This window comes from Rhinoderma darwinii, chromosome 2 (genome assembly GCF_050947455.1).
Source record: "Rhinoderma darwinii isolate aRhiDar2 chromosome 2, aRhiDar2.hap1, whole genome shotgun sequence".
Taxonomy (NCBI): domain Eukaryota; kingdom Metazoa; phylum Chordata; class Amphibia; order Anura; family Rhinodermatidae; genus Rhinoderma; species Rhinoderma darwinii.
The window spans coordinates 249,501,858-249,573,946 of NC_134688.1; the positions used below are offsets into that span (position 1 = coordinate 249,501,858).

The following is a 72,089-nucleotide window of genomic DNA, read 5'->3' on the forward strand; positions in this document are numbered from 1 at the left end:
GGTGGTGGCGAGATCTGCAAGGGGGGGTGGTGGCGAGATCTGCAAGGGGGGGTGGTGGCGAGATCTGCAAGGGGGGGTGGTGGCGAGATCTGCAAGGGGGGGTGGTGGCGAGATCTGCAAGGGGGGGTGGTGGCGAGATCTGCAAGGGGGGGTGGTGGCGAGATCTGCAAGGGGGGGTGGTGGCGAGATCTGCAAGGGGGGGTGGTGGCGAGATCTGCAAGGGGGGGTGGTGGCGAGATCTGCAAGGGGGGGTGGTGGCGAGATCTGCAAGGGGGGGTGGTGGCGAGATCTGCAAGGGGGGGTGGTGGCGAGATCTGCAAGGGGGGGTGGTGGCGAGATCTGCAAGGGGGGGTGGTGGCGAGATCTGCAAGGGGGGGTGGTGGCGAGATCTGCAAGGGGGGTGGTGGCGAGATCTGCAAGGGGGGGTGGTGGCGAGATCTGCAAGGGGGGGTGGTGGCGAGATCTGCAAGGGGGGGTGGTGGCGAGATCTGCAAGGGGGGGTGGTGGCGAGATCTGCAAGGGGGGGTGGTGGCGAGATCTGCAAGGGGGGGTGGTGGCGAGATCTGCAAGGGGGGGTGGTGGCGAGATCTGCAAGGGGGGGTGGTGGCGAGATCTGCAAGGGGGGGTGGTGGCGAGATCTGCAAGGGGGGGTGGTGGCGAGATCTGCAAGGGGGGGTAGTATCTACAGATCGGTGTGGCTATATACTAGGAGTCTGCTTCCCCACGGAACTGCGGTTCCGTACTGTATCATTTTGTTCACTACAGAACAGCAGTTTCGTAGGGAAGAAGAGACAGAACGGAGCGCAGCTTGTCAGATCAGGCAGTGACGAGGCGGCGGGGCACGGCGGAGCTCCCTCCTGCAGCACGGCACCACTAAAAATACAGATTTTAAAAAACCGAATCATCAGAGGCCTTGAGGGTGAATCAAATCAATTTGATTAATCGCCAAGCCCGAAGTTTGACTTTACAAAGTTTGATTTAGCTCAAGAACAAAACACATACGTTTTTAGAAGAACGGACACAAACGTATAAAAGCGTATACGACTTATACTACAAAAAAAAGTAAAACGTATGTTACAAATGCATTTGTTTTTGTAACTAAAAAAAAACAAAAAACTGATACGTCGTCGTATACCACAAACATGTGCACAAAACGACATGTGAACTTAGCCTTAACCGTTCAGTTTTCACCACACATACAGGTACTCCAAGAACAAATTTGCACCCGCATTTATTTACATTATAAATGTTTAATTTATCTGCTTATTGATGTACAGTAGTTTAACCTTTACATCCTAAGAGGGAATATCTCTCCTTAAAATAAATATAGAACTCTGTAAATAAAACGATCTGCTTTGTGTTGGAATATATAAAAGTGATATTTCTCCTCAATGAGTTTTCAAATCGAGTATATAAAAACATAACAGAGCAACTAAAAACAAAATTAGAGGCGACTATCCACTTCATCACTTTTGTACACATTAACATAATCCAGCCAAAATTCCCCAAACCTTAGTGGATTCTGATCAAAGGAAAAAAAACGACAAATGTCTGGTCACGAATCTTTAGCATCACTTGCAGTTGGATTCAGAGATACTGCGTCTTGAATATCAGACGTGTAGTTTGCATGATGGGTACACACTCTTTTTTCCTGCCCACTGTCTGGATGAGAATGAGAAGTCCCTTCCGCCCCCTGTAGACTTTCTGTATTAGAGCTAAAGCTCATCTTCCTCTTTTCTACATTTCTCATTTCTTCTTCCAGTTTCCTCCGTTTTCTCACATGATGACGATGTGATTTGGATTGTGTGTGCGCTAAAGATAAAAACCAGAAACATTTTCTAGCTCCTTTCAGTCCAAATTAAAAAAATTTTTTAAAAGTCTATTTTTTTAAAAAAAAACACATTTAGGGGTTCAGTATCTGCTACCCACCTGCCCACTCACGATCACCAATAATAATCCGATCGCACAAATCACAGTGTCGACTGGTTCGCTTGCTCTCAATATTGTCAGAAGCAATCTCCACGGGCTTGATGTCAGGAAGCTGATCCTAGTGGTAAGAGACAATGGGGTGAACTCAAAGAATGACTCCAGTACCTGCAAGATCTAGGTTTGCAGTTTAGTATAAGCAGTTCTGCACTCTCCTGTAACAAACTTTGTTTCCTAAGCATCTTCCTATTATGATCCAAAGAATCATTGCATCAGAAACGTTTAGCTTTAAAAGCTACTGCAAGAGACAGAGATGAGCACTCGGTCTCCAGGTTGTACTGGCAAAGGTATGTTCACACGCAAACTCAAAAACGTCTGAAAATACGGAGCCGTTTCCAAAGGAAAACAGCTCCTGATTTTCAAACGTTTTTTAAGCCACTTGCGATTTTCGCTGCGTTTTTTACGCCCGTTTTTGGAGCGGTTTTCAATGGAGTTAATGAAAAACGCCTCCAAAAACGTCCCAAGTGTCTTGCACTTCTTTTGACAAGCAGTCATTTTACGCGCCATATTTTGACAGCGACGCGTAAAATAAAGGCTCGTGGGAACAGAACATCGTAATTCCCATTGAAAGCAATGGGAAGATGTTTGTAGGCGTATTAGGGGCGTTTTTCCAGGCGTAAAACGTCCGAATTACGTCGGAAACCACTGCGTGTGAACATACCCTAAGGGCTTATTTAGACGAACATATAATAGGTCCGTGCAACGCGCGTGATTTTCACGCGCCTCGCACGGACCTATGTTAGTCTATGGGGCCGTGCAGACTGTCCTATATTTGTGCGTATTTGAAGTTAATGGGTGCGTGAAAATCACTTGTAGCACATGGAAGCACTTCCGTGTGACGCGCGTGATTCGCGCAACAGCAGTAAAAAGTATGAATGTAAAACAGAAAAAGCACCACGTGCTTTTCTGTTTACAAACATACAGAGTGTCATAATGATGGCGGCTGCGTGAAAAGCACACAGCCACGCATCATATGCAGCTGACACACGTAGCTGTTAAGTAACTTTTGCGCGCACAAAACGCACACACTCGTGTAAATCCGGCCTAACAGGAACATGCAAGCACGAGTGCAGGGTTGCCAATAGTCTGTAAATCCACGGACATTCCATAAAAATAGGGACTTTAGACTCCAGTATCTGTAATAAAATACGTTATACAATGTGTTTGAAACACCATTCTTAATTGTCCATACATGTAAAACCGACCACAGACATCCTGCCAATTACAATTGGTACTACCAAAAATCGAATGTCTATAGCGACTGGCCAATGAGTGGACATCAGGGCAGGTCTCTTCTAAACTCTGCAGATTATACTAGAAAGCAGGGCCAGTTTCCTGCACGGACATTGGCAAAAATAGAACAAATAAAATTTGAGGCTCACAACGTAGTCCTCTCTCCAAGCGCCTACAACAGCCTGTACTATCCCCAATGTCCCCTCCATGATATACTTATATATCATATGCATAGCACCCAGATTTAATATGGGTACGGTATGGACTACCAACAGCCACCTGTTCTTGTAACACTGATTTTGTGATGGAGTCTTCCTTTCTAGTCTGTCTTTTATAGTAGGCATTATCAGTTCAATATGTTAGTCAATAAAGTATGGTACTTTTAGACATGACAGTATTGGACTCTTTCTTGTGCTTTGAAGTTTAACTACATAGTTTGGTACTTTGGAGAAGGCCCCCATACGTCTTGGTGTTGCTCTCTATCTTGGCTTTATGCCTTTAGGTATTGCCTCCGCATATTACCTTGTATATGACCGCTATGCCTATTTTTGCTGCTTGTTTTGTGTATATTGCTTGCATAAAAGTTTCTCTATTTCATGTCTTTTTCATACAGGACTGAGAAAGTTGTAAATTATTTTTTGTCACTTACATTTTTAACGTAAAAAAATAAAATAAAATAAGCTGCTAAATCCTTTATTCTGAGGGGGCTAGGCAAGGGTGTAACCCCTTATGAATTTTCATGAGTAGCTATTTTGTTAAGATCCAAAGACATAATTTAGGACAGTTGCAGTGTTACACTGTTCATCCAGAACATTAAAACCACTGACAGGTGAAGAAAACAACATTGATTTTCCAATTGCAATGACACCTGTCAAGGGGTGGGATATATTAGGCAGCAAGTGAACAGTCAGTTCTTGACGTTGAGGTGTCGGAGGCTGGAAAAATGGGCAAGTGTAAGGATTTGAGCGACTCGGATAAGGGACAAATCATGATAGCTAGAGTTGGAGCATCTCCAAAAAGCAGGTCTTGTGGTGTTACCGGTATGTAGGGGTTAGTAACTACCAAAAGTGGTCCAAAGAAGGACAACTGGTGAACCGGGGCAAGGTAATGGGTGCCCAAGGCTCACTGATTCAAGAAAGGAGCAAAAGCTAGCGCGTCTGGTCCAATGCCACAAAAGAGCTAATGTAGCACAAATGGTCGAAAAAGTTAATGCTGACTGATAAAAAGGGGTCCGAACACACAGTGCATCGCAGCTTGCTGTGTTTGGGGCTGCGTAGCTGCAGACTAGTCAGAGTGCCTATGCTGACCCCTATACACCACGTAAAAGCGTCTGCAATGGGAATGTGAGCATCAGAAGTAGAGCATGGAGCAATGGAAGAAGATGACCTGATAAATCACTTTTACTTTTACATCATATGAACGGCTGGGTGCGTGCACATCGTGTACCTGGGGCAGAGACGGTACCTGGTGTCACTATGGGAAGACGGCAAGCTGGCGGAGGCAGTGTAATGCTCTGGGCAATGTTCTTCTGGGAAAACTTGGGTCCCAGCATTAATGTGGATGTTACTTTGACACGTACACCTACCTAAACAATGTTACAGACCATTTACACCCCTTATTGGCAACAGTATTCCCTAATGGCAGTGGCCTTTTTTTAGCAGGATAATACTACCTGACACACTGCAAAAATTGTTAAAGGACTGAGGAACCTAACAAATTTCAAGTTGTTTCCACCTCCAAATTTCCTAGATCTCAATCCTATCGATAATATCTATGGAGGCCTCACCCTGCAACTTACAAGACCTAAAGTATCTGCTTCTAATGTCTTGGTGCCAGATACCACAGTACAGCTTCAAAGTTCTTGTGGAATCTATGCCTCGATGGGTCAGAGCTGTATTGGCGGCACGAGGGGGAGCTACACAACATGACTGAATGGTGTATGTACTGTATCATGTGATTCTATAGGATTTCTCCAAAAGAAAGAAAAACAGCATTTTGGTGGCAGATGCTAATTAAAGAGGCTCTGTCACCACATTATAAGTGCCCTATCTCCTACATAATGTGATTGGCGCTGTAATGTAGATCACAGCAGTGATTTTTATTTAGAAAAACTATCAATTTTGACAGAGTTATGACCTATTTTAGATTTATGTTAAATGACTTTCTTAATAGACAACTGGGCGTGTTTTTACTTTTTGACCGCAAGTCCCACATTTACGTTACCGAAGTGTCTTGACAGCGAATAGACACTGCCTCCAGCCAGGATGCGATGTCTATTCACAATCCCGACACTTCAGTAACATTTGTGTGGGACTTACAGCACAGCAAGCGTGATCTCGCTGTAACCTGTCAATTACAGCGTGATCTCGCGAGATCACGCTTGCTGTGCTGTAAGTCCCACACAAACGTTACCGAAGTGTCGGGATTGTGAATAGACATCGCGTCCTGGCTGGAGGCAATGTCTATTAACACTCAAGGCACTTCAGTAACGTTAATGTGTGAGTAAGTGACAGCACATAGTGAATAATGCAGGATCACTATGTGCTGATTAGATGAATTGAGAAGTGTATGACGCTGATTGGTCAGCGTCATACACTTCAAGACGCTCACTTAGTATAAAAGTAAAAACACACCAAGTTGTCTATTAAGAAAGTCATTAGCATAAACCTAAAATAGGTCAAAATTGATAGTTTTTCTAAATAAAATAAACACTCTTATCTACAGCGCCGATCATATCATGTAGGAGATAGGCCACTTATAATGTGGTGACAGAGTCTCCTTAACTGTGGAATGGGGTTTAACGGTTCATAATTGGCTTTGGTCTTTATAGGATGTGACAAGGATAGGGGGGGGGGGGGTACAGGCGAAAGACTGATGTAGCCATATACAGACTGTGCAAATGATACATTTGTGTGTGACAACAATAGGTCTAAAGTGATCATTGGCATTTAGAAGGACTGGCCACGTTCCTAAAAATGTATCTTATTGGCCCTACAATAATAGCAATACTTATTGTACCTGCGGTTTACATTAGATTGTAAAGTAGCATCTAAACAGTACAGGTATGAAGGCGCAGTGGTTGTCACGTGATATAGTTACATGACCGATTCATCCATAGCGCTTGCTTATAGAAGCCCATATTAATTCTTATTTCCGCGCCAATAAGATTAATTTATAGGAAAGAGGCCAACCCCTTTTATTCTCTGAATGTGGGGTCGTTTAACAGTACAAACCTTTAAAAAGCTGCTGACAATCTGTATAGCAGGTGACAGAACATGTTTGTCCCAAGCAGTGATATCAGTCACATCCAGTCTATACACACGGGGTACATTTGGCCCTGGACCTACAAAACAAGTTAAGCTCATTATTTCAAACGGTTAGTTGCAAAAAATATAAAATAGTCAGTCCACATTTGATATAATAGACTGAAAATGTATAAAAATAAATAAAACTATGTAACGATTAAATCTGATCCTGCAGTCATGTATTACGCCACTGTCTGTAGGTTTGTTTGTACTCTGTAACCATGTAGAGAAATGGGCCCATTTATTTTGGTTGGTTAGGAAGTGCTGACTAAGACATTCACACGAAGGGTGAAGAAGGCCATGTGACGGCAGTCTTTTTTTTTTTTAACGACCGTCACATGGCTGTATAAAATTTTAAAAAAAATAAAATAATAAATGATGTATTTCTATGGGGCTATTCACATGCCCTTTTTTGTACGGACTGTGAAAGAAATAGGACGTCCTATTTTTGCCCGTTTTCACATATCCCTCAATAGACTTAACAGGTTCCCGACCGCTGGCCGTATTTATACGGCCAGCGGTCAGGGTCTCTGAAGTCCGCCGTATAGACTATTTACGGCGGCACTTCAGAGACTGTGCACACGCGATCGTGTGCACACAACTCTATGCCCTGGCTGTTGCTAACAGCCGTGGGCACTGGGCAGAATGTCAGGGGTCAATCTTTTGGCCCCTGAACATGTGATCGCTGTGACAACCAATCACAGCGATCACATGCATTTCTGCATAGAAAACAGTGTGCACGCGATCGCGTGCACACAGCCCTGTGCCCACGCTGTTACCAACAGCTCTGGGCACTGGGCAGAGTATCAGGGACCAATCTGATGGTCCCTGAACATGTGGTCGCTGTGAAAACCTATCACAGCGACCACATTTGTTTTATTTTGACTTTTCTGGCAGTAAATCTCCTGCCTCTTTTCTTCTCCTCAAACATTGTTTCAGTTTGAGGAGAAGAAGAGACTCGGGAGAATTGCTGCCAGAAGAATACAGTGAAAAAAAATACAGTTACACTATAAAACATTCTCTGTATAGATAGATAGAAATCTATCTATCCATCTATCTTTTTTTCTATCTATCTTTCTTTCTTTTATTCTATTAGAATAGGCAGGTAGGGAGTATATAATTATATTTATATCCACATATATATAATATATATAGTAATAGCGGTTTATTTTTTTGTTAGCGGTAGTGTATATATATATATATATATATATATATATATATATAGCAGTTAGTTTGTGTGTTTTATAAAAAAAAAAATAAAAAAAATTTTATTTAGTTAGTGTTAGTTACGTTATGGCGAGGAAGTTGTTTAGCGCCGAGGAGGCATACGCCATGCTGTGGTCTGAGTCGGAGACCGCATCAGAGATGGCGTCCGAGATGGAACCTGTTTTAAGTAGTGACGATGACAGCGTCACTTCAGGTTCATCTTCAGGGGACGTTGTCCCTGATGCAGTTGAAACTGCAGAACTTGAAAGCGCAGGGCCTAGTAGCGCTGTAGCACGGGACAGCCTGGTCCCTCCAGTCCAGGCTCTTGTATGGGCTCCTGCCCCATCTTTGGGGCCTAGAATCCACGGATTTACTGCCACTCCTGGCATAACCGTGGACAATACAAATTTTGTCCAAATGGATTACTTCCATTTATTTATAACGGACAACCTCCTAAATATCATTGTCCACGAAACAAATTTATATGCTGCTCAGTATATAAGGCAGAACCCTTCATCCACCCATGCCAGACATTGGACGCCCACCAATTTGCAGGAATTAAAAAAAAATTTGGGGCTCACCGTAAATATGGGTATTGTCAAAAAGCCCTCCATTAGGTCTTACTGGTCAACAAGACCCGCCCAAGCCACCCCAGTATATTCTGCAGTAATGCCCAGGTCTCGTTATGAGACAATAATGAGGTTCCTCCACTTCAATGACAACGCACAGGCCCCCCCCAAGTACCGATGCAAACCGGGATCGGTTGTTCAAAATAAGACCGCTAATAAATTCCCTGAATAATTTATTTCTGCAACTCTACACCCCTGAGCAGAATGCAAGTGTGGACGAATCCCTCCTCAACTTTCATGGCAGACTTAGCTTTCGCCAATATCTACCTTCCAAAAGGGCAAGATATGGCGTTAAGCTCTACAAATTGTGTGAAAGCGGGTCAGGATATACCACCGCCTTCAGGATTTATGAAGGGCGGGACCGCACAATAAATGTTCCTGGATGCCCCCCTGATCTTTCCACCAGCAGTAAGATCGTGTGGGAGATAATGCAGCCTCTGCTTCACAAGGGGTACCACCTGTACTGTGATAATTTTTATTCCAGTGTGCCCCTGTTTAGGCATTTGCATGCTGCAAGGACTGGGGCATGTGGTACCATGCGCAAAAACCGAATTGGTTTTCCACAGCAATTAGTGGGGAAGCGCATGGTAAAGGGGGACTCCTGTGCTAATGCATCTGAGGAATTGCTGGCGGTCAAGTTCAGGGATCGCAAAGATGTATATGTGCTAAGCACGATTCATACCGCAGGAACAGTGGCAGTGAGGGAAAGAGGGGCAACATCGGACAAGCACAAACCAGTGAGCGTGTCCGAATATAACAAGTACATGGGGGGGGGGGTGGATTTAAGCGACCAGGTTTTACAGCCCTATTTAGTAAAACGCAAAACTAAAACCTGGTACAAAAAAGTGGCCATTTATCTTTTACAGGTGGGAATCCACAATTCATTTGTGCTCTACGAAAAAAACAGAGGCAGAGACACATACCTGGATTTCCAGGAGAAAATTATTGAAGGCCTCATTTTTGATGTTCAGGACACCCGAGAATGCCCCCAGTCTGAGGATGTCATGCGACTGACTGAAAGACACTTCATCAGTCGGATTCCCCCAACACCAACCAGAAGCAACCCCCAGAAAAGGTGCCGCGTCTGCAGAAAAGACGGGCACCGCAAAGATTCCCGATATTTCTGTCCCTCATGTCCCTCGCAACCAGGCCTGTGCATTGAGCCATGTTTTAAAAAATACCACACTGTTCTGAATAGATTTTAGTTAATATTTGCCCTACATTACATTTTTATTTTTCCCCTGATTTTACTCCAAGGGTGAGGGAGGGAATGGGTGGGGGGTGGATGTCATGTTTGATGTTTTCTAAAGTTCATCTGCTGGAGAGCTCCATTTGCATAAACCTGCAATTTCTTATTTTAGAAAACCCAAAAAAATTAATTCCCATTATACCCCTAGATGAATATTTTGGGATTTCTGCTTCAAGAGCAGATATTTTGGAAGTGTTATAGAAAGTCTGTTGAGTTTTGTAAAACCAGCTTTGAAAAAAAGCGATATGTGAAATAAGCTTCTTCTATCGTCCGCCCTCCTACTTCTCTATGTGATAATAAGGAACACATATTTGGTATCCCCGTGCTCAGGAGAAGTGGCAGAATGTGAACGGAGATTAATTTTGACCGTGGTCTATACCGTGTGTGAAAAATGCTGGTATAAACTGACGCATTTGCTAAAAAATTGCTAATTTCATTTTGTTCCATCTTATTCAAGAAACTTTCAGAAGAAAACTGGACTGTCTAAAAATATGATAAACCCCTTGAAGAAAACCTTGTGGGGTCTACTTGTGTGAATGAAGTCATTTATGGGGTGTTTCTAATGTTTCAGCAGCATTAGTCCCCCAGAAAACAGTATGCTGCTATAAAATCAAATGCAGAATTCCTGGACCAAAAAGCCTCCTTTTATGCCAAGCCCTGGCACATGCCCGCACAGTGAATAAGGCACACATATTTGGTATCCCCATGCACAGGAGAAGTGGAAGAATGTGAAAGGAGATTAATTTTGTCCGTGGTCCATACCGTGTGTGAAAAATGCTAGCATAAACTGACGCAATTGCTAAATTCTTGCATTTTTTTCCAATTTTGCCCACTTTAGAGAAAAAAATAAAAATGATATATACTGACAAATGCCACTAAAACAAAGCCCTATCTGTCCTTTAAAAAGAGTGTAAAATTCAAAGATGAACTTTATTCACCTGCAGAGTTATAGTCATCTAAAGAAGCGCATAGCAAAATTGTGAAATTTGCTCTGGTCATTTAGCTGTAAAACAGCCTAGTCCTTAACCGGTTAAAGAGGCTCTGTCAGCCGGATTATAAAATCCCTATCTCCTATTGAATGTGATGGGCGCTGCAAAGTAGATAACAGCAAAGTTTTTTTTAAAAACGATCATTTTTGCCCAAGTTATGAGCAATTTTATATTTATGCAAATGAGCTTTTAAATGGACAACTGGGCGTGTTTTCTCGTATTTCCAACTGGGCGTGTATTGTGTTTTTACCAACTGGGTGTTGTGAATAGAAGTGTATGACGCTGACAAATCATCGTCATGCACTTCTCATCGTTCCCACCCAGCTTCTGGCAGTGCACAGAAACACAGCGTGACGTCACCCACAGGTCCGTCAACCTTGTCGTCGGGAGTTGTAGTATTACAACTGATGGAGTAGCGAAGGTTGCTTTCCCCTGATCTAGGATATATTATAAATGCTTTATAGAGTATATGTCCGACTAATAGGGAGTCTATGGTTTTGAATGACATCTTGAAGCATACGGGGGTACGGGGGGGGGGTGTTGAAATGAAGTGAGCTACACTACATATGGTAATGAGCATGAGGCGGCAGTCTACCCCGATTCTATTAAAAAAAGATCATGCGAGTCGATTGAGGACTAAACACAGCGCCGCTCCTGTCCATGTCAGGTGATCATCTCAGTGTGACTAAGCTGCAATACCAGACACCACCCATGCACAGGAGAGGCGCTGTTTCTGAATGAAAGCAGTCATGTTTTTGGAAACCTCAAAACCCCCTTAACATATGCTGCCACCATCCCGCCCCATTCTGAAATTAAGGATTTCACTTACAGGGGGCATTGACGTCCTGATTTAAAGCGCTCCCTACTACTCGGAGTGGCTTCAATAAGAGAATACAGGTACAACAAATATGGCTGCCATCTCAGCTCCCACGGGGCTCTCCACAACTCTGAATGGCCACTCGACATTTAAAAATTGCCATGTATAGCATCACTATATAACTAAGTAGATTTGCTCTTCAGGACCCTAGAAAAGCTGGGTGACCGCTGTAATGTGGGTCATGTTGGGTATTTTTCATTTTCCCCTTATAGGACTTGGCCTCACAGACTCAGACAATCCACGGGGCTGAGATCTGATGATGGATTTACAAAATATGAAACCACATCTGAGGTAAATGGATTTTCCGTATAAAGTAACAGTAAATGCGCCTTTGAATTTTACAAATGAGAAGTGCATGACGATGATTTGTCAGCGTCATACACTTCTATTCACATTGCCCAGTTGGTAAAAACACAATACACGCCCAGCTGGTAAAATGAGAAAACACGCCCAGTTGTCCATTGAAAAGCTCATTTGCATAAATATTTAATTGCTCATAACTTGGGCAAAAATTATCTTTTTAAAAAAAACAAAAAAAACGTTGCTGTTATGCAGCGCCCATCACATTCATTAGGAGATAGGGATTTGAGAATCTGGTGACAGAGCCTCTTTATGTCTATGTGGGATCTGTGAAATATGGTCCCGCACGGATGCAAATCAACCGTGAGAATCGACAGTTTTTCACGGCTGATTTGACACACGTTCATGTGAATAAAGCGTAACTTTTTTTTTTTTTGCATAGGAGCTGTAAACACAAAAAAAAAAATTAAATCAACTTTGCAAATAGTCTTGTTGAGAAATATTTTGTATTTTTGATGCATTTGAGCAATGGACATCTATTTCCATTGAAAACAATTCCACTAGGGGCAAAACCTAAATTACAAACTGTTGAGTTTTCCAGATAGCATAGCCAAAGTAGCTTGTAGAGACGCTCTCTAATACACGCTATTATGCGTATAAAGAAGTCTGAGTGTAGAAATATAGAATAGTCTTTGCTCACAGCTAAGCAGCATAATTAACATAATCCAATGAGAACCTTTTCCATGTAGACCAACATAACATAGCATGTGCAGTAAATGGTGTATTCGGTTATGAATACGGCATGTCCAGGACCTGCCATCCATCTGCTCTTCTTTAAATATGAAACTTTGCATGAGCACCTGTTCCAGGCCCTCCTTTGTGCCATAATATGCGAAGAGCAGCTGCTGACATTGGCTAGAATCCAAGAGTGGAAGGGATGGGGAAAAGAGATGGAACAGGCTATGGATTTGTCCACAAAAACACAAATGGCATGAAGGGAAAAGAAAAACCAACACACTTCTTTAAAAAAAAAACAAAAAAAAAACAAAAAAACTGCAAAGCCTAAATATTAGGATGTGAGAATTTGTTTATGCAAAGTTATTTGGTGAAATATTTTACTAATACCCCGTGCCTCTGACATCCAGTATGTGGAACTTTTCAAAGAAATCCTGATTTCCTAGTGGTGGACATATAGAGCGAAGCAGTTACATCCTAAAGTACGTACGTTTCAAGAATCTGTTCTGCACCCATTTATTTTGCTTTTTGGCATATTTTTGACTTCTTTGCTTAAGAGCCTCGATACCTGTAAAATAAATGGACTATAGATGATTCTATAAACCAATATTTCAACATACTGTATATTCATTGCCAAACCGTTGCTTAAAAGGGTCTTGTATAATAATCAATTTTATAAAATCTACTTTGTGTTGAAGTTCTTCAATATTTGATATATATATATATTCAATATATTGTTTACAGCGAGAGTCTAAAAACCTGTCGTGACAACGGACAGGCGCATAACTCATTCCAGTTTGTAACAACTTTCACTTTCCATTCTTAGACAGCAAGCAGAGATAATAAAAGTTGTGAGTAATTAACCCCTTCCCGCCGCAGCCCTTTTTTTTTCAGATTTTCATTTTAGTTTTTTCCTCCCCACCTTCCAAAAGCCATAACGTCTTTATTTTTCCATCTATATAGTCCGATGAGGACTTGATTTTTGCGGGACGAGTTGTAGTTTTTCGTAGCACCATTTATTTTGCCGTGTAATGTACTAGAAAACAGGAAAAAAAATATTTGTGGGGTAGAAAAAGAAAAAAACAGCGATTCCTAGATGGTTTTTTGCGAACCTCTTTTTACGGAATTCACTGTGCAATTAAAACAACATGATCACTTTTTATTTCATTTTTTGTGGGAGATGAGGTGACCAAAAAAATAGACATTCTGGTGTTTACAATTTTTTTTTTTACGGCGTTCACCGTGCGGGTTATATAATGATATGTTGTAATAGTTCAGACTTTTACGGACGTGGCGATACCAATTATGTTTATTTATTTTTTTACTATGCTCTAGGGGGAAAATGGGAAAAGGGCGGTTTTTTGAACTTTTAATTTTTTTATTTTATTTTTTTACACAAAAAAATAAAAAACAACTTTATTTAACTCATTTTTACGTTTTTTATTAGTCCCCCTAGGGGACTTCAACCAGCGATTGTTAGATCGCTTGTACGATATAAACAATAAATAAGTTGTATTTACATGAAACCAGAAAGTATATGAGAAGATCGATATAAATGCACAGACCTAACAGAAAGTGCTCTTTGGTGTACATGGAAAATGTAAAAAAAATGATTTCATTAAGGCTATGTTCACACAGAGTTTTTTGCAGGCGGAATTTCTGCCTCAAAATTCCTCTCCCTGCACCCCGATTTTGGCGGCGTTTTTCACCCGCGGCCATTGAGCACCACGGGCATAAAACGGCACGAAATACGCTTTCTCTGCCTCCCATTGAAGTCAATGGGAGGTCAGAGGCGTAAACGCCCGAAGATAGGACATGCCCTCCCAATGAAATCAATGGGAGGCATTGTCGGGCCGTTTTTTGAAGAGTTTTGTGGCGCGGCTTCCGCGTCCAAAAACTGTGTGAACAAAGCCTAAAGGGGTTTTCCGACAGTTTTTTTAATTTAATAAACATTTATATCGGTTACTTCTGTTCAACCTATGTTCCCCACCTGTTTTTATGGCTCAATTTCTTCATTCTACTCTTCCTGAGGTTATTTTCCAGTTTGTTTACATCGCATTTTGCAGTTTCCTGTTGTGAATAAAGACTACAAATCCCATGGATCAAAGCGCCGATGTTTCCCTCCCTAGTAGTGTCTCCCCGTGTTCAGCGACGCAGCATACAACGGCGCTGAACACAGGGAGAGCATGCCAGTGTCTCCCCGCTCTGCCACTGTGTCGCTCTGCCCCTTTGTCTACCTGTTCTGCCCGTGAGTCTCTCCCTGTGTTCAGCACCGCAGCATACAACGGCGCTGAACACAGGGAGAGCATGCCAGAGTGTCTCCCCGCTCTGCCACTGTGTCGCTCTGCCTCAGAGTCTCTCCGTCTTCAGCGCCGCAGCATACAACGGCGCTGAACACAGGGTGCCGGGTGTTGCTGAACCCTGGAATAGGGCATGCGTGTTGGACACTGAGTGTATCAACCACACATGCTCTGAATAGGAGTATAGAGAACATGGTACAACCCATTAACACAGTGTACAGTTACGTCATTTATGGCGTGACCGTACACTGACTGCCGGAAAACGGAAGTTAGAGCTCATAGACGGGGCTGAGGCGGAAGTTAGGATTTCGGGTTAGCGAGGCATCACGTGATAGAAGATGAGATACGCCGCTAGGAACATCTTTTCATACGCAAGTACATTGCAAAAAGATGAGGTTTGACATGTTTCGTTTAACAGGATTGGATTAATTGGTTCCGGAAAACCCCTTTAATAAATATATAACTTCTATGTCGTTTTTTGCAAAAAAGCGGATTCAACGTAGTCACCTTTCTGTAGCAGCACGTCTGCCTGATCCGGCGTAATATCCTTTGTCACCAAGTATTCATGGAATTCCTTGAAGCCAATTGATTGGAAAATGCCATGCTGGTAGTCCTGGCTAGGAAGAAGAAATCAGGTAGGACATTGCTGTAGATAACCAATAAGCATCTTTACCTAACCAAAGAACTTGGAATCATTCACATGCCCTACATCATGCGAACTTTCCCTTTTGGTAACATCATGAATACCTCTAAGGCTGGGTTCACACGACCTATTTTCAGGCGTAAATGAGGCGTATTATGCCTCGTTTTACGTCTGAAAATACAGTTCCAATCATTTGATTGGGTTTGTCGTCAAACGACGACGCGTAAAATGAATGCAGGACACTTCTTTGAAACATAATTTGAGCCGTTCTTCATTGAATTCAATGAAGAGCATCTCAAGATTACGGGCGTCAAAGACGCCTCGCATAATACGAGGAGGAGCTTTTACGTCTGAAACGACGCAGCTGTTTTCTCCTGAACAGTCTGTCTTTTCAGACGTAAAAGACAGTTCTCGTGTGCACATACCCTTAGGGTATGTGCACACGTAGTGACCAAAAACGTCAAGGGAAAACAGCCCCTGATTTTCAGACGTTTTTTGAGCAACTCGCGTTTTTCGCGCCGTTTTTTACGTCCGTTTTTGGAGCTGTTTTCATTGGAGTCTATGAGAAAACAGCTCCAAAAACGTCCAAAGAAGTGTCCTGCACTTCTTTTGACGAGGCTGTATTTTTACGCGTCGTCGTTTGACAGCTGTCAAACGACGACGCGTAAATGACAGGTCGTCTGCACAGTACGTCGGCAAACCTATTCAAATGAATGGGCAGATGTTTGCCAACGTATTGCAGCCCTATTTTCAGACGTAAAACGAGGCATAATACGCCTCGTTTACGTCTGAAAATAGGTCGTGTGAACCCAGCCTTACCAAAAACACTGTATCTTCTGGCACAACACCTACCTTGATCGTGCAATGATCTTCTCATTGTAGCGTTCATGGAAGTCTTGGAGCTCCTTTATCAGTCCTACCTCCAACATTTCATCCACCCTGGCATTCAGTCTGGCATTAAGAACTAAAATAAAAAAAATTGTGTAATGAAAAAACAAACATTTATTCACACCTCTATAAACTGAAATACATCTCAATGTTCGGCATCATTTATTTATTGGTCCTTACCTTCCTGGTCTGAATGCAACCATAGGATGCAGTGATGCGGATATCTTAAGGCCCCTCCTAAGGGACCACCTCCATCTTCTTCTTGCTGTTGTCTTAGATGTTCTGTATGGGACATACCCGACTCTTCATATACCTGCAGGCTCCTGTGTGACAGACACTGTTTATAGGACACTGCAAAATTCTGCCTCCAAAGTGACAAAGGTCCCACTTAGTATGAAATTAAACAAACTGCAGATACATCTTCTAGAAGCCTTAGGGAAGGGAGAAGTATAAGCTACCAAGATTTCCTAAATGGGTTACAGCAAGTCCGATCTCGCTGAGAAATATGTCACTAGACTGGCTCAGCAACTATTCACCTGCTGTTAATACAAAGATCTACATTATATAAAGGAAACTGCCAAGTTATGTGTTCTTCCATTTAGAATGGCAGTTCATCCTCACAGGCTTTACTGCACATACTCAAACTTAGGCCCTGTTCACACCGTTTTTTGCAGGCAAAAAATTCGGCCTGTAAATCAGCTCCGATTTTCTTAAAGTGGTTTTGCACCATAGGCGTTTTTTTTCCCCGCAAATGTTTTACCTCTTTCTTCAGCAGGCAAAGGAAAAAACGCGTCAAAAAACGCAGCGGCCGCTTGCGCCATTTTTTTCCGTCTCCCATTGATTTCAATGGAGCATGTCACTTCTTTTTCCCACGAGCATTTTGCTCGTGGGAAAAAAACCGCCTCCACCTCCCATTGAAATCAATGGGAGGCAATTTAGGTCGTTTTTTTGCTGTGGTTTCCGCGGCAAAAAATGCTGCAAGAAACTCTGTGTGAACAGGGACTTAGACTGAAAGCCGCTAGAGTAAGTTGCAAAAAAAATTAACCCCTTAAAGACCAGGCCAATTTGAGTTTTTCCATTTTCTTTTTTTCCTGCCCGCCCTCCAAAAGACATAGCTTTTTTTTATTTCTTCATCTACATTTTTGCGGAACAAGTTGTAGTATTTCATTGCACCATTTATTGTCCTGCATAATGTACTGGGAAGCGGACAAAAAAATTTGTGGGGTGAAGTGGGGAAAAAAAAAAACAGTGATTACGCCATTTTTTTGGGGGGGGGGGGCTTTGTTTTTAGGACGTCCATCAGGCGGTAAAAACTACATATTCACCATATTATATAGGTCGATACGATTACGGCGGTACCAAATTTATATGTTTTGTTTTATGTTTTACCACTTTTAAAAAAATAAAACTATTTGCTAAAGAAAGAAAAATGTTTATTATCGCCATATTCGGAGAGCCATAACTTTTTCATTTTTCCATCAATTTAGTGGTGTGAGGGCTTAACTTTTGCGGGGTGAGCTGTAGTTTTCACCAATACCATTTTGGGGTGCATGCAACTTTATCCCTTTTTATTAAATTTTTTGGGAGAGCGGAGGTGACCAAGAAACAGCAATTTGCAAGATTTATATATTTATTTATGCTGTTCATCGAGCAGGTAAAAAAACGCTATATTGTGATAGTTTGGACTTTAACGGACGCAGCGATACAAGTTATGTTAAAAAAAAAAAAAAAAAAAAGTTAACATTGCTTTAGGGGAAAAAATGGGAAACGGGGGGGGGGGGGGGGGGGGGGGGGTTTTGAACCAGCGATCGTTGGATCGCCTGCATGATATACTGCTATACTAATGTATTGCAGTATATCGTGATCTTGACAGACTCAATGATGGCAGACCAGGGGGCCTTCATTAGGTCCCCAGGCTGCCATGACAACCATTGTCACCGGACGATTCAGTCGTGGGTGGGCGCGCGATGGGGTATTTAAGGGGACGCCTCCTTGATTCTAAAAATGTAAATGCCATGGTCGTGATTGGCCGCGGCATTTAAGGTGTTAAACAGGCGGAATCAAAGTGATCTTTGATTTCGCCCATTGCAGTGAGGTGTCGGCTGTATAACACAGCCGTCACCCGCTGAGTATAGAGCGAGCTCAGACCATGAGCCCGCTCCATACTTCTTCTTAACGGCTGACATGTACGTGATATGTCGTTAAGGGGTTAAGAGACATCTTTTGGCTACCTGTGCGCCACAAAGTGAAATCTAAACCAACTTTGAGCTAAGCCCCACCTACTTTTAAAAAAAAATTAGAGTGGTAGAATATAGCAAAAAAAAAAAAAAAAGTTTCAAATTATGAAAATATGGCGTAATCCTTTGTGGCATTTTAACGACATAATACTGGCAGAAAGCTGTTCTTAATCCTTTGGAGACGCAGCTAATTTTTTGATATTTCCCTCCCCGCCTTCCAAAAGCCGTAAATCACATTTTTCTGTCAAAGCCGTATGAGGGCTTGTTTTTTGTGGGACAAGTTGTAGTATTTATGGCACCATTAAATGGCCAGATGAAGTACTGGCAAACTAAAAAAAAAAAAAAAAAAAAAAATGTTTGTGGGTGAAATGGCCAAAAAAACCTGCGATTTTGCCATTGTCTGAGTTATGTTTTTACGGCATTCACTGTGCAGCAAAAAAGACATGTCAACATTCTACAGGTCAACGATTACGTCAATACCAAATTGATATATTTTTTTGTGTTAAGACTTTCAAAGTAATTTTTTTTTTCATTTAATAAAAAAAAATTGTTGTGTATTCATACTCTGATAGCACACAAGAAAATGGAGACCACACTTTGCGAACACGAATGCCACCTAAGCCACTAAATATAAATAAATAAGCATTACGGCTACTTACAAATAGTAAATGCAACTATATTGTGTGCTGTATATTTGCAGTCACAGGCGTTCTTGCACCTGCATACACGTTTTGTTTCATTTTGTTGGAATGTGGTGTTCACATTTTTGTGTTTATGTGATCCATATATGTGGGGTTAGTGACTGCCTCCATTGTTGATCTGACACTCCTCCCATTCTGCCCCGGGGTGATTTTAATTAGTTTAATGCTGGTTCCCACCATCCCCAGATATATGTAGGCTTAGGGTATGTGCACACACAAACTCAAAAACGTCTGAAAATACGGAGCTGTTTTCAAGGGAGAACAGTTCCTGATTTTGAGACTTTTCTTAAGCCACTCACGTTTTTCGCGGCGTTTTTTACGGCCGTCCTCGGAGCGGTTTTTCAATAGAGTCAATTAAAAACGGCTCAAAAACGTCCCAAGAAGTGACATGCACTTCTTTTTCGCGGCCGTTTTGAAAAACGGGCACGTGAAAAAAACGGGCAGATGTTTGGAGGCGTTCTGCTTCTGATTTTTCGGTTGTTTACGGACCGAAAATAAGCCGTGTGAACATACCCTCAGTCCCAGTTCTGGGTGTTTGTGCAGCGTAGGTTTCCACGTCATAGAGGTCGCCTTGTCGTGGCAGGTGGGCTCACACAATTTGATCAAAAGGTGGGCTAAGAACCTCCCTATTGTAAGTAAATGTAACAGTAATGCATATTTATTTATATTTAGTGGCTTAGGTGGCATTGGTGTTCGCAGTGTGCGGTCGCCATTTTCTTGTGTGCTGTATACATTTTGAGTCACAGGCGTTCTTGCACCTGCATACACGTTTTGTTACATATTCTGATAGCCATAACCTTTTTATTTTTCCATTGATTCAGTGGCTTATTTTTTGCAGGATGAGCTGTAGTTTTAATAAAATTTTTTGGGGAGCTAAAATTACCAAACACACAGCAATTCTGGCAACTTCTTTATTTTTTTTTACAGTTGCCAGGTGATTTTTTTTTTTTAATTTATATTTTAGTTTTTGTACATTAATGTAATGCAGTATATTGTGATTTTCACAGGCTCTTATTAATAGGAGCACATAGATGGCAGACCTGGGGTCCTTCATTAGGACCCCAGGCTGCTATGACAACCATCGGCACCCCGCAATCACGTCTTGGAGGGCCGCCCCCTCTTTCTAATAGCTTAGATTCCGTGGTCGCCATTAACCGCGGCATCTAAGAGGATATACAAGCGGAATCCCTCTCGTTACAGTAAAGTGTCGGCTGTTACATACAGCAGGCACCCACTCCATACTTCCCCCATGGCGGCTGCCATATACATGGAATGTCGCCAAGGGGTTACATTCACCTAAATGTTTACATTTTAAAATGTCCTTTTTTTATTGGCAGTTTCTATCCAAATACAATAAAATTCCTTAAATATGTCATCCAACAGTCTAGAAATTTAGACAAATTCTGAACCGTTAGATGATTTGCAATCCCACAAGTCCAAAAACAGAGAACTGGGCAAAAATAAAATTACAAGACTCCCCTGAGTAGAAGTAAAAGAAGCGGATATTATCTATATACGATCATTACAGGTAACTTCTATATGCTTTTCTGTCTGATAATCCAACATTTGATAATCTGGCATTGGCCAAATTCAGTTAACGCACAACCTGTGTTACTGAAATGTGAGATTTTCTGCAATAAAGCCAAATTTAAAAACAGAATAAATACGTTGCCCACCTTGCCACTTTACGTTTATCATGTGGGTGCAATTTTGCTGCCATCTCCGGGTCCACATTTTTCAAGCGTGCATGAAGTTCAGAACTGTCTAATTTTTCCAATTCAGTTTTCCGGTCGGTTATGACTAGATCTATGTGGACACCTGTCTTTTCTCTAGGTGGAGATCCCTGTAATTTATAAAACATTAAGGCCTCATGCACACGACCGTAGTGTTTTTCTGGTCCGCAAATTCCAGGACCGTGTTCCGTGAAATGTCATCCGCAGTTCATCCGTATGTCCTCCGCAGTTCATCCGTATGTAATCCGCAAAATGCGGATGAAAAATAAAAAGCCTAGGTAAAACATGATGACGACAGAACTCATTCCCGGTCGTCGCCTAGCAACACTTCCGCAAATCCGCAAAACTGCGGATGACACACGGCGGTGTATCCGCAATTTCCACGGGCCCATTGACTTCTATTGGCATGTCCGCACCGCATTTGCGGCCCATAATAGGACATGTCCGTAGTTTCTGCGGCACGGATGTGCGGACATGCGGAGAGCCGTGAAAACACGGATAGTGTGTATGGGCCCATAGAAATGAATGGGTCCGCAATTTACCCGTGGATTTGCGGTTGAATTGCGGACGCAAAAACACGGTCGTGTGCATGAGGCCTTAGTTCACGGACCAGCAATCTAAAACAAAACATAAATCAATCAATAAGTGACAAAATTTTCAGCAAAGCAGGAAAGTGGGTATAGCATACATACCGTGTTAACTAAGACTTTCCATAGGAGTGACTCAATGTAATAATTTGTCCCTCCAACCACAATTGGAATTTTCTCTCTTGAAAATATATCTTCAATGTGCATGATTAAGGAGCATAAACTATTACCAGTAATATTGTAACAATCAGGCTCACAGCAAGAAGAAAGGATATCAGAGCCACGGCTTTATTCCTGAAGTCAACTACTGTAAAATTTGTGACTAGTGGATCCACGCAGCTGATCATGTGATGCTTACAGAGTTGTTGTTCCTCCGCTGTCACTTTATTAGTTATAATATCCAAACCCTGGTATACCTAAAAAAGAACACACAACATAAACACCTTAACTCGATCATTTTTCCAAACATGCTTGGGTCCGATATATCATAGTAGTAATTAACCTATACCAACAACCGTTCCCAAAAACCTGACCACTCAGCTGCTAGGCTCTGTTCATATAACATTACAGCCCTATGTTGGGAGGTATACGTCAGGAGGAGCTGCTGGTGTATATCTCTAACAGAAGGCTGCAACGTATGCCACTTGAAAACCAAAGTGGCATACGTCGCTAATGAGATCTCACAGTAAGAAAACGTATACCGCACAGTTTATATTTTTTCCTGTATCCATCTGCATGGAATAGCGTGGTCTACTATGTTGTTCTTTATAAAAAAAATAAAAAAATGTAAAAGTATGCCGACGCACACCGGCCCGGTGTATGGCAAAAGGACACTCCTTTTGAATTTGCCCAGTGAATCTGGCCCTATGGATAGATTCGACGTATACGCCGTGTGCTTTCCTGGTGCAGACGCTGAACGTGGAACTGTAATGCGATGTAAAAATTGCCTAACAGAGATACAAAACTTGGCTTGTAAAAACACTCTAAATCAGAAGTATGTTTTTATTTGCTTCACACGGATTGACAGATTCCACATAAACCAAGTATGCCATAATTGTCTGATAAATGCAGGTCCGAGACCTGGGACCCGCACCTACATCGAGAACGGGACTGCCAACTCTGGGCGGAGAGGGAGCTGCGCACATGGACTAAAGGAAGAGCATTTTTTTTAAATAATTAACTTTACTTTGTTTCTTAGGTGGCTTCACATTGCAATTCCTTGATCGCTGATATAATGCTTTCGTATACCAAAGTATTATTGCCGGTCAGTGACAAAATGACAATCTATTAGGCTGTGTCGTGCCTCTGGCTACCATAGCAGCTTATCGGCACCTTGGTGATAGAGGGAGCCCCCTCCCTCTGTCTGGCCATCTAGATCCTGTGGTTGCTATTGACCGTGGCATCTAAGGGGTTAAAAGTGAACTCCAATCTGGGCCATTGCAGTATATTACAGCCAACACACACTGCATATGATGTGGGTACAGCTCCTGTTGCCCCCACCAGCCAATGGACATCTATTTGCGGGAAGGCGTTAAATTTTGAGTTCTGGCATTTGTTTCCCTTTAGGGTGAGTTAGTTGCAGAGAATCCACAGCATAATACAGTAGCAGCAGAGTGGATGAGAATTGTACAAATCTCATCCACATGCTGCGTAAACGCTGAGCGGAAAAACACTCTGAAATTGAACTGCGGTGCGGTTTTTGCAGCATATCAATTGTATTTGTGGAATCGCTGCTAATTTGTTGAGGGTTTTCCCCATTGGAAGGCAGAAAACAATGGAAAAAACCGCAACTAATGAAAAAATATATTATACTTACCTAGAATTCTGTGCTTCTTCATCCAGGCCGACCTCCTGAGATGACGTTTCATCCCGTGGGACCGCTGCAACTTGTGATTGGCTGCAGCAGTCCCATGGGATGAAACGTCAGTCCAGGAGGTTGGCCTGTAGGATGACAGGGGGACGCGTAGCAGTATCAAACTTTTTTTTTTTTTTTTAAAGTGCAGTTTTCTACAGCAGAAATTTTGGCCGAAAAACTGCACCACAATTTGGTGCCTTTTTTCACCCCGAATTCCCTGCTGCACCCAGTGCGGGTACGTGGTGTGGTTTTTATGCAGCGTATCCGCCCTGTCTGAACATAGCCTTATTATAATTGCGAGCGAATTTTCAAAGACATGATCAGAAATTGTGCATCATGACCATGCCATTATGTTATTATTTAGCTGGACTACATGGTAACTTTAACCCCTTCCGACATCCGCCGTATATACGGCACTGTCGGGCAGGGCTTCCCACAAAGCGCTATACCATTATGTCGCGGTGAGCTTAGGAGCCCGCACCATCACCGCCGGGTGCCAGCTGTATGTTACAGCTGGCACCCTGATGTAACGGCCAGGACCAGAGCTAGCCTCTGATCCATCCAATTAACCCCTCAGGTGCCGCGTTCAATAGAGATCGCAGCATGCGAGAGGTTATTAGCCACCGGCACCCCAGAAACGTGATCGCTGGGTTGCCAGTGGCTGCAATGGCAACCGGAGGCCTAATACTGGCCTCCCGGTGTGCCAGCAACGGAAACCTCCTATGCCCAGAGGCGGGGCCTAAAAGGCTACCGGTACCATCGGCAAGATGGCACCGGCTCAGCTTCCGGCTCAGAAGTTGAGTCGGCGTCATTAGAAGTGGGTGTCCGCTGCTAGCTCCAATTCCTGCCATTAACCTCTTAAATGCAGCTATCGCTGAATCTTAGTGGTTTGCAGCAAATCGGCAGCCCTGCCATGAGATGGAAAGGCTGCTGACTGCTACTATGGCAACTGGAGGCATAACAATGGCCTCCTGTCTGCCATTACGGAAGCTGATTAGGCTGCATGCAAGGAAGAGCCAAAGGTGAAAGTGTAGTCAATCCAGAAAACCATCCTAAAATGGGCACAGCGCCCGTTGTAGGGGGGTGATCCCTCAGTTTGAAATCTGTATTTCACGCACAAATACAGCTGGAAACATGGGCTCTGGAAAACCATGTCTGAGCAATGCAGGCTTTGTGAAAATATACATTTTCTCTCCATGCTTGCTTAGTCGGCGGACTCTTCCTGGTGTGATATCAGATCTGTGTTGTAACCAATCAGATGTCACTTCCTGTCCTCTCACAGTATAACTAACGGGCTGAGGTAAAGAGACTGCCATATGAAGTACTGCTCCCACATAATTCACACTCGGGGAGAGATTCTGCTGCAGCTTCTCCTCCTCTAGCATTTACTAGACACATTTCTTGGTGGCTGATGCGGTTTCAGACCATTACCAGAAATCTTACCGTCAGAGAAAAGGGAAATACAGGCTACTGGAATGTGCGAAAATTGACACAATATCCTAATAAGATATATTACAAAACTGCAAATATTCACATCTACTACTGATTTATGAAAAAAAAAATTGTAACGTCTCTTTATATACTAATATATATGAACGTGTGTGTTAATAAGCTCGATTCTTTTTTAGACTCAAAACAAAGTTTAAAAGGAGGTGTCCAGGATTAGAAAAACATGGCTGCTTTCATCCAAAATTAGTGCCACAGCTGTCCATGGTTTGTGTCTGTTAATGCATCTATGCTCCATTACAGTGAATGAGGCTGATTTGCAATATCACACACAACCTGTGGACAGGTGTGGCGCTGTTTTGGGAAGAAAGCTTCCATGTTTTTATAATCCTGGACAACCCCTTTAAACTCTCAGGTATAGAAAATGTAAAAACATGCAAAGCCCCCAGTAAATAAATGATCGTATAATACCGGATTACTTAGAAAAGTGGTGGAATTGCAGTTAATCGGGCTCCAGAGGTTCTAAAATTATGAGCCAATAACAATTTGGGGATGGTGTCACAAACTGTGAGGTCGAGGTCTTAAAAAAAAATCTACAAACGTTTAGATGTTACACAGAAAATGTCTCATTACAGTAAATCAGTAAATAAGATTATCTTTTGGGTTACTCATTAACTAGATTTTGGTGTACATGATAATTTTGAGGTCATTGAAATATCCCTATTTGCCGTAAAATGACAGCAATTATCAACAGAAAATGTTTAAATAACGCAAATACATTTCCACTAAAGAATATTGGTCTAGTCTAAATCGTTTCAAATTGCTTTATTTCTAGCCTGTGTCAAATGTCTCACAACTTGGTAAATTCTTGTGATCTGAGAAAATGTATCCACGCGTTACAGCCGGTTCCTCTTTCGATATGAAAGATTTCTAAAAACGGCCTGCGTCCGAGTGGGTAAACGACGTGGCAGAAGGAGCGCAGCAATATGTTATCATAGCTGCAAGTACTTTCCCTATAACAGCACAACTGTTACTTGCCAAAAACACGTCCAGTATTAAACGGTTTGTTCTATAGGGTTTATATAAGGTATTGTTTACAGCCTGTTTTGCTTAGAAATTAAGTAAAATAATTTTAGTGCTATTTTAACATACTCCTGAAATATACCTTCGGGTATGTGCACACACACTAATTACGTCCGTAATTGACGGACGTATTTCGGCCGCAAGTCCCAGACCGAACACAGTGCAGGGAGCCGGGCTCCTAGCATCATACTTATGTACGATGCTAGAAGTCCCTGCCTCGCTGCAGGACAACTGTCCCGTACTGTAAACATGATTACAGTACGGGACAGTTGTCCTGTAGCGAGGCACGGACTCCTAGCATCGTACATAAGTATGATGCTAGGAGCCCGGCTCCCTGCAGTGTGTTCGGTCCGGTACTTGCGGCCGAAATACGTCCGTCAATTACGGACGTAATTAGTGTGTGTGCACATACCCTTAGGTTAATGGCCCATAGACTTTCTATTGAGGTTGTACTCCGCTCACTGGGCTGTCCAAAAAAGGCAGACTAAAAGGAAACTAAAGGGCACAGCACTCACCCAGCAGCTTCTTACACTCCTTTTATCCTCATTGGGGGGAGTCTGTGTTCGGACCCCACTGATCAAAACTTTTGTCAGAAGTTTTGTGAAAAATTAATTACCGTTTAATAAATAATTAGAAGGAGTAAGATGCAACTTATTCAGAGACGAATGCCTCTTAATGTGTCGCATCTTTCGGCTTGCCGAGCGCCACAATGGTGGTGTAACGACCGTGGCTGTGCACCATCCATTTCCCCCCTTCCCATATGTATACAAATTGCTCCTCTTTTCTTCTCCCCCTTCAGGTCCCCTCAGGCTTTCACCCCAGGCCACAGCGCATGCAAGGTGCTTATGGAGCCCGAGGCTATGTTCACATGTTTCAAAGGAAAACAGCTCCTGACTTTCAGCCGTTTTTTTTTTTAGCAACTCGCATTTTTCGCAGCATTTTTTACGGCCGTTTTTGGAGCTGTTTTTTTTTAGAGTCCATGAAAAACGGCTCAAGAAGTGACACGCAATTGTTTTTCGGGGGCGATTTTTTTTATGCGGCCGCTTTTAAAAACAGCCGCGTAAAACAAACGGCCCGTTCGTACAGAACGCCGGTTTTCCCATTGAAATCAATGGGCAAATGTTTGGAGGTGTTCTGCTTCCGATTTTTCGTCCGTTTACGGACGAAAATAAGCCATGTGAACATACCCTAAAGGGGAAATGGTGAGGAAAAGGAACTGTGAGTATACATGTAATCGTTAAGCCACGCCTATTTTTCTAAACGTGGTGAGGGTGGTGTAAAATGCCCAAAAGTATGGCCAAAAGTTGCAGTTTTACCGCAAAATTTGTCATTGGAGACTATGCCGAGTTTTTTAGCGACTTTTCAAATTTGTCGAGCAACGAGTCAAGTCTCAAATTTTGCCACTAAAATGTGGCACATTATCATTTGCGATATGTTACATTATGTTACAGCGGACACCCCGATGTATCGTCAGGAACCGGAGCTAGCTCGGATTCCTGCCATTAACCCCTTCGATGCAGCGATCTAATGCGATCGCTGCATCTTAGCGGTTTGTAGCAAAACGGCAGCCTGCCATGCGATGGCAAGGCTGGCAACTGCTACTATGGCAACAGGAGGCCTAACAATGGCCTTCTGTCTGCCATTACAGAAGCCGATTATGCCCCAAATGGAGGCGGAGCCTGATCGGCTTGCTGTATTAGAACATCAAACAGTTGGACCTTCAAGTCCCCTAGTGGGACGAAGGGCTGATTCGGACGAACGTGACGTTTTTGCACACGCAAAAACCGCTGCGTTTTGCGTGCGCAAAAGGCACTTGACAGCTCCGTGTGCCCTGTTCATATGGATGCGCGGCGGCGTGCTTTTCGCGCAGCCGCCATCAATATGACACTCCGTTTGGATGTTTGTAAACAGAAAAGCACGTGGTGTTTACATTCATTCTTTTACTGCTGTTGCGCGAAAAACGCAGAAATAAAGAACATGTCGCGAGTTTTACGCAGCGGACTAACGCTGCGCAAAACTCACGGACAGTCTGCACTGCCCCATAGACTTGCATAGGTCCGTGCGACCCGCGTGAAAACCATGCGGGCTGCACGGACACAAATCTCGTTCGTGTGAATCCCCCCTTAAGAAAAGTGTAAAAAAAAAAATTAAAAAAAAAAAAGTGTAAGGAAAAATAAAAGCTGTAAAAAAAAAAAAAATATATAAAAATAAAACACAATCGTCCTTTTTCGCTTATCAAGTCATTTATTGAAAAAAATAAAATAAAACCATACATATCTGGTATCGCCGCGTCCGTAACGATATGAACTATTAAAATATTATGTTATTTGTCCCGTGCAGTGAACGCCGTAAAAAAAAAGAACCAAAAAAAATACTGCCAGAATTGCTATTTTTTTGGTCACTTTGTCTTCCAAAAATGTAATTAAAAAGTGATCAAAAAAAATAAAAAATAAAAATAAAATAAAAAATGCTACCTATACAAAACTATAGCTCATTTCGCAAAAAGCAAGCCCTCATACAGCTCCGTCGACAAATTTTTTTTAAAGTTATGGCTATTACAACATGGCAACAGAAAAAATACATTCTTTTTAAAAAAGTAATTTTATTGTGCAAACATAAAAAAAGTGCTATAAATTTGGTATCGCTGGAATCGGACTGACCCGCAGTATAAAGTTAACATGTAATTTATGACGCGTGGTGAACCCTATATAAAAAAAATACAAAATAAAAAAACTATGCCGGAATTGCTGTTTTTTGGTCACCATGCCTCCAAAAAAGAAAAAAAAAAAAAAAGTGATTAAAAGTCGCATGTACCCCAAAATGGTGCCAATAACTACAGCTCACCCCCTAAAAAAAACAGCCCTCATACCACTACGTCTATGACAAAATCAAATACGTTAAGGCTTCAATAAGTCAGGAAATAAAAAATAATAATATGCAGTTGTGCCGACCCGAGGGGAACATTTCTGCTGTTTCAAGAGGCGATTTATCAAGGCCCTAAAATTAGGGAACGAGGAAGGGGAGGACTCAATCATATCTGCTGGAAGAGAGTATTATACCAGGACACTTTCCCAGCAAAATTAGCCAAACTGCAAAGGTTCAGAGTGTGGACCAAAAGGGGGATAAGAAAGGACACCATTTATCAGTGAGACACCGGCCTGTGCAGAAAGGATTGCTTCACAGTGTAACAAATATCTATGGATCACTTTATTGTTTACCCCATTATTATACCCTCTGACTATGCCCCTGATGTACTCTGCTCAGCTTACATATACCCCACATTATAAACTGAAATACAGGTAAAACTCCAAACAAAACTACTACCAAGCAAAATCCACGCTCCAAAAGTCAAACGGCGCTCCCTCTTTTCTGAATCCTACAGCGTGCCCAAACAGCAGTTTACGTCCACATATATGGTATTGCCAAACCAGGGAGAACCCTTTTAACAATTTTTGCGATGTGTGTCTCTAGTGGCACAACATATTTGCCACTGAATGATATCTAGGGAAAAACTGTAATTTTTACTTTCCACCATCCGCAGCGCAATAATTTATGGACAAGACCTCTGGGGTGAAAATGCTCACTACACCTCTTAATAAATGCTTTGATGGGTGCAGTTTCCAAAACGGGGTCAAATGTCAGGGGCTTCTTTTATTATTTCACATCAGAGCCTCTGCAATTGTGAACCAATACTTTGTAAATTGCCAAATTAGGCCTCAACTTCGCATGGTACTCTTTTACTCCTGAGCTTTGTTGAATGTCCAGGCAAAAGATTAGTGCCCCATGTAGGGTGTTTCTAAATCCGGGAAACCCAGCATAATAATTAGAGAGCTGTCTTGTTATGGTGGCACAAGCTGGGCACCACATATTGGCATATCTATGGAAAAACTCCCACTTTCATTCTGCAACATCGAGTGCACACTCATTTCTGCAAAACACCTGCGGTGTTAACACACTTACGACAACCCATAGGTGACTACCTTGAGGGGTGTGGTTTCCAAAATGGTGTCACTTCTGGGGGGTTTCCACTGTTTTGGTCCCACAGGGGCTTTGCGAATGCTACATCGCAATCAGAAACCAATCCAGCAAAATCTGTGCTCCAATAGCCAAATGGAGCTCCTTCTCTTCTGATCCTTGCCGTGTGCCCAAACAGCAGTTTATGACTACATATGGGGTATTTCCGTCCTCCAGAGAAGTTGCTTTACAAACGTTGTGGTTCTTTTTTTCCCTTATTTGTTGAGAAAAAGAAAAATGTGGAGCTAAAACTACATCTTATTGAAGAAAAAGGGAGTGTTTTTATTTTCACTGCCCAATTCTAATAAAATCTATGAAACCCCCGTGGGGTCAAAATGCTCACTACACCCGTAGATGAATTCCTCAAGAGGTGTAGTTTCCTAAATGGAGTCACTTTTTGGGCGTTTTCTCTGTTTTGGTCTTCCAGGGGCTTTGCAAATGTGACATGGCCTCCGCAAACCATTCCTGATAAATTTGAGCTCCAAAAGCCAAGTGGCGCTCTTTCCCTTCTAAGCCCTGCCATGTGTGCAAACAGCCGTTTATGACAACATGTGGGGTGTTGTTTTACTCGGGAGATATTGCTTTACAAATGCTGCGGTGCTTTTTCTTCTTTATTCCTTGTGGAAATTAGAAAAAATTAGCTAAACCTACATTTTCTCTGAAAGAATGTAGACTTTCATTTTCACAGCCTTCTTCCAATAATTTCTGCAATAAACCTGTGGAGTCAAAATGCTCACTATACCCCTAGATAATTTGCTTGAGGGGTCTAGTTTCCCAAATTGGGTCACTTTTGGGGGATTTCCATTGTTTTGGCATGGTAAGAGCACTTCAACCTGACAGTACCTAAAATATTTTCTAAAAAAAAGGTGGCCCAAAATCCACTGGGTGCTCCTTTGCTTCTTAGGCCTGTGCTGCAGTCCAGTACCCCACTAGGGCCACATGTGGGATATTTCTATAAATATTGAGTTGCATTTCACCGGTAAAACTTTGTGTTACAAAAAAAAAATGGAATAAAAAAACAAAACAACTTTGCTTTAATTCCTGTGAAATGTCTAAAGCAGGGGTCTCAAGCACGCGGCCCTCGGGGCAGTCATCTGCGGCCCGCAGGACACAGAGCCGCTAGTATCGGCTCTGCTCCGAGACTCTGGAATTCCCTGACATCGCTGTCCACATATGAACAGCGATGTCTGGGGCTTCCCCAGAGCCGGAGTCCCGAGCAGAGCACTGGTGTCGGCTCTGCTCCGGGACTCTGTGGAATTCCCTGACATCGCTGCCCATATATGGACAGTGTCAGGGTCTTCCCCAGAGCGGAGTCCCGGGCAGAGCGCTATTATCGGCTCTGCTCCGGGACTCTGGGGAAGCCTCTGACATCGCTGTTCATACATCGACAATGATGTCAGGGGCTTCCCCAGAGCAGGAGTCCCAGTGATGTCAGGAGCACAGCTGGAGTCCCAGGAAGAGCCTACTAGCGCTCTGCCTGGGACTCCAGCTCTGGGCAAGCCCCTGACATCACTGGGGCAGCCTCTACAGAGGGCACTGGGGCAGCCTCTACAGAGGGCACTGGGGCAGCCTCTACAGAGGGCACTGGGGCAGCCTCTACAGAGGGCACTGGGGCAGCCTCTACAGAGGGCACTGTGGCGTTATCTACAAGTGGGTGTGTGACAGTATCTGAAGAGGACACTGGCATTATCCAGGGGTGTGTTGCATTATCTACAGAGGACACTGTGGCCTTATCTACAGAGGGCACTGTGGCCTTATCTACAGAGGGCACTGTGGCCTTATCTACAGAGGGCACTGTGGCCTTATCTACAGAGGGCACTGTGGCCTTATCTACAGAGGGCACTGTGGCCTAATCTAGGGGTGTGGTGCATTATCCACAGAGGGCACTGCGGCAGCACCCACAGAGGGCACTGCGGCAGCACCCACAGAGGGCACTGCGGCAGCACCCACAGAGGGCACTGCGGCAGCACCCACAGAGGGCACTGCGGCAGCACCCACAGAGGGCACTGCGGCAGCACCCACAGAGGGCACTGCGGCAGCACCCACAGAGGGCACTGCGGCAGCACCCACAGAGGGCACTGCGGCAGCACCCACAGAGGGCACTGCGGCAGCACCCACAGAGGGCACTGCGGCAGCACCCACAGAGGGCACTGCGGCAGCACCCACAGAGGGCACTGCGGCAGCACCCACAGAGGGCACTGCGGCAGCACCCACAGAGGGCACTGCGGCAGCACCCACAGAGGGCACTGCGGCAGCATCCACAGAGGGCACTGCGGCAGCACCCACAGAGGGCACTGCGGCAGCACCCACAGAGGGCACTGCGGCAGCACCCACAGAGGGCACTGCGGCAGCATCCACAGAGGGCACTGCGGCAGCATCCACAGAGGGCACTGCGGCAGCATCCACAGAGGGCACTGCGGCAGCATCCACAGAGGGCACTGCGGTACTATCTAAAAAGGGGCTGCCCAATCTTGACATGTGTGCTAACTGAGTCGCCGGACTGCATTTAGCGACACAAACTGGAAAGCTGGATTGTTGAAAGAAGCACGTGGAGAACTATCTCAAATTTTAAACCTAGCGCTATTATTATAGTAATGTAGTATTATTATTCTAGTAATATAGTGTTATAGTAGTTCAAATAACTAATTGATTAACAATAATTTTGTATTGCATCAAATTTGAAAGTAATGCGGCCCGTCAACTTCCCATTTTTTCTATATGCGGCCCACTTACACAGCCGAGTTTGAGACCCCTGGTCTAAAGGGTCAAGAAACTTTCTAAATGATGTTTTGAATAATTTGAGGGGTGAGGTTTTTAAAATTGGGTGATTTATTGGGGGTTTCTAATATAGAAGGCCCTAAAAGCCACTTCACAACTGAAATGGTCCTTGAAAAAAAATAGCCTTTTGACATTTTCTTGAAAATGTGAGAAATTGCTGCTAAAGTTCTAAGCCTTGTAACGTCCTAGAAAAATAAAAGGATATTCAAAAAAATTGTGCCAATCTAAAGCAGACATATGTGGATGTTAATTAGCAACAATTTTGTGTGGTACAAGCAGATACATTTAAATTTAGAAAAATGCTAATTTGTGCAATTTTTTGCTAAATTTTGGTGTTTTTCACAATTAAATACTGAATGTATCGAGCAAAATTTGCCAGTAACATAAAGTCCAATGTGTCACGAGAAAACAATCTCAGAATCGCTTGGATAGGTAAAAGCATTCCAAAGTTATTACCATACAAAGTGACACGTCAGATTTGAAAAATGAGGCTCTGTCAAGGTGGTCATAAGTGGCCAAAGGGGGGGGAGGGGTTAAAGCTGCTAATTGTGGAGGGGGAAGCGGTTAACATGGTGGGAAAGTTTCCAATGGCTGTGTACAACTGTTGTCCCCATAGATAATAATAGAAGTTAAATTGCATTTGTGACTAAGGCTGGATTCACACGACCATGTTACGTCCGTAATGGACGGAACGTATTTCGGCCGCTAATCCCAGAACGAACACACTGCAGGGAGCCGGGCTCCTAGCATCATGGTTATGTACAATGCTAGGAGTCCCTGCCTCGCTGCCGGACAACTGTCGCATACTGTAATCATGTTTTCAGTACGGGACAGTTGTCCGGCAGCGAGGCAGGGACTCCTAGCATTGTACATAACCATGATGCTAGGAGCCCGGCTCCCTGCAGTAAGTTCGGTCCGGGTCTTCCGACCGAAATACGTTCCGTCCATTACGGACGTAACATGGTCGTGTGAATCCAGCCTAAGGGTATGTTCACACGCTTAACCAAAAATGGCTGAAAATAGGCAGTGTAAACATACCCGAACATATAAATTCCAAGTTGCCATGTAGCCCCAGCCTAAATAACGCAGCCACAAATTGAACAGCCTCCCTGTCTCCCCCACAGTTGTGGTTCATGCTGCAGCTTCTCTCATTCATTCACACAGCAATGATAGGGAAACCAGCGTGAAATAATATAGCTGCGGGCTTAGGCCTCATGCACACGACCGTATTTTTTCCCACCCGTAAATACTGGCGTAAATACGGGTCCGGTGTCACACGTATTCCACCCGTTTTGCACCAGTATTTACGAACCCGTGCCCGTAAATATGGGTCCGGTGTCACACGTATTCCACCCGTATTTACGAGCACGTTTTTGGCGGCAAAATAGCACTGCACTAATCGGCACCCCCTTCTCTCTATCAGTGCAGGATAGAGAGAAGGGACAGCCTTTTCTGTAATAAAAGTTAAAGAAATTCATACTTACCCGGCCGTTGTCTTGGTGACGCGTCCCTCTCTTCACATCCAGCCCGACATCCCTGGATGACGCGGCAGTCCATGTGACCGCTGCAGCCTGTGATTGACCTGTGATTGGCTGCAGCGGTCACATGGCCTGAAACGTCATCCAGGACTTCGGGCCGGATGTCGAGAGGGACGCGTCACCAAGGCAACGGGCGGGAGACCGGACTGGAGGAAGCAGGAAGTTGTCGGTAAGTATGAACGTCTTTTATTTTTATTTTTTACAGGTTTATACTGATCGGTAGTCACTGTCCAGGGTGCTGAAAGAGTTACTGCCGATCAGTTAACTCTTTCAGCTCCCTGGACAGTGACTATTTACTGACGTCGCTTAGCAACGCTGCCGTAATGACGGGTGCACACATGTAGCCACCCGTTATTACGAGAGCTCCATAGACTTCTATGGACTGTCCGTGCCGTTATTACGGCCTGAAATAGGACATGTTCTATCTTTTTCAACGGCACGGGCACCTTCCCGTGAGAAAACGGGAAGGCACCCGTCGCCAATAGAAGTCTATGAGCCCGTTATTACGGGTCGTGATTACGACCCGTAATAACGGGCGTTTTTACGGTCGTGTGCATGAGGCCTTAGAAACATGTTTTAGAAAGTAGATCCGGGGATTTTAGTCGAACAAGGAACGGAGCGTCAACATGCCCCCTATGTGTGAATCTATACTGCAAAGACAAAGAATGCATCTTCATACCAACTGACATCCATTTTTTTTACCCAGATTTTTTGCTGCGGCTTGTGGTTTTGTTGTACTGCCTCAGTAAAACACCTCCGGTCATGAAAAGGTTAACTGTGTTTTTCTTCACACAGATCTAAACGTATACTGTGCACACTGTATATACCAGTAGAAATTTCTGTTTTGCATTTGCACAAGCACCGTGCCCACACAAATATGGATCCAAACATATCAAGTGTCAGTCCAGTTATTTTTGTTGCGGATTTTCTCCATTGATTTTAATAGGGAATTCAAAATCTTTAACAAATTACAAATGTGCAATTTTGGCTGCGGAAAAACTGAATTCGCATTAAAAAAAAGAAAGAAAAGAAAAAAAACAATGGCAAGTAGGAAAAAAAAAAAGGCTCAAATTCTTGTTTAGAAAAACGGGACTGATGCAGCCAATCACAGGGATGCAGTATCACCTTAGATGCTAAATTCACTGTGCGGGTTATATAATGTTACATTGTTGACTTTTACAGATGCAGCGACACCAGTTATGCCGGCTCACGAAAACCAGACGTGAAAGACAGGGACATGTCGCTATTGCAACGCGGTGAGGAAGTGCTTTTTTTTCCGCAACTGCTTTCTGCAACGTCCATTCCATCCAAAAAATTGCACCAAATTAAAGACAGGTGGCGTTTTTGTCTTGCATTTTTGAAGTTTTTTCAAAAACGCAGCAATGCTGGCTTTGGTGTTTAGTGGTATTTTTCTCCCATAAACCTCTGTAGATTTATTTTGCCACTTCAAAAAAAAAAAAATTGTCGATGCGTGTTGCGTTTTTTATGTTTTGTTTTTTTAAATAAATCATGTGTTGCAAAAAGGAATTTTGCATCACATGATTTGCAATGTGAAAAATCACCACCTGAAAAAAACAAAAAAATTTTTTTAAAAAGGCAAAAAACGCTTGTACCGTTGTCCCCAAAAACTCGCGCAGTACTCGTGTGAATCTAGCCTTCTAGTGTATCTCGGATGTGAAAGACGGCAGTTTTTCACGTCCGAGGTGCATCCGTGCTCTGCGGGACGCAATATCACACATCCCCCATAGACTAGAGTCTATGGAGGGATGCGTGAAGCATGAAACATGTCCTATTTTCTCACAGACCCTTCACACGGTCCGTTGATACAGCGGCCGTGTGAACGGCCACATTGAATTATATAGGTCCTTGTGATGGCCGTATTTTGACGGCTGTCACACGGACGCATAACACATTCGTGTGAATAAGGCCGAAGTGTGAGCGCACATGTAGCGCAAATACTGTGGATTTTCCACAATGGATTTTGTTGCGGAAAATCTGCAGCATAATAAAGTAGCGTCAGAGTGAACAAATCTCATCCACACACTGTGTAAATGATAAGAGTATTTTAAAAGGTCAGTTCACTTTCAGTGCTGATTTTGACGCAGAAACCACGTCTGAAATCAGCCAAAAAAAAGAATTGCCAAAAAACTTGTGAAATCACCCCCCATTGATTTCAATGGGAGGCAGAGGCATTTTTTCCCAGGCAGCTTTTGGCCACTCGTGAAGAAAAAAAAAAACAAAAAAAAAAAAAAAAAGGAAGGAGCATGTTCTTTCTTGCTGCGTTTTCCATCTCTGACCTCCCATCAGAAAAAACCTGCGGCGCTAGTATGAGCGTTTTTCGCTGTGTTCTTTGGCCACAGTCCTTGCATAAGATTCAATGGCAAAAAAATGCCACGAAAAACGCGGAAAATAAAAAAAAAGCAGGCAGTTAAAATTTCCTGAAGGGATTCTGAGACATTTCTTCTGCCAGCAAAAAAACTGTGCGAACGAGGCCTAAGACCCACTAAGCGAACAGCTTTAATCGAGACTAGCATTTCGCTAGAAAAAGGAGGGTGGTGACAGGTACAGGAACCCATGAGGCAGTTTTTGCTGCAAATTCCGTTACATACGGACAACCCTTACAGGTAGTTGCATGTTGTGGGTCAATGAGGCAGCGTGGTACGCTGTTGCTGGTTACATTGGCAGCCTTGATGGGTTCTTCTGAGTCAGGAACAATAACCCACAACTCAGTTTGTACAGAGAGAGAGCCAGCAAGCATGCCCAGTCCGTACCCGATGAAGTGGAAGATGCATCAATGTAGGCCTCAGCCTCTTCCTGCATAGAGTGCGCCATACAATGTCCAACACATGAATCAAAGTATGGAGTGGTGACTGGCGACTCAGAGGTCTTGTAAGGATTCTTTGTGTGATGCCCCCAGACCCACGTAAACAATGCGGCTCAGAAGCCTACATGGCCACAATGACATCCCCCCACCCCCTAAGGCCCTGTTCACACAGCATGTATTTGACATGTATTTTGGTGCATTTTATGCACAAAAAGGTGTAAAAAAAAAATAAAAAAAAAAAAAAAAAAAAAACTTGATTAAGCTTCCAATTCAAATTAATGGGAAAGCGCAGTTAGTACATACATGTTTTTTTACACAAGCATACTTAAAAAAAAAAAGCCCAGGTCAATTCTTTGACACGTAATTGGGCCAAATGTTCCCATATTCAATGGGAGTTCTAATTGCGCACCAAAAACACGACAACAAAGAAACGCTAGCGTTTTTGACACTTTTACACATCGGTTTTTTTTCGTGCAGTGTGAACATGCCCTTAGAGGGATTGTTTTTGTGAATGTTGGTGATTTCTCAGTTGCACTGAGCGGGAACTGTGGAAAAACTCGATTCATTTTAAGGAGGTGTGTACCATTTTTTGTCATGAGGATTTATGGTCTCCATTACTAAAGGCTGTTAGAAGTACAAGCTCGACTCCTGGTCAGATCTGTCAAACATTTCCCCACTTTCCAAAGACAGAATTCTGCCATTAGAAACAGACATAGTTTCCAATGTTTTTAACGGCTCTTTGCCACACTACTGCTACAAAGTGTGAACAAGCCCTTATGCCATCACTGCTGCACAGAATAATAGTGCTCCATATGGACCTGATCGGAACCTACTGCCTCTCATAACATGGCTGGAATAGGCAGTGTGGTGGTCAGGATAGTATATTATAGAACAGGCTTCAGACGAGACAGATGTTTCTATTGCAAACAGCCTCATGATGCAGGCGCCATGTTTTCCCTTGTCACCTGCATGGAGTCCGCGCTGATCACTTCCCCTCCGAGACTCCGGCCCAGTTGAACAGCCAACTTTGATTTGCCGGTTCCGGTGGCTCCTAGAACAACTACGAGCGGCAGAGAGCGTTTCACTCTGTGCGCCGCCATGTTTCCGTCGTCCAGCCTGCCCACCCCCAGAAGCAGGAGGCAGATCCCGCCCCCTAACAACCAGCTCCCTAGCGACGCAGCCTAACAAAGGAGCTGAGGCTGCGGAAGAAGAATATACAGAGCAGATCAGGACGGTCTTATGATGCCGGTGCTATGTACATTTTACATGTGTAATCTTAATTTTCATAATTCACTAGTTAGATACTAAAAATATAAATGTTTTAGGCACTGTTCACATCTACCGCATGGACTTCCGTTTATATTATGGGGTCCGTCATGCTGTCAGTTGTTTTGGCATGAAGAATGGCGCAGCATGCAGCGCTATTCTCTTCCTATCAAATCTGACGAATTTGCAACGGATACTCTGAAAGCTCGTTCACAGCTGCGCAAATTCTGTAAAAAATGACAGAAAAATAGAGCAGCATGTAGCGCTATTATGTCTGTCAAAATTATGGAAACACAACAGAACCCCTCTATTGGAAGACTCCGTCGCAGATTCCGGAAAAGTTGCTGTTAAATAAAATTCCCATTAAAATGGCGGACATCATAAAGGAAAGCCGATGGACTCCATTAAAGTTAATGCGGTCCTTTAGGTGTCTTTGTTTTCCGAGACGTGACGGCTCCGTTAGAGTATTCCGTTTTTCTGCTCCCGTGACGAATCAGAAAAACTTAGCGCAAATGTGAACAGAACCTTAATAAAATTGAGTAGCAGGCTAAAACAGCAAAAACATGATGGAACGGAGGCTAAGTGAGGTCAGCTGATGGCTTGGCTCTGTTTGCACTGGCGTCGTGGCTTCCATTTTTACAGTTGCCATGACAGATCGGTTATGATATGATTTGTAATGGATCCTAATGGATCGAATTGACTTTTTATGGGTTTTTTATGTTTATGGTTCTTTTTTTCACTTTACGTAGCTGAGCATGATGGAACAGAAGGCCTACAAAAACATACTGGTGTGCATAGAGCCAAAATTCAGACCTTAAAGAGGCTCTGTCACCAGATTTTGCAACCCCTATCTCCTATTGCAGCAGATCGGCGCTGCAATGTAGATTACAGTAACGTTTTTATTTTTAAAAAACGAGCATTTTTGGCCAAGTTATGACCATTTTTGTATTTATGCAAATGAGGCTTGCAAAAGTCCAAGTGGGCGTGTTTAAAGTAAAAGTCCAAGTGGGCGTGTATTATGTGCGTACATCGGGGCGTTTTTACTACTTTTACTAGCTGGGCGTTCTGACGAGAAGTATCATCCACTTGTCGTCAGAACGCCCAGCTTCTGGCAGTGCAGACACAGTGTGTTCTCGAGACATCACGCTGTGACGTCACTCACAGGTCCTGCATCGTGTCAGACGAGCGAGGACACATCGGCACCAGAGGCTACAGTTGATTCTGCAGCAGCATCGGCGTTTGCAGGTAAGTAGCTACATCGATTTACCTGCAAACGCCCATGCTGCTGCAGAATCATCTGTAGCCTCTGGTGTCGATGTGTCCTCGCTCGTCTGACACGATGCAGGACCTGTGAGTGACGTCACAGCGTGATCTCTCGAGAACACGGCTGTGTCTGCACTGCCAGAAGCTGGGCGTTGTGAAGAGAAGTGGATGATACTTCTCGTCAGAACGCCCAGCTAGTAAAAGTATTAAAAACGCCCCGATGTACGCACCTAATACACGCCCACTTGGACTTTTACTTTAAACACGCCCAGTTGTACTTTTGCAAGCCTCATTTGCATAAATACAAAAATGGTCATAACTTGGCCAAAAATGCTCGTTTTTTAAAAATAAAAGCGTTACTCTTATCTACATTGCAGCGCCGATCTGCTGCAATAGGAGATAGGGGTTGCAAAATCTGGTGACAGAGCCTCTTTAAGCTGTGATCTAGCATTAAAGGGTTATTCCCATTTTTATAAATCTATTTTGCTCAACCGTGTAAAGATATACATTTTTCTAATTACCTATTTTTCTAAATAATGTAATTTTCCTGGGATTTGCTCTCAAAGCCTTGTTCATACCTCGTTGTCTAGGGATCCGGCCCCCACTGCTTTCCTCTAGCGGTGGCCGTGCTTGCGCAATGATATCCTCTCCGTCCTTAGGAGAGGATGTCAGTGTTCTCGTGAACGCGCCTATATGCGCATGCGCATTAGATGCCGGCCACCTCTCAAGTTGATGCATCAGCGGTCGGCTCCAGGGTCCTGCCTACTAGTTAGGTGTTCACACAGGGGGGGGAGATATGCCACGTGGAGGGTGGTGTAGCTTATCGCGAGGGTTGGCTTTGGGGGGAATTGGCTTTTTGCGTGGGGAGGAAGGGGGTTACAGCGAAGAGTGGATGCATTTAAAAAAAAATATATGACTCAACTTAGAAACAACCACATTTTTTTCTGTTAAATAAATGCTTGCAATCATCATTTTTACATGCAGTTTTTAATACCCAGCTTTTTCACTTAAAGTATAAGTTAATATGGAAAAACTTCAACAGATAAGGCTCTATCCGTCACAGATTCCATCATTTTTGATGGCCGAAATAGCACAGCATGCAGTGCTATTTTGTCTGGAAAAATTACGGAAACACGACGGAATTCATTAAAGTCATGGATTCCTTCAGGCACTGTTGATTTCTATCATGCGATGGATCTGGCTCCTCAGTTTTTCCTATTATTCTATTCCTTTTGACAGAACAGAATAATGGAAATTGTAGCGCAGAACACAACAAGCTCTAAAAACGTAGTTTCTGCTCTTTGTATCTACTCTCTGCTCTGGCTGATAGATGAAGACCCTGAAACTGAGAACCACCATCTAAAACTCAGAATTGCTTAACACGGTATTTGAAAACAGACTTTCTAAACCAGACATTTGGATTCCATTTATATCGGAAGCCACAATGCTCTACCGAATATGTCGCATGACAGATATCAACAATCCCCAACAGACTCTATTGACTTATGATGGGGTCTGTCGGGATTTTGTCAGCAGTCCCAGCAGACTTAATGGGAGGAATAGTGCTGCATGTAGCGCAATTATTCCTGTCAAAACAACGGAAACCACAATGGAACCCAACAGACCCCATTGTAAGGTTTCGTTCACATCTGCGTCGGGTCTCCGTTCATGAGGTCCGTCGAACCTTTCCATCAGGGTAACCCATGAACGGAGCCCAAATTGAAACCATAGCTTTCCGTTTGCATTACCATTGATTTCAATGGTAACGCATACGTTACAAATGGTTTCCGTTTGTCACCGTTCTGTATGGTTTCCGTTGTTTTGACAGCATCAATAGCGCAGTTGACTACTCTATAGATTCCATCAACATGACGTAAACCTTACAGAATGGTGAGAAACGGAAACCATTTGTAACGGATGCGTTACCATTGAAATCAATGATAATGTTTCAGTTTAGGCTCCGTTCATGGGTTCCCTTGATGGAAAGGTCCGACAGAACCCATGAACTGAGCCCCGACGGAAGCCTAAGGCCTCATGCACACGACCATAGCCATGTGCACGGCCGTGATTTTCGGGTCGGCCGGCCACGGAGTGTCCTGCGGTCTGGGCTCCGGGGCCATGCACGGACCGTGGAAACCACAGTCCTGTACATGGCCCCATAGGAATGAATGGGGCCACAATTCTCCCGTGGATTTTCGGGGGAATTTCGGACACAAAAGCACGTTCGTGTGCATGGGGCTTAAGTAATTATTTTCATATTTCAAAGAAAGCTGTATATTTGTTTTTAGTATCTTTATTTAACCCCTTAACGCAACAGGACGCACCGGTACGTCCTGCATTACATAGTTACATAGTTACATAGTTAGTACGGCTGAAAAAAGACACATGTCCATCAAGTTCAACCAAGGGAAGGGAAAAGGGAATGAAAAATTTCTACACATAGGAGCTAATATTTTTTTGTTCTAGGAAATTATCTAACCCTTTTTTAAAGCCATCTACTGTCCCTGCTGTGACCAGCTCCTGCGGTAGACTATTCCATAGATTCACAGTTCTCACTGTAAAGAAGGCTTGTCGCCTCTGCAGCTTGAACCTTTTTTTCTCTAGACGGAGGGAGTGCCCCCTTGTTTTTTGAGGGGGTTTTACAAGGAACAGGATTTCACCATATTTTTTGTATGTGCCATTAATATATTTATATAAGTTAATCATGTCCCCCCTTAGTCGTCTTTTTTCAGGGCTAAATAGGTTTAATTCTTTCAATCTTTCCTCATAACTTAAATTCTCCATGCCCCTAATTAGCTTCGTTGCTCTTCTTTGTATTTTTTCCAACTCCAGGGCATCCTTTCTATGAACTGGAGCCCAGAACTGAACTGCATATTCTAGATGAGGCCTCACTAATGCTTTGTAAAGTGGTAATATTACATCCCTGTCCCGCGAGTCCATGCCTCTTTTAATACACGACAATATCCTGCTGGCCTTTGAAGCAGCTGATTGACACTGCATGCTGTTATTGAGTTTATGATTTACAAGTATACCCAGATCCTTCTCAACAAGTGAATCCGCCAGTGTAGCTCCCCCTAGGACATATGATGCATGCAGGTTGTTGGTACCCAGATGTATAACTTTACATTTATCTACATTAAACTTCATCTGCCAAGTGGACGCCCAAACACTTACCGTAGTTTGTTTAAATCTGCCTGTAATTCATGAACATCTTCCATAGTCTGAACTATATTACATAGCTTGGTGTCATCTGCAAAAATAGAAATAGTGCTATTAATCCCATCCTCTATATCATTAATAAATAAGTTGAATAATAGTGGTCCCAGCACTGAACCCTGGGGTACACCACTTATAACCGGTGACAATTCAGAGAAGGAATCATTGACCACAACTCTCTGGATACGGTCCTTGAGCCAATTCTCAATCCAATTACAAACTATATTTTCTAAACCTATAGTCCTTAATTTACCCATTAGGCGTCTATGGGGGACAGTGTCAAATGCCTTTGCAAAGTCCAAAAACACTAAATCCACAGCGGCCCCTCTGTCTAGACTTCTGCTCACCTCTTCATAAAAACAGATTAGGTTAGTTTGACAACTTCTGTCCTTAGTAAAACCGTGCTGGCTGTCACTTATAATGCTATTTATTGTCACATAATCCTGTATATAGTCCCTCAATAGCCCCTCAAACATTTTCCCCACGATGGATGTTAAGCTTACTGGTCTATAATTACCCGGGGAAGACCTAGAGCCCTTTTTGAAAATAGGCACCACATTTGCCCTGCGCCAGTCCCTTGGCACTATACCAGTCACTAGAGATTCTCTGAATATTATGAAAAGGGGGACAGAAATAACTGAACTAAGCTCTTTAAGAATTCTAGGGTGTAACCCATCTGGTCCCGGGGCCTTGTGCACATTTATTTTATTTAATATAGCTTGGACCATCTCTACATTCATCCAATTCAGTATATCAACTGATATATTAACAGCACTGGCACCGGCTACATCAGCTGCTCCTTCTTCAGTTGTATATACAGAGCTAAAGAACCCATTTAGTAACTCTGCCTTCTCTTGATCCCCTGTGATCAACTCCCCATTACCATTATCTAGGGGTCCTATATGTTCAGACCTGGGCTTTTTTTGCATTTATATGCTTGAAGAATTTTTTAGGATTTGTTTTACTATCCTTGGCCACCTGCCTTTCATTTTGTATTTTTGCTAATTTTATTACATTTTTACAGATTTTATTAAGCTCTTTATATTTTACAAAGGCTACAGCTGTACCCTCAGATTTGTATTTTTTAAATGCCCTTTTTTTGTCATGTATTGCCCCTTTCACAGAAGGTGTAAGCCATGTGGGGTTTAATTTGAGTCGTTTATACTTGTTACCTGTAGGAATACATTTTGCACTATAATAACCCAAAGTAGATTTGAAAATCTCCCATTTATCATTTGTTCCATTATTTGACATTAGTTCTTCCCAGTCTATATCCTGAATTGCCGCCCTCATCCTGGGGAAATTGGCTTTCTTAAAATTAAATGTTTTTGCCCTCCCAGCTTGCGTTTGTTTTTTACAGTATAGGTAAAATGTAACTATATTATGATCACTGTTACCGAGGTTTTCACGAACATTGACATTCCCAACAAGATCTGCATTATTAGAAATGACCAGATCCAACAGAGCTTCACCTCTAGTCGGGTCTTCCACAAACTGGCCCATAAAATTTTCCTGCAACAGGTTGAGGAAATGTCTCCCCTTTGCAGTTGAAGCCGAACCATGACACCAATCAATATCCCGGTAATTAAAATATCCCATTATCACTACTGTACCCGCCTGTGCAGCCTGCTCCATCTGTTTATATAGCTGACCTTCCATCTCCTCAGTTATATTGGGGGGTCTATAGATTACACCTAAAGTAATTTTTTCAGTGTTTACCTCCCTTTCTAGTTCCACCCACAAGGTTTCAACCTCCTCACAGTATTCACCCACTATTGTCTCTTTCACACTCGCCTTCATATCATTTCTCACATACAGACATACACCACCACCTTTCCTATTTGTCCTGTCTTTCCGAAAAAGTGTAAAACCCTGTAGATTTACAGCCCAGTCATGTGAAGAGTCCAGCCATGTTTCAGCAACACCAACTATATCTATATTTTCTTCCAGTATCAAGGCCTCCAGCTCCCCCATTTTGCTTGCTAGACTTCTGGCATTTGTGAACATACACTTTAACTTGCCTGTCAGTTTTTCACTTTTATTATCAGAAATGTGATTTGACATTAATCGGGCCTTTTTATTTACACTGATGTTTTGTAACGAAAGGATCTCCTTATCTTGTTGTCTAGTCCTCTCCCCACTGTCTGTTTCTCCCCCCACCAATATAGCCTGACACCTCTCTAACCTGGCTACCCCTTTTTTTTCTACATTGACCTCCCTCCTCAGCCCTAGTTTAAATACTCCGCCACCCCAGCTAGAATTCTCTCCCCCAGCACAGCGGACCCCCTTCCATTTAGGTGCAAATCATCTGCAGAATACAGTTTGTACCCCAATGAAAAGTCAGCCCAGTGCTCTAGGAACCCAAATCCTTCTCCTCTACACCAAGACTTCAGCCATGCATTTAACTCCCTGAGCTCCCGCTGTCTTTCCTGTGATGCGCATTGAAGTGCTTTAAGGCACAGGGACGTACCGGTGCGTCCTGGCTAAAAACTGTCACCCTGTCAAAGGACAAGGTGACAGAACTGTGCCGTCAACTGTTTATGACAGTTGACCGGCACAGTAAGACGGCAGGGGACCATTCACAGCGGTCTCCTGCCGGCGATCGCTGTGATTGGTCAGTCAAAGCAGACTGACCAATCACAGCTCCATGACGTGGTGTATGTGATGGCGCTGGCTCAGCTTGAGCCAGCGCCATCACCGCCGGTTATCAGCTATCCGGCACCCCTCTGCAACGGCCAGGACCGGAGCTAGGCTCCGATCCGACCGATTAACTCCTTCGATGCATCAATCAACGCGATCGATGCATCGAAGTGTCTTGTAGCCTGTCGGCAACCACGATGGTTGCCACGGGCGCGGGTGCCAGCTGTTTGTCACAGCTGACATCGTGCTCTAATGGCCAGAACTGGAGCTAGGCTCCGATCTGGCCGATTAACCCCTTAGATCGCACGCTATGGTTGCTAATGACAACGGGTGTTCCGATGGTTGCTATGGCAACCGTAGCCTAACAATCGCTTCCTAGTACGGAAGCCTATTAGGCCCCGCCGGGAGGCGAAGCCTTATAGGCTTGCTGTCAGTGAATAGCTGACAGCTCTAATACACTGCACTATGTAGGTAGTGCAGTGTATTAGAATAGCGATCAGGGCTTCATGCCTTCAAGTTCCCTAGTGGGACACAAAAAAAAGTTAAAACAAGTTAATAAAAATGTTGTAAAAAAGTAAAAAAAAATAAGTTTCATGAAAAAAATACGTTTTAAAAAAACACTATAACAGCCTTTTTTCCTATAATAAGTTTTTTATTATAGGAAAAACAATAAAACATAAAAAAAAGTACACATATGTAGTATCCCCACGTCCGTAACGACCCAAACTATAAAAATATCACACTATTTTACCCGTACAGTGAACACCGTAAAAAATTAATACATTTTTTTATTAATAAAAAACTATTCCAGAATCGCTGTTTGTTAGTCACTACCCCTCGCAAAACAGAATAAGGGTATGTGCACACACACTAATTACGTCCGTAAGTGACGGACGTATTTCGGCCGCTAGTCCCGGACTGAACACAGTGCAGGGAGCCGGGCTCCTAGCATCATACTTATGTACGATGCTAGGAGTCGCTGCCTCGCTGCAGGACCACTGTCACGTACTGAAAACATGATTACAGTACGGGACAGTTGTCCTGCAGCGGGTCAGAGACTCCTAGCATCGTACATAAGTATGATGCTAGGAGCCCGGCTCCCTGCACTGAGTTCGGTCCGGAACTTGCGGCCGAAATACGTCCGTATATTACGGACGTAATTAGTGTGTGTGCACATACCCTAAAAAAGGGATTTAAAAGTTGCATGTATCCCAAAATTATACCATTAAAAACTGAAGCCCGTCCCGCAAAAAACAAGCACTCCCGCAACTTTTTTGACGGAAAAATAAAAAAGTTATGGCTCTCAGAATATGGTGACACAAAAAATAAATTTGAAACAAAAGTGATTTTATTGTGCAGACGCTGCAAAGCATAAGAGAAACTATATACATCTGGTATCGCCGTAATCGTACCGACCCGCAGAATAAAGTAAAATTGTCATTCATAGCGCATGGCAAACGCCGTGAAAAAAAAATTATAAAAAACATCAGAATTCCTGGCTTTTGGTCACCTTGCTTGCCAAAAAAAAAATGAAATACAAAGTGATCAAAAAAATCGCATGTACCCCAAAATGGTACCAATGAAAACTACAGATTGTCCTGCAACAAATAAGCCCTCACCCAGCTCCGGTGGAGAAAAAAAAAAAGTTCTGGCTCTCAGAATATAGCAACGCAAAATGTGCAGTGTCCCAAAAGCGGATAAGATCTGGCACCATTTATCAGTGCGACACCGGCCACATATCTATGAATTATTATTTATTTACCCCATTATTATACCCTCTTCTTATGCCCTGATGTACTCCGCACAGCTTACATATGCCCCCACATCATAAACTGAAATACCAGCAAAACCCCAAACAAAAATACCACTAAGCAAAATCTGCGCTCCAAAAGCCAAATGGCGCTCCCTCCCTTCTGAGCCCTGCAGCGTGACCAACGGGCAGTTTATGTCCACATATATGGCATCGCCATACCCGGGAGAACCCGATTAACAGTTTGAGGTATTTGTCTTCAGTGGCATGAACTGGGCACAAAATATTGTGCACTAAAATGGCATATACCTGCGGAAATTTGCAATTTTCACTTTGCACCATCCACTGAGCATTCATTTATTATAGAAAAAAAAAACCTGTGTGGTCAAAATGCTCACTACACCCGTTAATAAAAATGCCTTCAGGGGTGCAGTTTCCAAAATGGGGGTCACTACTTGGGGGTTTGTTTTATTATTTGACCCCAGAGCCCTGCCATTGTGGGCTAATGCTGCGAAAATCACCAAAATAGGTCTCACATGCGCCTTTCACTCCTAAGCCCTGTCATATGTCCAGGCAAATGATAAATGCCTTGAGGGGTGTAGTTTACAAAATGTGGTCACTTCTCAGGGTTTTACACTCTACTCTGGTACCTAAGAGCGCTCTGCAAATGCGACATGGCGCCCACACACCAGTCCAGCAAAATCTGTGCTCTAAAAGCCACATGGCACTCCTTCCATTTTGAGCTCTGCCATGTGCTCAAACAGCAGTTTAGGGCCACACATGCCGTACTCGGGAGAAATTGGGTAACAAATTATGTGTTGTTTTTTCTCCTATTACCCCTTGTGGAAAAAAAATTGGGTGCAAAACTACATATTTTTGGGGAAAAAAAATGTTTTCATTTTCATACTGCCTCATTCTAATACAATCTATGAAACACCTGTGGGATCAAAATGCTCAGTACACCCCTAGATGATTACCCTGAGGGGTATAGTTTCCAAAATGGAGTCACTTCTCAGGGGTTTCTACTGTACGGGTACCTCAGGGGCTCTGCAAATGCGACATGGCGCCCAAAAAACAATCAACCAAAATCTACATGCCAAGTAGCACTCCTGCCATTCTGAGCCCTGTGGTGTATCCAAGCAGCAGTTTATGACCACATGTGGGGTATTTCCGTACTCGGGAGAAATTGGTTTACAATTGTTGGGACGCTTTTTCTCCTTTATGCCTTGTGAAAATGAAAAAAATTCAACATTTTAGTGGAAAGAATGTAGATTTTCATTTTCACTGCATAATTCCAATAATTCAGCAAAAAAAACTGTGGGGTCAAAATGCTCACTATACCGCTAGATAAATTCCACGAGGGGTATAGTTTCCCAAATGGGGTAACTTTTGCAGCGTTTGCACTGTTTTAGCCCCTCAGTGGCTTTGCAAATGTGACATGGGGCCGCAAACCATTCTAGCAAAACTTGTGGTTTATTACCACATATGGGGTATTGCTGTGCTCAGAAGAGTTTGCTTTACAAATATTGGGGTGTTTTTTCTCCTTTATCTATTGTAAAAATGAAAAAATCTGAGCTAAAACTACATTTTATTAGAAAAAAATTAGATTTTCACTTTCACGGCATAATTCCCATAAATTCAGCAAAAACCGTGAAGGGTCAAAATGCTAACTATATCCCTAGAAAAATTCCTTGAGGGGTGTAGTTTCCAAAATGGGGTCACTTTTGGGGGGTTTCCACTGTTATGGTCCCTCCAGGGCTTTGCAAACACGACATGGCACCGAAAACCATTCCAGCAAAATTTGCGCTCCAAAATCCAAATGGCCCTCGTTCTCTTCTGAGGCGTGCCGTGGGTCCAAACAGCAGTTTATTACCACATATGGGGTATTGCTGTAATCGGGAGACATTGCTTTACAAATGTTGGAGTGCTTTTTCTCCTTTATTCCTTGTAAAAACTAAAACATTGTATGTTTTTTCAGAAAAAAAAGTAGATTTTCATTTTCACAGACCAGTTCCAATAAATTTAGCAAAAAACCTGTGGGCTAAAAATGCTAATTATACCTCTTGAAAAATTCCTTGAGGGGTGTAGTTTCCAAAATGGGGTCACTTTTTTTGGGGGGGGGGTTTCCACGGTTTTGGCACCACAAGTCCTCTTCAAACCTGACATGGTGCCTAAAATATATTCTAATAAAATAGAGGCCCCAAAATCCATCAGGCGCTCCTTTGCTTCTGAGGCCGGTGTTTCAGTCCATTACCGCACTAGAGCCACATGTGGGATATTTCTAAAAACTGCAGAATCTGGGCAATAAATATTGATTTGCGTTTCTCTCGTAAAACCTTCTGTGTTACAGAAAAAATGTATTACAAATGAATTTCATAAAAAAACATTGAAATTTGTACATTTCCCCTCTACTTTGCTTTATTTCCTGTGAAATGCCTAAAGGGTTCAAATACTTTCTGAATGCTATTTTGAATACTTTGAGGTGTGAAGTTTTTAAAATGGGGTGATTTATGGGGACTTTCTAATATATAAGGCCCTCAAAGCCACTTCAGAACTGAACTGGTCCCTGAAAAAATAGCCTTTTGAAATTTTCTTGAAAATGCGAGAAATTCTAGCTACAGTTCTAAGCCTCGTAACGTCCTAGAAAAATAAAAGAACGTTCAAAAAATGATGCAAACATAAAGTAGACATATAGGAAATGTTAACTAGTAACTATTTTGTGTGGTATTAATATCTGTTTTACAAGCAGATACATTACAATTTAGAAAAATGCAGATTTTTGCAAATTTTCTCTAAATTTTGGTGTTTTTTACAAATAAATATTGAATTTAACGACAAAATTTTTTCAGTATCATAAAGTACAACATGTCACGAGAAAACAATCTCAGAATCGCTTGGATAGGTAAAAGCATTCCGGAGTAATTACCACATAAAGTAACACATGTCAGATTTGCAAGGCCAAAACAGGCTTAGACACTAAGGGGTTAATTAAACAAAATGTTAAGTGAAAACAGCCATTCTCTGGTAGAGCAGGCACATCTCAAGGGTGCCCGGCGCCCTTTAAAATATAATCACTTGTCTATGTTCCTGCAGTATTCTTTGCTCCCAGGCACTGGTACAGAAAACATCATGACGTTGGAGCTGCTGTGAAGACCTTGACTGCAGCAGCGCCCAGGAGCAAAGAGGACTGCAGGATCACGGAGAGGTGGGCAGCTGCATGTCTGGTCTAAGGTCTTTATTTAGGGGTCTGGTCTTTGAATGTTTTTTTAAAATAAATCAATGTATTTTTTTATTATAAGCACTTTTTTTTAATTGACTGTGATAAAATTTTATTTTACTTTTTATGATACATCTTCTATGTGTATACATAGAAGCTGTATCGTTCTCTCACCCAATTCCACCAGTTCAGGTGAACTGACGGCTCGGCTGAGAGCAGATCCTGCATGTCTCTGTCACACAGGATCCAGCCAATAACTTGGCACATTCCCAGCATAGACCTGCATGATTAAGAAATGTTAGACTGTGTTCACATGTAGCACAAAGAACAACATCAACATGAAATTTGCATGTTCTCCCAGTATTTGTGCGGTTTCCTTCCATTTAGATTGTGAGCCCCACTGGGGACAGTGAGTGAGGACAACTTCTGTACAGCACTGCGAAATATGCTGGCGGTATATAAGTAACAGAAGTAAATAATAAATGTGCCAGATTTGTTGCAGATTTTCAACTCGAATTCCACAGCAGCATTGATTATGAAGGAATAGGTCGGTATCAACTGTAAATACTGCCTTACCCCTTCTTGAGTTTGACTTGCCATAGAGCCTCTAGAAAAAGTGGGGTGGAAGGGGCTCGGTACTTTCCTAGCATTGCTGCGACTTCGTTCCAGTGCTTGGCAGGACGGAAAGCTGTCAGACAGTGATGGCATGTCCTAGCAATATGCTATCAATGTCTTTAAACTAGATAACTTCTTTAAGTCAATTAAAATAATGGTATCTACGCAATAAATTTGTATTCGCATCTTATAAAGTGATGATCGGCGGAGTCCGACCTCTGGGATCCCCAGGAATCCTGAGAATGAAGGGGCTAACAACCAAGCCGTGGCGCCCTTTCTGTTTTTCTGTGCACACTGTTTTTCTGCGTCCCATCCAAACTACAGTGAGGGGCCGGCTGCAGTTTTCTGCAAAGTTGGATGACCTGAAGCGCCGCTGTCCAGGGAAAACTTCAAAGGAGATGCAGCATTCTCTGGATCGGTGTGGGTCCTAAAGGTCGGACTCCATGAATCATATCTAGGGATATGCCATAACTTAATAAGATGGGTATAACCCTGAAAATGTTTACTTTGTGTTACTTGTCTTTAAAAAAATTTTTTTAAAAAAATAACTAGAGGAATACAATTTGACTCCCAAATTATGCTGATTTGGCTCTTGTATGAGAGCACTTGCTATTCTAAAACTGCAAGTACAAAACTACATGTCCTGACAGTCTACATTTATTTATTGGGAATACAAGTATCTACTGGCCATTTTACATACACTTTAATGGAGGGGTGGCTGCACATTCTCCTAACAGGTAAGGGTTGGGTCCGACATCTATCAGGCATTTACTACATATCCTTTGGATATGGCATCAATTCTTAACATGGGGATACCCCTTTAGGTTACACTGCAAGTCCACCTCCACCTCCAAATCCCGTGTTTCCCTACACAGCTATATAATAGTTAGGCCCCATGCACACGATCGTAGAATTTATCCATAATTACGGACCATAATTACAAACCCATTCACTTCTATTGACCTCGGACACGTTTCCGTATATAATTACGGGAAGGTGTCCTTGCCGTAGAAAGGCTCCGGAAAGATAGGACATGTCCTATTTTTTTGCTTTTAGGGACCATGCTCCCATACTTTATAATGGGAGCACTGCCCGCAAATGCGGGTGTCTGTCTGTGGCAGTCCACGGCCGGCTGTGACCATAATCACGGACCGTGATTACGGGCACGGTCGTGTGCAGGGGGCCTTTTATAATAAAATGCTAGGTCTGCAGGGCCATATTTTGCCCTAGCTACTGGAGGTCCAGTACCTTGGGCTGGGCTCTGTGGAGGGCCAGCATGGGCCTCTGAACAAGAATTGTGTGGGCATGGCTGCAATAACTTACCACTCTTTGGACCTCTTCTGGTCTAGGCGTAGTGTGCCACATAGTGTTATAACTCCCACAGCACGTCTACATGGCCAGTTCAGCAACACTACGTGCAGACGTTTCCCCACACTGTCCGTCGCAGTGGGCAGAGGATTCCCTCCACTGCTTTGCCTCAGTGTCTGTGCGGCATGGCTTGCTGCTGCCCTTCTCAGCAATGAAAGCCTGCTGCTGCTCCCTGCTCCAGTCAGGTGCAGTTAAACAGAGATAGAGGGACAGACAGAACACAGACACACACATTAGGAGGGGTGAACAGACAGAGAGACAGAGGGAGGCAGGACAATACACAAAGGGGACAAACAGGACACAGAGGGGCACATAATAGAGTGCCTACAGCCCTTGTAGGGTGTGACTGCTATCTCAGACCCCCTATAACTACGCCGATGGTGATTTCAGGATCCAAACAACAAATTAATCACAGAAAGACAGGACCCAAATAAGCTTCTTCTATACTATGCTGTCATATCTAACTGTGGTTAGGAGGAAAGTTATTGTCTTGACAGCTTCCAATTGTCTATCAAAAATATTTACTGAGCACACATATATCATATTTTCATTGTTGCGGAATTATTATCACTGTTTCGTAATACTCAGGGTCTTTTTTTGCCCCAGGCACTTAAGGCCACTCCCTGCACGCCGGACTTCTTGTTGGCTCTGTTGGGAGGGAAAGTGCTACACAAGCAGGCTGACCCACTGGGGGCCCCTGAAACAGAATTGGACCAAGGGAGCCCAACAACTCGGCTGCAACTCGACGACGGCTGCAACAGCTCACCGCTTCTCTTTCTTAAAGGAAACCTGTCACCAGCATTTCACCTATTAAACAGCAATACCTGGTGGTAGTGGGTGAAAAATAATGTTCCTGCACTGTATGCTAATGAGCATAAAAGAGTCATATCTTCATTTCCCAAGTCTTTCCGAGTTTACCCCGCCTCCTTACTTTTGATTGACAGCTCCACGCCTTCCCCCAGCACACAAAATCCCACACTTGTGCATTGATGTCCTCTTCTGATGTGTGTGTACAACGGGACACCAGATTATTACGATAAAAGGCGCAAAATGTTTGCAGACCGTTATTTACAGCCGGAGAAGGAGTTTAGGACAGGGGATAACGGTAATGAACTTTTGATAGCACTGGCCAGTGAGGGATAAGTAAAGTTCAATAGGTGAAATTCTGGTGACAGGTTCCTTTTAAGGCCTCTACTGGCCTGGGGTCTGATTAATTGAGGGATCTAGTGTCTGAGTAAATAAGGGAATCTGGTCTGGGGTCTGAATATTTTAGGGTCTGATGCCTGAGTAATTCAGGGGGTCTGGTCTGTGGTCTGATTAGTTTATGGGTCGTCTGGGCTCTGATTAATTTAAGGGTCTCATTAATTTTGTGGGTCTGGTCTGGGGTCTGATTAATTTAGGTGTCTGGTCTGGGGTCTAATTAATTTATGGTGTCTGATTATTGTCACATTGGGTATGTGGACCCACTGGGCCGTACCGCCTTGACGGTATGGCAGCTGGCCAACAGGACACAGGTCACAGTCTATAGTTCATATAGGTGTACCTGTGGTAGCTCAAACAGTAGCAAGACAGGCTCGGCTGGGACTTAGGCAGCAGGCAGGCACCAGGCATGGTGGAGCAGGACAGGCGTGGTATACGGCACAGCATGACTCCAACTCGATACAGCACTTGACCAGGATAGCACGGGATACAAGTTACAGGTAGCAGGAATGGGAAACAATGGGAACTGGAAAACACTTAGGAGACCATTTGTGTAGACAGACTAGGGTAACGACAACAAAGCTCAGGCAAGGCAGGAAGGGGCTGGACTCCTCTTATAGTCCAGGGGCTCATGGGCTAATTTTGCACTTTAATTCAGGCGCGCGCTGGCTCTTTAAGAGCGGGCATGAGCGTGCGCGCGAACCCTACGGGACCCGGCCGGGAGAAGCGGAAGTGAGTGCTGGTGTCTCCTGAGGAGGAGATGGGGACCAGCGCTCACAGATCCATGGCTGCGGCCGTCAGGAGGTGAGTGAGCCTGACGGCCCGCGGCCATGGACATGACAATTATATTAGGGATCTGATTAATTTTGTGGGTCTCGTCTGGGATCTGATTCATTTAGGGGCTCTGGGGGCTTAATTAATTTAGGGGTCTGGTGTGTAAAATAATTTAGTGGTATGGTCTTGGGGTCTAATTAAATTTTGGGGTCAAAACGTTTGCTATGGGGCCCAACATTTCCCAGTTATGCCCCGCTTTCATCTTTATTTGCATCCTCAGGAACTATTATGTTAATAGAATAGTATTTGGGGGCATCGGACAGCACTATAAGTACAGTAATTGGGGTACCTAGGGCAGCAGCAGGCATGGATTTGGTGGTAGCAGCAGGATGGGTTGTGTTTCTTTAGAGGCTGGGGGTAGGCTGCAGAAGTGGGAGGCCACAGATTTCTCTGCAGTCATCAGAAGCCATCATGGTGTTCTGGGCCAGAGGGAGAAGAAAAGGAAAGTGAACTACAATCAGAGAAAAGCACCAGTGAGTCACTAAATATCAATATTTTGCCTGTTATGGTCTGCGCCTGTGTAAAACTGGTATCTGACCACTGTATGGTCATGGTTTGAAATAATTTAGTTACAGTATTGTGGTAATATTCAGTTACCGTATGGTGGTATTATTGGTTTTCTATGAAGGCACTGTATACTTATTAAAGGGGTTATGTGGGGACGGAAAAATAGTAGCAGTTTACTCACTGCAGTATGTGAGTATACTCGCTAATATACATTGCGGTCGCCCGTCAAGCTGATTATGAGACTTTTCTAGATTTTTTATAGCGTTGGCGGGGGGACCGGAAGTCTACTTGCATAGTCTTCCTTCATGACGACACGACTCCCGCTGTAATCTATGTAATCGATGTACTACTGCTAAATCAAAACATTTATGGATACAGATTCTCCAATACAGAACATGACTTTGGGGAAATACAGCGCACTCTACTGAATACCAAGACCTACCTGGCCTTGTTCACCCCTACTTTCTAGAAGGAATAGTGGAGGGGTATGTTTAGCAAATCTGCATGTGACATGGAGGCGATTTCCTATTTTCCATTTACATTCTACCAATCGGGAAAAATTTTGTTTGTGTTTACAAAAGTGGTGAATGTTATTTTTAAAATATATTTACGAAAGCTTGTGTAACTAGCTCTATTGTCTGAATTGGGGCGTATTTGGTGTCAGTGCCTATGGCGGAATAATCTATAAATACAGCCCTGGGGGTCTGGCTGTAGGCTCCTCTATCAGTTGAAAAAAAGAAAGGAAAGAGAAGTGGTCACTCTAGAAGTAAAGAAAACCTCCAAGTACTATAAGGACAAAAGGCATGTGCATAACAAATAACGTCTTCTCATTCAGCTATAGCCCTTGAGAGCAGAGCTTGGGAATAATGTGTTTGCATTTACAAATGCTCTATTTTGTCATAAGAACCCAAAAGTAAATCATTTAGATTAAAGAAGGAAAAGTGACCATTAATCTATACTCACTGACCTAGAAATATACATCCACAATATATGTCAGCGCAAACAATTACAGAAAAACATCCTGAGACATTAAACTGCGTACGTTATTTTTCTCAGGCTTTATGTAAACATCTATTTGTTCTGTCTGGGACATACACTACTAAATCCCTTCCCAGCAACATACTGGGATAACCACTAAGTTTATCCATACAGATGGATACTTTGCTAGTGGTGGATTGGTGACCAGTCCTATAACAGCAGCACTTGGTCCTATAGCAACAAGGTGATCATATCAGGATTCCATAGAAACAGAGAACCATTGGCTGTCCAATAGCAACTCTGTCAACTCACAGCAACAGTTGCCATAGGAACAAGGAAGAGAATTGCATTTATATAGAGAATGACATGATGGGTTTCTAGTGGAATTACGCTGGGTGTGTAAGCAGATTGTGTCTGATGCAGAAACCAGACCGTGCAGAACAAAGACAAAGGAGACCGCGACTCAGCGCACACAAAAGTCCGCACATCAAATGACAGGCAGAGGCATCGCCAATGATTTCTCACTGTTATGCTGCTGGTGCCTCCCTATTTTTTATATGAATTTGTACTTTGATGCAGAAACTAAAACACCAGACATAACAGGCAAGTCTGTAAACCTCTATGTAAACATTCTGTCATCTGAAAATCCCATAGAAAAAAAAAAAAAAAAAAGCTGCAGGCAGTTCGATTTTTAGGATTGCACCAACGTAGCGGTTTTATTATTTGGGCATTTATTTTTTTTATTGACTAAACACAATCAGATGGCAACCTGACAAAGTAAGCTTTTAGAAAACACATGGCATATTTATTTATTTTTCATTTTCTTTTTATTAAAACAGTTTGTAACATGTGGCATATTTAAGCATTTCATCCTTGTGGTTTTATTTGATTGACTACTCAGGTATTTCAACATATTTGACATAGTTCGACTTTTATTATTCTTAAAACAATGTCAATTTTTACAACTGTTCATATCTGCGTTGGAGGATCCGTTAGGGGCCTCCGTCGCAGATTCCGCTAAAAATACCGGAAAACAATAGCGCAGCATGCTGCACTTTTGTTTCCTGGTAATCCACGGACAACCCGACTAAAACCAATGGAAACCTTTAAAGTAAATGGGTTCCATCGGGTGCCAGCTGTCTCCGTTGTACAACAGAGTCTGAGCTTCCTGAATTTCCGTTGCTCTGCTTCTCTGACGGAGCAGAACAACGGAAACCTGAATGCAGATGTGAATAGGGCCTAATATTGCCAGCAGTGATATGTTTGTCTTGCGCAGTAAAAATGAATTGATTGAAGAAAGCAAATCCCCTTGGGAAACCGATACAGTCACATGCACAATGCAGTAATGTCCGTAATAAAAGAGTAAATGCTGCTCAAGTGTTCATATTAGTATACTTAGCTAAAGATATATATATATTACTTATCCTATTCAATTATGGCTGATTTTAGGATAAATTGTCCTAATAAAAATAGAAAAAACCCTGTTTCGTCCCCTTTATCCACACCAGAGATCGGAACGGGGACTGTAATCTTATCATACAGTGTGGACCGCCATTCAGCCACCCACAGCTTCTGCTTAGTAGGACATATGAACAGCCGGGGTTACAACTGAACCAAAAATGTGAAATCTTTGCCATAAATCCACCTCAGTTTTACACAGCAGTATTTTAGCCAGTATTGTCAGTATTTTGCATCAGTATTTGTAAGCCAAAACCAGAGTAAGGGTATGTGCACACACACTAATTACGTCCGTAATCTACGGACGTATTTCGGCCGCAAGTACCGGACCGAACACAGTGCAGGGAGCCGGGCTCCTAGCATCATAGTTATATACGATGCTAGGAGTCCCTGCCTCTCTGCAGGACAACTGTCCCGTACTATAATCATGTTTTCAGTACGGGACAGTAGTTCCACGGAGAGGCAGGGACTCCTAGCGTCGTACATAAGTATGATGCTAGGAGCCCGGCTCCCTGCACTGAGTTCGGTCCACTACTTGCGGCCGAAATACGTCCGTCAATTACGGACGTAATTAGTGTGTGTGCACATACCCTAAGGGTATGTTCACACGACAGCGTCCGTAACGGCTGAAATTACGGGGATGTTTTCAGGAGAAAACATCCCCGTAATTTCAGCCGTAACGGCATGTTCAGGCGCTTGAACGCCGCGTCCATTACGGACGTAATTGGCGCTGCTTTTCATTGGAGTCAATGAATAACGGCTCCAATTACGCCCCAAGAAGTGACAGGTCACTTCTTTGACGCGGGCGTCTATTTACGCGCCGTCATTTGACAGCGGCGCGTAAATATACGCCTCGTGTGAATAGACAAACGTCAGCCCATTGCTTTCAATGGGCAGATGTTTGTCAACGCTTTCAAGCCGCATTTTTCGGACGTAATTCGGGGCAAAAACGCCCGAATTACGTCCGTAATTAGTGTGTGTGTGAACATACCCTAAGGGCATGTTCACACAGCAAAGCAAAATACGTCTGAAATGCACGAGTTTTTCGCTGCGTCTTTTACGGACGTAATTGGAGCCGTTTTTCAATGGCGTCAATGAAGAACAGCTCCAATTACATCTCGAGAAGTTTCCTGCACTTCTTTTGACGAGCCGTCATTTTACGTGCCGCCTTTTGACAGTGACGCGTAAAATGACAGCTCGTCTGCACAGAACATCGTAAGACCCATTGCAAGCAATGGGCAGATGTTTGCCGACATATTGGAGCCGTCTTTTCAGGCGTAATTCGAGGTGTAAACCACCTCCATTACGTCTGAAAATAGGTCATGTGTACATACCCTTAGGGTATGTTCACACGGCCAAATTTCAGACGTATACGAGGCGTATTATGCCTCGTTTTACGTCTGAAAATACGGCTCCAATACGTCGGCAAACATCTGCCCATTCATTTGAATGGGTTTGCCGACGTACTGTGCAGACGACCTGTTATTTACGCATCGTCGTTTGACAGCTGTCAAACGACGACGCGTAAAAATACAGCCTCGTCAAAAGAAGTGCAGGACACTTCTTTGGACGTTTTTGGAGCGGTTTTCTCATAGACTCCAATGAAAACAGCTCCAAAAACGGACGTAAAAAACGCAGCGAAAACGGCGCGAAAAATGCGAGTTGGTCAAAAAACGTCTGAAAAGCAGGGTCTGTTTTTCCCTTGAAAACAGCTCTGGATTTTCAGACGTTTTTGGTCACTACGTGTGCACATACCCTTAGGGTATGTTCACACGCACTGTTTTCAGACGTAATTCGGCCCATTTATGCCTCGAATTACGCCTGAAAAACCGGCACCATTACGCCCCCAAACATCTGCCCATTGCTTGCAAAGGGATTTACGGTGTTCTGTTCCCACGAGGCTTAATTTTACGCGTCGCTGTCAAAATACGGTGCGTAAAAGACGCCCACGAAAAATAAGTGCATGTCACTTCATGGGACGTTTTTGGAGGCATTTTTTTTTATTGACTCCATTGAAAAACAGCTAGAATAACGGCCGTAAAATACGCCGCAAAAAACGCGAGTTGTTAGAAAAACATCTGAAAATCAGGAGCCGTTTTCGCTTGAAAACAGCTGCATATTTTCAGACGTTTTTTTGCTAAGCGTGTGAACATACCCCTATCGATCCTGAGAATGAGCTTACCTGGCAATCCCTTTGCGCCCCATATGAATAGAGCGGTACTGTGCAAGCTCTATCCCCACTCCATTAAGGGTATGTTCACACGCTGAGAGGCAGTTACGTGTGAAAAGACAGACTGTTAACAGCTGCCTCGTTTCACACGTAAAAGCTCCTCCTCGTAATTTACGAGGCGTCTGAGACGCTCGTAAACCTTGAGCCGTGCTTCATTGATTTCAATGAAGAACGGCTCAAATTACGTGGCAAAGAAGTGTCCTGCACTTCTTTGCCGAGGCAGTATATTTACGCGTCGTCGTTTGACAGCTGTCAAACGTCGACGCGTAAATTACAGGTCGTCTGCACAGTACGTCGGCAAACCCATTCAAATGAATGGGCAGATGTTTGCCGACGTATTGCAGCCCTATTTTCAGACGTAAAACGAGGCATAACACGCCTCGTATACGTCTGAAATTTGGCCGTGTGAACATACCCTTACTTTCTATGGGACTGCCGGAGCTAGCGCCTGGCCCCGGCCGTCCCATAGAAAACTAATGGAGCAGTGGCCGATGAAGGTGCAGTACCACTCCATTCATATGGGGCACACAAGGACAGCCAGATAAGCCGGTTTTCGGGATTAGTTGGGAACCCAGCGGTCAGATCCCCAAGATCACATATTTATCACCTATGCTGTGGACAGGTGATAAATATAGATTATAGGAAAACCCCTTTAAGTTTCAAACACTGAAGAAAAATAATGATCAAAATACTGCTGTCAGAGTGACAGAAGTGCAAGTTCATATGTATCTGCCACCGCCAGCAAGCAGTTATACTCCAAATCGGCACGGTTTTCAGAGCATTTGTTAATAGCCACGCAGATTTGCAAGCAAACAGCAGTCTTACCTTAGAGCATGATTTTATTTTTTTTAACCACTAAATGCAACTATATTTAAAACTTTAGCTGCATTTGTTGAATGCAAAAATGACCGCACCAAAAACGACTGTACAAAAAAAAATAATTATAGCATCACAAGCCATATTACAGATTTGCCCTCCAATTTACCAGCGCACCATACAGAACTGCAGGGGACTCCGTTTACCTCCGTACAGCTTCTTGTACATTACTCTGCCGGGTGCATGAGCACCAAGAAAGGAGGAAGAAAAAAAAGTGGCAAGACCACACACATTGGACAAAGGCCCAGTTCACACGCAGTTTTTTGGTGCTGAATTTGATGCAGAAACCCTGTCTGAATCAGCGCCAAAAAACAGCCAAAATCCCCTCCCCCTCTATTGATTTAAATGGGAGGCAGAGTAGTTTTTTTCGCAGGCGGCCTTCAGCCTCTCAGTAAAAAAAAACAAAAAAAAACCTGCGTGTTCTCCCTTGCCACGGTTCCACCTCTGACCTTCCATTGACATCAGTGAGGCAGCACAAACCTACGGTGCTCGTTTGAGCGTTTTTCGTGGCTTTTTCTGCCTGCGGTTCTCAATGGCCACAGGTGAAAAATGCCACAAAGACTGCGGCAAAAAAAACGCAGACAGAATAAAACCTGCCTGCAAAAAAAAGAAAAAAGTGTGATCTAGGCCAAATTCATTAAGGGACCATCAAGATAATTGACAACCCATGAGCATGGAAATCTGGATGGGTAATCTACTTTTAGTAGAAATATCATCATTGTGTGTTGGGTACATTACCAGCATTTTTGGCTCAGCCTAATCGTATGTTTTCATTCATTTAGCGAGACTGAAATACATTTCAAATATAAATCAGAACCGAATTGTACGTTCAGCTAGTAGTGATATGTGAAGGCTTTGCTCTGTCTGGAATAAAGATGCAGGAAGAGCGTGGCTTCGATTCTGCAGGAATAGTCATCACTGACTCAATCTTTAGGCTGGTCACATATACAACACAAGTTCTAATAAAAAGCTAGAAAATGTCAGTTCATGTTATTTGTGTTTGCCCATCATTCATGAATTACTTCTTCTAGTAGGAAGTATAAGGCTGGGTTTACACGACCTATTTTCAGACGTAAACGAGGCGTATTATGCCTAGTTTTACGTCTGAAAATAGGGCTACAATACGTCGGCAAACATCTGCCCATTCATTTGAATGGGTTTGCCGACGTACTGTGCCGACGACCTGTCATTTACGTGTCGTTTGACAGCTGTCAAACAACGACGCGTAAATATACAGCCTCGTCCAAAGAAGTGCAGGGCACTTCTTTGGACGTTTTTGGAGCAGTTTTCTCATAGACTCCAATGAAAAAAGCTCCAAAAACGGAAGTAAAAACGCCGCGAAAAACGTGAGTTGCTCAAAAAACGTCTGAAAATCAGGGGCAGTTTTCCCTTGAAAACAGCTTCGTTTTTTCAGACGTTTTTGGTCACTACGTGTGCACATACCCTAAGAGAACTTTAGCTTGTAAAAGAGAACTGGTCACGTGCAACATGCATTCAGATCCGTAAGCAGCATGTTATAGAGCAGGCGGGGAGAAAAAGATTGTAAATTAATCTTTCCACAACTATATACCACACTTAAATCCCTGGTCTTTCGAGTAGAGTAGGCCGGCTCACCCAACGATTGACATCTATCTGATCAATAGGGAAAACAGTCAATTACTGAGTAGTTCTAATGAATCTTTTCCAACAAAACTAGATCCTGTTCGTCTCAGCTTCTCCTGCTCTATAAGTTGTATCCAACGGATAGAACTACATATTCAATGTTACAGATTCCCTCTAATAAAATCGGTTTGGGCCGGCCAAACGTGTAGCAGTGGGAATAACTAACATTTTTAACAGCAGGACAAAAATTCACACATTGAAATGTATTCAAGATGTTAATGTATTCCCCTTTAATGACCAGAAGCCCAATAACAAAAATATTGGACCGCCAGCTGCATTACTGACGAATCTAAACGGGATTCCAGTCTATGGCCAACTTTATTCAGCTTCTTACAGCGGTCCAAGACTCTTATCTCCATACATTGCACTGAACTCTGTACCTGTAACACTGCAGAGACATTGGGAACATTTATTAACAAAGTTACAGGAGCCAAACCCACGTAAAATGTGTTTATTAAGTAAATCTATATGGCATCTTAACAAGTGCAAACAATCAGCCCCAAGATTGCTTCTGGCTTGAGATCAAGGTGCGGTGCAGAAGCAGATTACCGTGTACTAGCTTCTCATTCCTTACCTTTCAGTGACTTCACAGGCAGATAAATCAAAGCAATGGGACCCATCAAATCCAAAGAAGTCACTAGACAACAAAATAGCATTTGAAAAATGTTGTTTTATTAGTGTTTGTGCTCTGTATCTTTCACAAAGGACATAAAAAGCTTACAGGGTCATTTTCAGGTCCAGACAACATACAGCAGCATCTGTAATTTTTATAAAATCGGCATGTGTGCCTTTTGTCATCAGATTAAATTCCATTATCTTTCACTGCACAGTGCCTTGAATGGTTGGAGTATCTGCCAATAAGTACAATTCACGTGTACTTCTAGGACCATTCATAGAACTTATTTTGTATATTTTAGACAAGCTATGGACTAATCACCATAAGGCTGGGTTCACACGGAGTATTTTGCCGAGTTTTTTGACGCAGAAACCGCGTCGCAAAACTCGGCAAAAACGGCCCGAAAATGCCTCCCATTGATTTCAATGGGAGGAGTCGGCGTCTTTTTCCCGCGAGCAGTAAAACTGCCTCGTGGGATGAAGAAGCGACATGCCCTATCTTCGGGCGTTTCCGCCTCTGACCTCCCATGGACTTCAATGGGAGGCAGAGAAAGCGTATTTCGCGGGGTTTTATGCCCGCGGCGCTCAATGGCCGCGGGCGAAAAACTCCGCGAAAATCAGCGTGCAGGGAGAGGAAAATCTGCCTCAAACTTCCAAACTGAATTTTGAGGCAGATATTCCTCCTGCAAAATACTCCGTGTGAACATAGCCTCATAATTCATAACCGATATCCAACAATAACGTTTTAGGTCAGGTATACACACGCAGTTTTTACACACACATTATATATATATATATATATATATATATATATATATATATATATATATATAAAATAAAAAAAATAGAATAGATCCCGGAAAAGGGAGGAAGCTACAGCTTCTCAAAAGGAAAAGGTTTCCTTTTGATTAGTGTCAACTGGAAAACAGAAATCAAAACCACATTAAGGGCTTATTCAGATGAACGTAAAATACGTCCATGCAACGCGCGTGATTTTCACGCGCGTCGCACGGACCTATGTTAGTCTATGGGGCAGTGCAGACAGTGATTTTTGTGCAGCGTTAGTCCGCTGCGTAAAACTCATGACACGTCCTATATTTCTGGTTTTTCGCGCATAACGATCCCATTGAAAATCACGCGCGCCACACGGAAGCTCTTCCGTGGGACGCAAGTGATTCGCGCAACAGTAGTGAAAAGTATGAATGAAAACAGAACAGCACCACGTGCTTTTCTGTTTACAAACATACAGTGTGTCATAATGATGGCGGCTGCACGAAAAGCACACAGCCGCGCACCATATGATCATGACACAGAGCTGTTAAGTGCCTTTTGCACACGCAAAATGCTGCGTTTTTTGCATGCGCAAAACACACACGCTCATGTGAATCCGGCCTAAGGCAGAGTTCACATAGGGTGGATACGCTGCATAAAAGAATGCCGTGGTGCAGTTTTTCGCCTGGAATGCCCGCTTAGCCAGCCGACCTCCTGGGATGACTTTATCCCAGGAGACTACTGCAGCCTGTGATTGGCTGCAGCTGCAGTCACTTGGGATGACGGTCATCTGAGGTCATTCTGGCCAGCCTGTTGGAATGACATTTCATCCCACGTGACCACCTGTGATTGGCTGCAGTGGTCACATGGGATGAAACTTCATCCCTGGAAGGAGAAAGACTCCTGGATAAGTATATATATAAAAAAAAAAAAATCCTGAGTTGTCATAATTGCTGCAAACCCGACAAAAACAAAACCTCAACTGCTATTTGTTGCAAGTTTTACTGCCCCATTGAATTCAATGGGGAAAACCCGCAACAAATAAGCGTTTACACAAATACAATTGACATGTTGCAGAATAAAATGCTGCACCGCAAATCTGCAGTATTTACGCAATGTGTGAACTGACCCTTAAAGGTTAAACCCAGCCTTGGGCCCGCTGCAGATTTTGTTGCAGAAAATGGTGACTGAAAATCAGTTCCATTTATCTGAATGGGGTTGTTTCTGCAGCAAGCACAAAATCTGCAGCGTGTGCAAGGAGCCTTAGGCTGGATTCACACGAGCACGTTACGTCCGTAATGGACGGACGTGTTTCGGCCGCAAGTACCGGACCGAACACACTGCAGGGAGCCGGGCTCCTAGCATCATAGTGATGTACGATGCTAGGTGTCCCGGCCTCTCCGTGGAACTATTGTCCCGTACTGAAAACATGATTACAGTACGGGACAGTTGTCCTGCAGCGAGGCAGGGACTCCTAGCATCGTACATAAGTATGATGCTAGGAGCCCGGCTCCCTGCAGTGTGTTCGGTCCGGTACTTGCGGCCGAAATACGTCCGTCCATTATGGACGTAATGTGCTCGTGTGAATCCGGCCTTATTGGTAGTGAAAGTTTGATACTCTATAGCCCTGTGCAGCAGAAGAAATGGAATGGATAAATGATATTTTAGACTATTATATATGAACATTATAACGTTCAACCGTCCTCAGTTGCCAAGTTTTATTTTATAAATCTGTTACTCAAAAGATGTACAAAAATACACTATAAATCTCATTCAGTACAAAATCCAGCAGGCAGCAGCAGGTTCAAAAGTAAAGTACAAAACAAAATGGTCACAAAAACACAGACAAACTAGTGTAAAGTGACAAGAGTGAGGTATAAAGTGGTTCACACCAGACAGTCCCCAATTCCCCCCCCCCCCCCACAGTGATATGGCAGTCCTCAAGGTCTATGCAGATTTTTCCCTGCAGAAAGATCAGTCGTGGTTATACTTTGACCGGTACTACACCACACAATTTGCCAACGAGCACCGGATATATAGTCGACTGTAGCAGAAATTAAATGTAGGAAGAGTTATTTGAATCATAAGCCAGTAGAATATGTAGACCTTATACAAAATCTGGCAATCTTCAGAGAATAAAGTGCATTACAGAACGAATCAGAAGGTGGTTTAATGGACTTTTTTTTTTGGGCAAGATGGAGTTGCCATCTGAGAGGTGAACTCGGACATGTGAAATAAGGACGAGTCCGCAAAAGTTAGTTATACCCTTAAGGTCCCTTGAAGACAAGAAAAAAAAAAAAAAAAAAAAAGTCTCTGCAGAAAGTCCAAATTCTCTTGTATGGAAAGAAGAAACAAGTCCTATGTAGAACCTGAGGATCCATATAGATTCACCTGACATGACCAGCCCCTTCCCCGGTAGTGCTTTGTGGAGCTCCTATCCAGAAGTGAAAGTCTCAGCTTTGTGCAATCCCAAGACATAACTTCACAAAATGTGCAAATGTGCCAGGCAGACTCCTGCCATGCGTCCCTCTTAACGGCTTTTCAATTGGGAGATTCTCCTCAAGAGCTGCTGGTGGCGCGTACGAAGTTTTAGTTTCTCTGCGACAAGCTTTTTTTCAGCAGTAACCAAGCCTTGCAAATACTCTGTAGCTTTACTCAGAACTACCACCTTGGGAGTTTTGGAAGAGTGGGCCAGACCTGGCACCTCTTCTCTAAGTTCCAGGAACCGAGAACGCAAGTCATTCCTCCTCTTGCGCTCCATATAGTTGTGATTCTTCCTTTTGACCAGGTCGTCACTGTCCGAGCCTCCCGATGGAGTAGGCGAGCTCGGTGCAGAGGGGCTGCCGGACTGCACTGAAGGACAGCTGACTTCACCAGGCTCTTCTGAAGTGGGAGATGGACAGTCCTGTGGTGGCGGAGTACTGGGTTCAGGGGGCAGGCGCGCAGCATAGTTATGTTGCTGTTGGTGGATAGATATGTGGAAGAGTTTTGTTGCAGTATCCAGTGGATCCGCTCTTACTGTTATGGTCACTGGCTGACGGCCACGATAAGAATTGCTTTTTCCCACAGTCACTACATCAATTTCATCCTCATCCTCTTCTGTTGAGAGAAAAAACATAAAAAATGAAATAAAACCTTAAGAAAAAATACGTTGCCTCTTAATTAGTTCATTAAAATCACATATTATCCAACTATTCACAAATTATTCTGCTTGAATGGTATGGCTTTGACCAGAAAAAAAAACAAACAAAAAAACAACCTCAAATTATTGATATTTCTTGATACTAATGCATTTACATTGGTTTGGTCTAGGATTGTAACTTGCCATATTAGAATTGTACAGTATCAATCTTAAAAAGGGGAACCCAAACCCCATTCCCACGTTGTACATAGTTGAGGATTTACTGTAAATTAAGATTTTTCATGCCTTTAAACGCAGCATAGGGAACTAGCAATGTATAGGGATAAATCACAACCAAACAAAAGGTCGGACAGCCCAGCAATGAACAAATGAATGGGAGTGTTAAGTCTAGCAGCATGTGCTGGCTGTTCTGATGGGCGAGGCATGGGGGAAGGGTGTCTGCACATTCAATACAAAGGAGACACCACAAAGGATGGAATTATGTGAATAGGCTCAATTCCCCATTAATAAATCCCAGTCACATGTCTGCGGACTCCAATTGGTTTAATGCCCTCAATTTAAATGCAGGTTGCCTGCTATTGGTTGGAGATAGTGTCTGAACCCCTGCCGGCTGCAAGCTGTTGCTTTTTGTCTGGCCATGTGGCTGCCTTGTTTAGCTGAAAGCACTCGCACATTGTGTAACTTGGTGTTGGGTGGAGGGGAACAGCTACACAATGCTCAAGTACGAAACATTACCCCCGGCTTGCTTCAATGCACCCCTCTCCAAGCGATGGTCAGTCTACGGTTCTCACTTTTTTGTTGTAAACATGCTGAACTGATAGGTAATAGCAACTGTTGCTCTTATATAATGGATATATAGCATGGCTGACCATCTAACACGGCATTTTGAGCCCCGGTAGCCTGAGATATTAAGTTTAGAAAAACCAACTCTGCTTCCTAGGATGTCACTTTATGTAAGGCAGTCATGTAATAACCCAATTATTAACCTACTAAAGTTCATGAAGATGCTCAGGTAGTAGTTCCAGTAGCCAAGCTACCAAAACAAAGCAACCTTTTCAGCAAGTCTTCCCTCAGATTCAAACAACTGGTTATTTACTAACCCCAAGGTAACTCATGAAGCGGCTTTGCCGGTCGTACACCTGCTGCGGGCACTAGGTGTGTATCGCATGCATGTACCAGCTTGTTAACTTTTAAGGAAGGGATCCACCCCAGACGTGCTTTATTGCAGGTGCTTTAGATAGTCAAATACATATCTCCATCTACAATGTACATAGCTTAGGTGGCCCAAATCTCAAAAGAAGTCTGCAGGTAAACTTAAGTCATTGACAACAGTACCGAACCAGACTCCGGGGAAATGTCAACACAGGAACCTTACAGCCAAAATACCTAATCCGAATGTCTATTCTGTCATCCCAATCCATAGCGGTCTCTTACCAGAGTCACTGCTGCTTTCAGAACCCGATGAGTGGAAGATCTTTTCAGGGACGGGAGCTGGAACGGCGGCGGTCTGTTCCACAGGACTAACCGCAGGCTCCGGGACCTCAGAATCCAGAACAGGTTTAGCAGTACTTGCTGGCCGCGATGGGGCACATGAAAGCCGTTCATTGATGACCTTTTCCAGATGTTCACGGGTTGAGAAGCCACTCCACATACAGTCTCTCAGGAGAACTACAGAACTAAGGCCAGATAGTTTCACAGGAGACTCCCATCCTAAATCCATGATCTCAGATCCCCACTCAGTGCCACTTTCTCCAAGGCATCCTCCGTTAGACTGAGGGCATCCAGGTACCAGCTCAAATTTTTTCCATATGTCCTCACTGGGAGCGATGTGGCGATAAAAGTCCTCCTTAAGGTCCACATCATAGAAGTAGTGTGTATTATAACACCCAAAATCCATTGTCCTACAAGAGAATGCAAGTGTGAATTAGCTACATGGTGATCTAAAAAAAAAACATTGTATGAGGAACATTCCCAATACCACGTGAAAGCAAAACAGAGGGAAGGTGCGACCTTGGCAGAAGTTCGGATACACGCAGATTTGAGGTAAACTATGGGTAAAGCAATACCGTATACGTGCCAAGAAAGTAAAGTGATCAATACCAGGAAACCAAACCACCATAAAAACCAAATAATGTAGCGGTGTCATAGCTGGGAAAATAAAAGGGAGCTTCCAGGATTTGGGATAGAGGAAGAAAACGAGTAACAGGAAGTTGTGCCAATGGGGTAGTGGATTTCAAGAGGGGGCAGGTAAAAAAATTAAAATGTTCTGATCTGGAGAGGAACACGTGCATCACGCAGTGGGCGTGGCCATAGCCATGCACACAAACGGGGCTTTAAAAAGGGACAAGTGACAGCCCAAAAGTTAAAGAAACAGAGGGGACTAGGAAATTTAATGAGGAGGCGACAGAAACACAGACCGTAAACCCACCAGATCTCTTTAGTCAAGTAACACAAGACCCAGACCACATGTAACACTCAGCAGAGCCCCCCACCAAACAGCCACACGTGCTGCCCCTTACCCCAGTGTCCCCAGACGCTCTCCTGGACACGCTGAATGTGAGCGCATTCATTGTTCCCACAGCTTATTATATGAGCTCTGCTCGCCCCTCCCCCTATGGGCGCGTCCTAGGAAGCCGGCTCCTCAGACACTACAGAGGGAGGGGGAGGAGGCGGGAAGGAATGACCTGCAGCCTGTGTGTACATTGTTGTGCAGCCCGGCTGGTAGGAAGCTGAAAACAAAGCTGCCTCGACTCCATGTGCTCGGGACGGTTACTGGTCCTCAGAAGGAGGCAGGACTGTCGCAGCCGCCACAGTGCTCTGGCTTTGTCCTGCTAATTAGATTATTATAAGGGGAAGCTCCGGCGCCCATGTTTATGTTTACATATTTGCGGGTGGCATGTGTTCGCCAGTTGGAGGTTTATTAGGTTACCTCAGTTATGGGTGGAATAGCTTTGCGGTTATAAGCATTCAATGTCGTGTTTTTATTTAAAAAAAAATTATTATTACCCTCTTCACATTTATTCTCAAGTTTACAGGAGAAAAAGTCTTAACCGCACATGGGAAAGTCGCGTTTTTTTTTTTTTAGTTTGGAACAATTTGCTGCAATTTCTCTGACAAAATGAGTTCCACGCATGAGACTAGGATTGTTTCTGCAGCATGTGCATGGATTTCTGCAAGCCCAATAAGATGAATGGAACAATTGCAGATATTTCTGAAACAAATCTGACCCGTGTGAATATACACTGAGGCTACGTTCACACGAGCGTGGCCGATTTACGCGTGCAAAAAACGCAGCGTATTTCCAGCAGTTCATGTCCGTGTGCCATCGGTGTGTATTGGCATCAGTGTGCTTCGCGAGTGGCATTTTTTTTCCCGCGTCTGCAAGCACTACTTTCTTTTTTTTATTTCTCTGCATTTCTTTGTAACTGATGCGTGAAACGGGGAACGCACACGGATGTCGTCCGCGTGCTCTCCGTGGTTTTCACACACCCATAGACTTCAATGGGCGACTAGGTGCGCAAAAACGGATCAATATAGGACTTGCTGTGAGTTTCACGCAACGGACACTCGCTATGTGAAAACTCACGCACGTGTGAATAGCCCCATTAAAATGAATGGGTCCGTGTGCTGTGAGTTATTTCAACGGACAGCACACGGACGAGTATTAGGGTATGTTCAAATGGCAAACAAAATGGCTGTAAAATACGGAGCGGTTTTCAAGGGAAAACAGGATTTCAGCCGTTTTTTATGCATCAGACATTTTTAGATGCGTTTTTTTACGGGTGTTTTTGGAGCTGTTCTATTCACACTATGAAAAACGGCACGAGAACTGACATGCACTCCTTTTATAAGGGGTGTTTTTTCACGTGCTGTTTTTACAAACGGCGCGTAAAAATTGCCCCGTGGTAACGACACACCGTTTTTCCCATTGAAATCAATGGGCAGATGTTTGGAGGCGTTCAGCTCCGTATTTTAAGCCGTTTTTCGGGGCGTTTACAGCCCGAAAAACTTAGGGTAATTTTCAGCCGCTTTTACTTGTGCGTGTGAACATAGCCTTACGCTTAAGACGGGATTTACATGAGCGTGTGCGTTTCGCGCGTGCAAAAAATGCCTTAGAAAGGCTCCACAAAAGGTAAGACATGTCCTATTTTTTTGCTTTTTACGGACCAGGCTCTCATTCTTTTTTATGCGACCGGCCGTGCCCGTAATCACAGACCGTGATTACAGGCACGGTCGTGTGCGTGGGGCCTTATTTTGTGTTCGTACGAGTATATGTATTGTTTTAAAAAAATATATTTTTTTGCTGCAATTTTGTACTTGCGGTTTACAAAAACTGGGTCGGTTTGAGGGTATGTGCACACGATAACTGCAATTACGTCTGAAATTACGGAGCTGTTTTCAGGAGAAAACAACTCCTGCATTTCAGACGTAATTGCTCGTACTCGTGTTTTGCGGGGCGTCTTTTACTGATGTAATTTGGAGCTGTTCTTCATTGGAGTCCATGAAAAACAGCTCCAATTACGTCCCAAGAAGTGTCCTGCACTTCTTTTGACGAGGCTGTAATTTTATGCGCCGTCTTTTGACAGTGACGCGTAAAATGACAGCTCGTCTGCACAGAACATCGTAAAGCCCATTGAAAGTAATGGGCAGATGTTTGCCGACGTATTGGAGCTGTTTTTCATACGTAATTCGAGGCGTAAAACACCTCCATGTCGTGTGAACCCAGCCTAACAACGATTACAAATGTCACAGCGACAAAAACAACTTGTAGAAATAAACCCTAACACAAAATTATGCAAAAAATGCCATGTGTGAACATTGCCTTCTGAGAACACTTCACTTAAGGGCGGATTTACACTAACGTGATATACGTCCGTGCAACGCGCGTGATTTTCACGCATGTCGTACGGACCTATATTAGTGTATGGGGTCGAGCAGACAGTCCGTGATTTTTGCGCAGCGTGAGTCCGTTGCGTAAAACTCATGACATGTCCTATATTTCTGCGTTGTTCGCGCATCACGCACCCATTGAAGTCAATGTGTGCGTGAAAATCATGCGCACCACACGGAAGCACTTCCGTGGGATGTGCGTGATTCGCGCAACAGCAGTCAAAAGTATGAATGAAAACAGAAAAGCACCACGTGCTTTTCTGTTTACAAACATACAAACAGTGTCATAATGATAGCGGCTGCGCAAAAATCATGCAGCCGCACATCCTATGTGATGACACACGGAGCTGTTAAGTGCCTTTTCCGCACGCAAAATGCCGCTTTTTTTGCGTGCGCAAAACGCACATGCTCGTGTAAATCCGCCCTTAGGGCTGATTCAGACGAACGTTGCGTTT

General features: G+C 43.4%; 2 protein-coding genes across 4 annotated transcripts; both read right to left on the reverse strand.

Annotated features, from left to right (window-relative positions):
- Positions 1 to 1,214: 1,214 nt before the first annotated feature.
- TRIT1 (tRNA isopentenyltransferase 1) lies at positions 1,215 to 42,905 on the reverse strand. Of its 2 annotated transcripts, none has more exons than XM_075853059.1 (11): positions 42,840 to 42,905; positions 21,872 to 22,014; positions 21,704 to 21,797; positions 20,955 to 21,121; positions 16,521 to 16,663; positions 16,305 to 16,416; positions 15,317 to 15,426; positions 13,000 to 13,077; positions 6,453 to 6,562; positions 1,930 to 2,047; positions 1,215 to 1,812 (listed from the first exon to the last, which is right to left on the reverse strand). In XM_075853059.1, the coding sequence occupies exons 2-11, from the start codon at positions 21,943 to 21,945 to the stop codon at positions 1,556 to 1,558; spliced, it is 1,263 nt and encodes a 420-aa protein (XP_075709174.1). In that variant the 5' UTR covers positions 21,946 to 22,014; positions 42,840 to 42,905; the 3' UTR covers positions 1,215 to 1,555. The 2 variants fall into 2 exon arrangements, with proteins under 2 accessions (XP_075709174.1, XP_075709173.1); XM_075853058.1 differs by lacking the exon at positions 42,840 to 42,905 and adding an exon at positions 38,102 to 38,281.
- A 22,633-nt stretch (positions 42,906 to 65,538) lies between these two features.
- MYCL (MYCL proto-oncogene, bHLH transcription factor) lies at positions 65,539 to 69,375 on the reverse strand. 2 transcript variants are annotated; one of them, XM_075850462.1, is made up of 3 exons: positions 69,264 to 69,375; positions 68,179 to 68,645; positions 65,539 to 66,701 (listed from the first exon to the last, which is right to left on the reverse strand). In XM_075850462.1, exons 1-3 carry the CDS (start codon positions 69,308 to 69,310, stop codon positions 66,133 to 66,135), a joined length of 1,083 nt encoding a protein of 360 aa, XP_075706577.1. In that variant the 5' UTR covers positions 69,311 to 69,375; the 3' UTR covers positions 65,539 to 66,132. The 2 variants fall into 2 exon arrangements, with proteins under 2 accessions (XP_075706577.1, XP_075706579.1); XM_075850464.1 differs by having other exon boundaries at positions 69,250 to 69,375.
- Between the last annotated feature and the right edge of the window lie 2,714 nt (positions 69,376 to 72,089).

What these genes read in the sequence shown, in the direction of transcription:
- TRIT1 (XM_075853058.1), bottom strand. Translation starts at nt 38,236, where the DNA reads ATGGCGGCGCACAGAGTGAAACGCTCTCTGCCGCTCGTAGTTGTTCTA. An exon ending in GATAAACGTAAAGTGGCAAG is followed by an intron (nt 16,664 to 20,954) that starts GTGGGCAACGTA and finishes TCTGTCACACAG; the next exon opens with GAGCCTGCAGGTATATGAAG. An exon ending in GCAGAACAGATTCTTGAAAC is followed by an intron (nt 6,563 to 12,999) that starts GTACGTACTTTA and finishes CTTGTTTTGTAG; the next exon opens with GTCCAGGGCCAAATGTACCC.
- MYCL (XM_075850464.1), bottom strand. Translation starts at nt 69,314, where the DNA reads ATGAATGCGCTCACATTCAGCGTGTCCAGGAGAGCGTCTGGGGACACT. An exon ending in ACTGGGGTAAGGGGCAGCAC is followed by an intron (nt 68,646 to 69,249) that starts GTGTGGCTGTTT and finishes ATTCTCTTGTAG; the next exon opens with GACAATGGATTTTGGGTGTT. An exon ending in TGAAAGCAGCAGTGACTCTG is followed by an intron (nt 66,702 to 68,178) that starts GTAAGAGACCGC and finishes TTCTCTCAACAG; the next exon opens with AAGAGGATGAGGATGAAATT.